This window comes from Mustelus asterias, chromosome 7 (genome assembly GCF_964213995.1).
Source record: "Mustelus asterias chromosome 7, sMusAst1.hap1.1, whole genome shotgun sequence".
NCBI lineage: Eukaryota > Metazoa > Chordata > Chondrichthyes > Carcharhiniformes > Triakidae > Mustelus > Mustelus asterias.
Genome location: NC_135807.1, coordinates 122,382,436 through 122,454,524, shown reverse-complemented (window position 1 = coordinate 122,454,524; position 72,089 = coordinate 122,382,436). Strand labels below are relative to the sequence as shown.

Sequence of the window (72,089 nt, the reverse complement as noted above, 5' to 3'; positions counted from 1 at the left end):
GTAATGAAGGAATGGTGATACCTATCCACTTCAAGGTGCTGTGTGACTTGAAGGAGAACATTGAGGAGATGGTCATGCACCTGCCATCTTGGTACTTCATGTTCTTCAGGACTCAGCCAGCTTATTTAGTTAGTGGTGCTACCAAACCACTCTTGGTGATGGACACAAAAATAATGATGGAGAAGTCTGAGATATTGACTGAAAGATATGCCTCTATGAGTATGTCTGTGTCAGGTTGTTGTTTGACAAGTGGGATAGATCTCCCAATTTTTGCACAAGTCCCCAGTTATTGGTGGGGCGGACTTTGCAGGGTCAACTGAGCTGGGTTTGCCTTTGCTCTGTCCGGTGTCTAGGCTGATGCTAGGTAGTCTGCCCAGTTTTAATCCTTTTGAACAATTGGGCAATAGAGACCAACATTTGGACTGGAAAACATTAACATAACAATGTACAACAATAAAATATAGCTTTATATAATATAGCATTAACTAAAGTGAGATGAATGGTTTGCTTGATATTTATGGAGCCTTTGTTGATTATGGTGGTGAAGACTTTCATCTCCCAGGAGATGTGAAAGATATCTGAGAGACTGTAATTGAAAGAGGGTCAAAGGGTTATTATTTGGAGGACTCATTGATGGGTGTTTGTCACAGTGGCATCATCAGCATCCTCAGTCCATATGTGCCTTCACCCTAACATGTGACCCTACCAACTGCTGCATGAAAGTTCCTTTTGCATTCTGCACCACAGAGCAGAGTTGTCCAGCATGCAGTGAGCCATAATGACGTATAACACTCCTGACTGGGATGTATTGGAGGAAATTCAATCTTGTGAAGGTATCTGAATCACTGCTCCACAACAACTGTGGTGTCTTTGATAATGGTTAAGCTCAACAGTCTTAGTCTCCAAGGTGCCAACTTTGTATTTTACTGCGAAGAGCAAATAGTGAGGGAATTTGAGGACTGGCAATAAATAAAATAATTTTGTCAGGAACGTAGCTGGTGACCCGCAAGATCCTGTACAGATGATGTACACTAAGAGCGGGGAAGCCCTTATAAACCACGATGGTTCCATTACATGGGGGCAACATAGATCCTGGAAGTGTTAAATCCAGTAATCCGAGAAAAATCCAAGGTCTTCTCCTGATGTTTCTGGATGTCACTGAGGAGATTGTAAAGGTGTTTATTCAGCAAACTGTACATCATTTGCTTGATACTGATGTTTACTGCAGATTGATTTATATCACTGATATCCCCTTTAGCAACCTGTGAAGAACTAAATGCAAAAAGATTCAGAGCTACCATGATCTTTTCCACATTTGGTAGTTCTCAGTATTTCCTGAAGGGTGGCAGCAGTTCATCTTGCAACATGTGACAAAGTCTGACGCTGCCATCTTGGGAAAATGGAGCTTCTGCATGCCAGGTTCTTGTATGACTCAGGAATGTTTGCCCTGGCCTGTACATTTGATAGAGCAGGCAAGGGTGGGCAGTCTTCCTCAACTTCATGTAGCTTGACCAGCATCTTTGCTTTCTTCTTTCTCCATGGTGGTACAGGGGTTAGCACTGCTGCTTCACAGCGCCAGGGACCTGGGTTCAATTCCGGCCTTGGGTCACTGTGTGGAGTTTGCACGTTCTCCCCGTGTCTGCGTGGGTTTCCTCCAGGTGCTCCGGTTTCCTCCCACAGTCCAAAGGTGTGCGGGTTAGGTTGATTGGCCATGCTAAATTGCCCATTGGTCTCAGGGGATTAGCAGGGTAAATGTGTGGGGTTACGGGAATAGGGCCTGAGTGGAATTGTGGTCGGTGCAGACCCGATGGGCCGGCTAGCCACCTGCTGTACTGTAGGGATTTTATGATTCTATGAAATAACTTAAAATTCTCAAGGGAAAAGGCAATGCGAGAAACTATTTAAGTAGCAAAATAATGAACTCAACCACTCTCTGTTTACAATTGTATGTGCATTTTACTATTTGCCCATTTAAAAAGCTTGCTTGATTTCAAATAATGTCCAAGATATCTGCGCACCAGCAAGAACCAGTAATTGAAATTTGCATTGATACCTTCATAATATCACTTTCCATTCATTTAAATACATGAATGAAACTATTGCTATTTTTGGATGAGAGCTTCTACACTTGCCAATCGGGAAATTGAATAGACCTGATTTCAAGTACAAGTCATCTCTAAGAGATTAAAAAGTGGTGCTAAATCTGGATAAGTAGTGATATGTCAAACACATTCTGATTTCCTGGGTCAGCGCATTTACATCTTTATTCAGATTCCTCAAAGAAATCCAAAAGATTGGTCAGGCCTGACCTGCCCTTCCTGAATCCATGCTGGCTCATCCAATCGTACCTTGTCCTTGAAAGTTATCCTACATCTTGAACACTTTGCCCACACTTGAACACAAGGCTCATTGGTCTTAAAATCAAGCATTCATTCCTAGCCATGCTCCTTACGAGTTGGGACCACCAATCCTTTGACATGTTGGCCAGTTCCAATTAACTTCAAGAAGTGTTGTTGGGCGGTTTGACAATTTGTTCAGTCAATTCCACCCTTGAATGACCAAACTGCGAGAACACAAAGCTTTTTTACCTTTAAGTTTCCTAAATCCTTCAAAGATCCTTCTTTTCTGAACTTTCAGCTAAGCCCTACGCTCTGCAATTCAACCCCCCCACCCCACCCCCCCCCCACCCCACCCCCCAAACTTCAAGATGCTCCTTATAATCTGGCTCTCTGACCAAGCTTTTGGTCAGCTCACCGAATATCTCCTCCAGTAGTTCGGTCTCAAATTTTGTGTGTTAATGCTTCGTGAAGCAACTTGGCGTGTTTTATTCTGCTAACTGGGCTGTGTAGACATAAGTTGTTGCTTCAATACAAAGGAGGTTATTTTGGTGAAAAGCTGAAAACAGGTGCTTTGTGCAGGCTGTGCCAATAAGGCTATTCAAAAGTCTGGCTTTAGCATGCAATTTTGATCCCAATTTCGCCATAACGTGAACTTGCATGGAGGTGCTAAACAGATACTTGGGCCGGAATTGTCCAACCTCGTCTGCGGGTAGGATGATCCAGACCTGCTGCTGTGTATGGAGATTTGGTTGAGTGCCAAATTCTCCGTTCCTGCTGGCAGCAGTAGCAGGCATGCAAGACTGGAGAATTCCGGACCTAAATGTTTTACACTCAAGAGCTGATTGGAGACATTTTGTGGAGCTGTACATGTGGGCTCCACTCTCCAATGTCCTCTGAAGGTGTGAGGTGTGCTGGCCTACTTACTTTTATTAGGATAAGTCCTCAGAGAATTTCCACAATAATGTTGATTATCGTGTTGGCGAAGTCTTGATAAAATGTCCCATACAGCCTCCCAAAGTGTTTCTAAAGTGCTCTTCAAATCTTTAGCAACAAGTGAACAGTAAAAGGTGATGTACCTTACTGAGCATCTTGAAATCATCTGCATTTTTTAAACTCCCAATCAACTGTTCGAAGTCAGCAGAAGGGATTAGGATAAGTACCATCCACCAAAATGCCATGCAATGTCATTAATGAGCAGGCAATTTAAGTAGCATTAATTCCGGGCACTTGCTTCAGCTCCTTCAATAAGACAACATCTTCCAGTGAATGTGGGATTAATCTAGCTTTTCAGCTCAAGAACCCATCTTGGCCACTTGGAGGCTCTTTAGTATCTGAAGGAGCATTGAAATCACCCCCTAAGTGTTGTCCCCCATCTGCTCCACACTCAACTCAAGTAACTCTGCTTCCATGTCAGTGATAAAAGCAGTCACAAAATAATGATTTTGCAATTCTACCATATCCCTGTCCTATAGCACCATGTCCCTACAGTCACTGATAACTGTCTGGTGTCATCCTATGCCCATATATTGCTTCTGATATACTATGGTAAGTTTTTGTTATTTATCTGCTGCAAAATCAGGTCTGGCCTAGATATTTTCCTGACTTTGCTGGTGTCAGTAACTTATGTTTTACAGGATCTGGAAAACCTGTAATTAAAAGCTAGTCTCAGTAAGGTGAGTATGAAACTATCATCGATTGTCATAAAAACCCATCTGGTTCATCAATGTCCTTTAGGGAAGGAAATCTGCTGTCCTTATGTGGTCTGGTCTATATGTGAGTCCAGACCCACACCAATGTGGTTGACTCGGCACGGTGGCACAATGGTTAGCACTGCTGCCTCACAGCACCAGGGACCCGGGTTCGATTCCTGTCTTGGGTCACTGTCTGTGTGGAGTTTGCATATTCTCCCCGTGTCTGTGTGGGTTTCCTCCAGGTGCTCCGGTTTCCTCCCACAGTCCAAAGATGTGCAGGTTTGGTGGATTGGCCATGCTAAATTGCCCCTTAGTGTCAGGGGATTAGCTAGGGTAAATGCACGGGGTTATGGGGATAGGGCCTGGGTGGGACTGTGTCAGTGCAGACTCAATGGGCCTAATGGCCTCCTTCTGCACTGTAGAATTCTATGATTCTATGATGACTCATCTTCTGAAATGGCCTAGCAAGTCACTCTGTTCAAGGGCAACAATGGATGGGCAACAAATGCTGCCCTTGCCAGTGATGGCCATGTTCTATGAAAGAATAAATAAATCTTGGCGTTTGCATCAAATGGTCTCTTTTGGATTGTGTACAACAGCCAATACAGTAGTGTCTGTTTTATACACCCATGAAGGTGAAAACTTCCAGCCTAGATTTATTGCACATGTACTTCATCAATACATCTGTATGCAGACTAAGCAAACACTAAAATGAAACCAGATCTGAATTCTTAAGCTGCTTTGTTTCATACAGAATAGCCATAATGACCAGGCTTATTAAATTCAATCTGTTCAATTTATCACAAGAGAAAAATGCAAGATAAAGAACATACCACTCTCACTCACTAAATTTAAATAAGATCTCCTCTAACTATCCTCCAGCCTTTGTATCCTCAACTAAAGTCTTCACAGTTTTTCCTTTTACAAATCTGACTTAAATTAATAATGTTTTTTGGAATCTATATTAAAGGATAAGAGTGATAGAGTGCCTAGTGAAATTTGAGCTGATCATACTGTGTGAACATTAGTTTTCAAAGTGTAGATTTTTGATAAAGGTTTTGATAAAGTAACTAAGGTCATAGACAGGGGAATGTTTTTGGATGTAGTTTATATGGACTACCAGAAGGCATTCCACTTAGGAGACTGCTAGCTAAAAGTAAAGCTCATGGAATTATTTCCTTATGCAAAAGATTGACCTGGTTAGGAGATTAGTTAGATGGTGGAAGATGGAAGGTAGGGATAATGGATGTGCGCTCGACTTGGATAGAAGTGACTTGAGTATCTCATAACGATTTGTGCTGGGGCTTCAGCTTTTCATTATATTTATTAATGAATTAGAGTAGTGTGACATGTATCCAAGTTTGCCAACAACACAAAGATTGGTGGTATACTAAATAGTGTAGCTGGAAGCATAAAATTACGCAGAGATGTTTATTGATTAAATGAGTGGACAAAACTGTAACAGATGGATTTCAACAGATTTAAGGATGAAGTTATTCATTCAGACCAAAAATGGGTAGATCAGTGTAATGTGTAAATTATGAAAGGCTAAAAACAGAAAGAGTCAAAAGAGATTTAAGGATAATTTTACACAAATCACTAAAGTGTAGTAGCCAAGTCTGAGGCATAATCAAAAATGGAATGTTAGCTTTTATATCTGGGGAATAGAATAGGAGGAAGATTTGCTTCAACTATCCAAAGCCCATTTGGATATTTTGTCTAAGTGATTTTCCTTTAAATTTTTGAGAATACATTTTGCTTTACGACTGGTTCCCAGGTAGCGGAAGGTCCAAACATCAGGAAACTCTAGAAGATTCCGTCGCCAGCCAATGGTAGGACATCTCCGCCACTGCACCCAATTTTCTTTTTCTGAAGCAGAAAGTGTGAAGGGTGAGGTTATGTTTAAACATAACCTCACCCTTCATACTTTCTGCTTCATTCATATCGTGTTTTTTTTTTGCACATCATTTGTATCTCTGCTTGATAATATAGTTGTCCCTATTCTGTTCCTCTACTGTACAACTTATTCGCCTTTCTTCCAAGGAAAATGCTTTCACCCAGAGGATGCTGAGGATCTGGAACTTATTGCCTGTAAGGGTGGTAGGGGCAGGAACCCTTATAATGTTATAACAATAGTTGGATATGCCCTTGAAAGAAGTGTCGTAACCTGCAAGGTTATGGATCAAGAGTTAGAAAATGGGATTAGGCTGGATAGTTATGTGTCGTAAGAAGTTTAACAACACCAGGTTAAGGTCCAACGGGTTTATTTGGTAGCAAAAGCCACAAGCTTTCGGAGCCTGAAGCCCCTTCTGTGTTTACCCCAGTCCAACGCCGGCATCTCCACATCATAGTTATGTGTCAGCAGGCATAGGCATGATGAGTCTAATGACCTCTTTCTGTGCTGTAAATTCTATGATTATCTCAAATGTCCGCCATGAGTTCACTTATTATCCATATTGATTTTACTTTCCTGTTTTGCTCTCAATTTATTTTTGGAATAAATTGTCTATGCAATATGAACAAAACTTTCCTCAAAGTACTCCCATTTTCCTTCCACATCCTTCCTTTTAAATAGTTATTCCCATTTTATTTCCTTCCTGCAGCACTTCATATTCTCAAAACTCCTGAAATCCATTTTCAGAGTCCCCATTTTAAGTTGTGGTTGTGGAAATCACAATTTCATGTGAATCATGGATTCCCATAGGAATCGATGTTAAAACCAAAGTTAGGTTCCGTCGGACGTTTCTTGCCGGGAAAAAAAACAATGGACAAGTTGAAATACTGTATCATATGTGAATATGTGGAGATGCCGGCGTTGGACTGGGGTAAGCACAGTAAGAAGTCTCACAACACCAGGTTAAAGTCCAACAGGTTTATTTGGTAGCAAATACCATAAGCTTTCGGAGCAATGCTCCTTTGTCAGATGGAGTGGTCTCTGTTCTCAAACAGGGCATAGACACAGAAATCAAATTACAGAATACTGATTAGAATGCAAATCTCTACAGCCAGCCAGGTCTTAAATGCACAGACAATGTGGGTGGAGGGAGCATTCAACACAGGTTAAAGAGATGTGTATTGTCTCCAGACAGTACAGCTTGTGAAATTGTGCAAGTCCAGGAGTCAAGCTGTGGGGGTTACTGATAATGTGACATAAATCCAATATCCCGGTTTAGACCGTCCTCATGTGTGCGGAACTTGGCTATCAGTTTCTGCTCAGTGACTCTGCGCTGTCGTGTGTCGTGAAGGCCGCCTTGGAGAACGCTTACCTGAAGATCCAAGGCTGAATGCCCGTGACTGCTGAAGTGCTCCCCCACAGGAAGAGAACAGTCTTGCCTGGTGATTGTCGAGCGGTGTTCATTCATCCATTGTCGTAGCGTCTGCATGGTTTCCCCAATGTACCATGCGCAACAGACACCTCCAGACGCTGAAAGATGCCCTCATAAGAACAGGATGTGGCGCTCGACTCATCGATCAACAGTTCCGACGTGCCACAGCGAAAAACCGCACCGACCTCCTCAGAAGACAAACACGGGACACGGTGGACAGAGTACCCTTCGTCGTCCAGTACTTCCCCGGAGCGGAGAAGCTACGGCATCTCCTCCGGAGCCTTCAACATGTCATTGATGAAGACGAACATCTCGCCAAGGCCATCCCCACACCCCCACTTCTTGCCTTCAAACAACCACGCAACCTCAAACAGACCATTGTCCGCAGCAAACTACCCAGCCTTCAGGAGAACAGTGACCACGACACCACACAACCCTGCCACAGCAACCTCTGCAAGACTCATCTCACGTGAGAACACCATCTACCAGGTACATGGTACCTACTCGTGCAACTCGGCCAACGTTGTCTACCTGATACGCTGCAAGAAAGGATGTCCCGAGGCATGGTACATTGGGGAAACCATGCAGACGCTACGACAACGAATGAATGAACACCGCTCGACAATCACCAGGCAAGACTGTTCTCTTCCTGTGGGGGAGCACTTCAGCAGTCACGGGCATTCAGCCTTGGATCTTCAGGTAAGCGTTCTCCAAGGCGGCCTTCACGACACGCGACAGCGCAGAGTCACTGAGCAGAAACTGATAGCCAAGTTCCGCACACATGAGGACGGTCTAAACCGGGATGTTGGATTTATGTCACATTATCAGTAACCCCCACAGCTTGACTCCTGGACTTGCACAATTTCACAAGCTGTACTGTCTGGAGACAATACACATCTCTTTAACCTGTGTTGAATGCTCCCTCCACCCACATTGTCTGTGCATTTAAGACCTGGCTGGCTGTAGAGATTTGCATTCTAATCAGTATTCTGTAATTTGATTTCTGTGTCTATGCCCTGTTTGAGAACAGAGACCACTCCATCTGACGAAGGAGCATTGCTCCGAAAGCTTATGGTATTTGCTACCAAATAAACCTGTTGGACTTTAACCTGGTGTTGTGAGACTTCTTCATATGTGAATATGCAGAACTATGCATTCTTAGCTGAAATAACTTGCAAAATAAAACAAATCACTTCATATAAATGAAATCCTACATAAATATACATTAGGTAACACTCATCAGCCTTAAGATATTTTAAAATGCCTAAATTCATTGCTTTGGCTAATGGCTTTCTTTGCTTTCTTTGCAGCAGCAGGCACATTACCAGCACTTACTGGGCATTTCTGACTCATGCTTAAAAGCAAGTTGACAAAGGATCATCTGGACTCGAAACATCTTTTCTCTCCTTACAGATGCTGCCAGACCTGCTGAGATTTTCCAGCATTTTCTCTTTTGGTTTCAGATTCCAACATCCGCAGTAATTTGCTTTTATCAAGTATTTTGTTACTTCCTTCAGCTAAATACAACAAAGACAAAAGATTCCCCTTGTCACCAACTTTAACCCACACACTGGCCACTATTAGATCAAGCAAAACCGTTTTCAGCCTGAATGTCCTTGAGCTGTGCTGACCAGATAGGCTCTTGCTCACAAAGACAATCTCCATAACATTGTTCACCTCTGTTCCTAATGAGGTATGAATATTTATCGAATAGTGATCACAATATAATTGAGTTCAATATGGTGTTGAGAGGAAGAAATGTGAAAAAGCTAGGTCAAGGCTGACTTCAATGATGAAACAGAGACAGTTCACAGTAAACAGGGCAAATTTTCTAATGGGAGAATCAGTGGAAAATGTTTGAAAAAGAATTTAACATGATGTAGAACCAGTTTATATCCCTATGGGAAAGAGATCTACCTGCCAGATAAAAAAACAGCCATGGATAACAAAAGAGGTAAATTAAGGACAATGTTAGACGAAAGAAAAGGCATACAAAAATGCCAAAATAGTAAACCAGGAGAGAAACAAAGAAAAGCAAAAAGTGACAAAATAGGCAGCAAGAACAACAAAAGTAGATGTGAAAAATGAGATAGAAATCAAAACATTTTTATCATGGAAAAAAAGAGGGTGGCCAGCAGCAAAATGGGCCCCTTGAAAGCTAATAATTTAAATGGAAATGGCGGACATGTTGAATAATAAATTTATATATGTAACAGAGGAAGGGGCTGGTGGGCATCGCAAGGAATTTGATCAGGACCGAAACTCACCAAACTTAATGTAAGCAAAATATAGGGGAGGTGCTGGTGTAGTGGTATTTCCACTGGACTAGTAATCCGAACACCAGGGTAATGGTCTGGGAACCCAGAATCGATTCTCACCACGACAGATGAATTTGAATTCAATAAAATTCTGGAATTAAAAGTCCAGTGATGATCATGAAACTATTGTTGATTGTTGTAAAAACCCTTTTATCCTTTAGGGAGGGAAATCTGCTGTCCTTACATTTGACAGTCATATGACTCTAGTAAGTTGGATTCAACCGGAGTCACCACAAAACCAGTAAAAGGGATTAAAGACCGACCACCTAGCATCAATCATGGCACTGGAAATGACAATTCCAGCCCTGTCAACCCTACAATGTCTTTCTTACTAGAATCTGGGGGCTTGTGCCAAAATTGTCCTACATAATAGTCATAGCCTGACATAGTCATACCCATGGAATCATGGGTCCCAGACACCATCATCACTGGATATGCTGTACTGGCAGGACAGACCCAGCAAAGGTGGCAGAACAGAGGTTAAACAGTCAGGAGGGAGGGAGTTGGCCAGGGAATCGTCAACATCGACTCTAGACCCCATGGAGTTTCATGGCATCAAGTCAAACATGGAGATGACCAAATACCGCTTCCCAATCTGTTGAACGCCACTTGTAGGAAGCACTGAGGGTGGAGTGCTTCAATGTCCATCATCAAGAGCGGCTTGGTTGCACCGAGCTGGCTGAGTCCTGAAGATCATAGTTAAAGTTTATTTATTAGTGTCACAAGTAGGCTTACATTAACACTGCAATGAAGTTACTGTGAAAATCCCCTAGTCGCCACATTCTAGCACCTGTTCGGGTACGCTGAGGGAGAATTTAGCATGGCCAATCCACCTAACCCGCACATCTTTGGACTGTGGGGGGAAACCGGAGCACCCGGAGGAAACCTACGCAGACATGGGGAGAATGTGTAGACTCCGCACAGACAGTGACCCAAGTAAGGAATCGAACCCAGGTCCCTAGCACTGTGAGGCAGCAGTACTAACCACTATGCCACCGTGTCACCTTGCATGGGGTGCATGTGGTGAATGAGCCAACAAGGAGAAACGTACTTGACTTCATCCTCACTCACCTGTCTGCACAGATGTATCTGTCCATGACAGTATCAGTAGGAGGGACCACCACGCATAGTCCTTGTGAAGACCCATCTTCATGTTGAAGATATCCTTCATTGTGTTATGTGGCATTACCACCATACTAAATGGGATAGACTTTGAACACATCTCACAGTTCAAGACTGGGCATCCATGAGGCACTGTGGGCATCAGCAGCAGCAGAATTGTACTTAACCACAATCTGTAACCTCAGGGTCTGGCATATCCCCCACTCTATAATTACCACCAAGCCAGCGGATCAACCCTGGTTCAATGAAATGCATTAGGAGCAGCATATCTAAAAATGAGGTGTCAACCTGGTGAAGCTACAACACAGGAGTACTTGTGTGCCAAACAGCATGAGGAACAAGTAATAGACAGAGTTAAGCAATTCCACAACCAACTGGTCAGATCTAAGCTCTGCAGTCCTGCCACATCCAGTTGTGAATGGTGGTGGACAATTAAACAACTCACTGAAGGAAAAGGCTCCACAAATATCCCCATCCTCAATGATGGAAGAGCCTGGCATATCAGTGCTAAAGATAAGGCTGAAGCATTTGCAACATCCTTCAGCCAGAACTGGGGAGTAGATAATTCATCTTGGCTTCCTCTGGAGGTCCCCAGCATCACAAATGTCACTGTTCAGCCAATTCAATTCTCTCCATGTGATATCAAGAAATGGCGGAATGCACTGGATACTGCAAAGGCAATGGGCCCTGACAATATTCCAGCAATAGTACTGAAGACTTGTGCTCCAGAACTTGCTATGCCTTTAGTTAAGCCGTACCAGTACAGTTACATCACTGGCATCTACCCGACAATGTGGAAAATTGCCCAGGTATGTCCTGTACACAAATGGCAGGATAAATTCAACCCAGCCAATTACCAACTCACCAGTCTACTCTCAACCATCAGTAAAGTGATGGAAGGAGTCATCAACAAGTAGCACTTGCTTAGCATTAACCTGCTCACTGACACTCAACTGCCAGGGTCACTTAGCTCCTGACCTCCTTATGGCCTTGGTTCAAACATGGACAAAACAGCTGAATTCCAGAGGTGAAGTGAGAATGACACCCCTTGACATCAAGGCAGCATTTGACCAAGGGTGACATCAAGGAGCCTTAGCAAAACTGGAGTCAATAGAAAACTCTCCACTGGTTAGAGTCATACCTACTACAAAGGAAGATGGCTGTGGTTGTTGGAGGTCAATCATCTCAGTTCCAGGACATCACCACAGGAATTCCTCCATCTTCAGCTGCTTCATCAATGACCTCCCTTCCATCATAACATCGGAAGTGGGAATGTACACTGATGATTTCCAATGTTCAGCATGAATCACAACAGCTCAGATACTGAAGCAATCCATGACAACTGCAGCAATATCCAGTTTTGGGCTGACCAATGGCAAGTAACATTTATGCCACATAAATTCTAATCAATGAACATCTTTAGCAATAGATAATCTAACCATCACACCTTGACATTCAAAGGCATTACCAAAGTTTAATCTCCCACCAACAATATCCCAGGGTTACCAATGACCAGAAGCAGAACTGGAATAGCCATATGAACACAACAGCTACAAGAACTGGTTAGAGGCTAGGAATCCTGTGGTGAGTAATTCACCTCTTGATTCCCCAAAAACTGTCCACTATCTACATGGTACAAGTCAAGAGTGTGATGGAACACGAGTCATTTGCCTTGATGAGTGTAGCTTCAACAACACTCAAGAAGCTTGATACCCTCCAGGACAAAGCAGCCCTCTTGATCAGGACACCTTCCACAAAAAACATTCACTCCCTACACCACCGTGAATAGTGGCAGCAGCGTGTACCTACTATAGGGTACACTGCAGGAACTCACCAAGGCTCCTTATGCAGCACCTCCCAAACCCATAACCATTGCCATATGGAGGAACAAGGGTAGCAGACATAGAGGAACACCACAATCTGGAAGTTCACCTCCAATTACTCACCATCCTGACTTGGAAATTTATTTCCGTTCCTTCACTGTCGCTGGGTCAAAATCCTGGAACTCCCTCCCTAACAGCACTGTGGATATACCGACACCACATGGACTACAGACATTCAAGAACATAGCTCAATACCACCTTCAGAGGGATCTGGGTGTCCATGTGCATAGATCCCTGAAAGTTGGCACCCAGGTTGATAGGGTTGTTAGGAAGGCGTACGGTGTGTTAGCTTTTATTGGTAGAGGGATTGAGTTTCGGAGCCAGGAGGTCATGCTGCAACTGTACAAAACTCTGGTGCGGCCGCATTTGGAGTATTGCATACAGTTCTGGTCACCGTATTATAGGAAAGATGTGGAAGTGTTGGAAAGGGTGCAGAGGAGATTTACCAGGATGTTGCCTGGTATGGTGGGAAAATCGTATGAAGAAAGGCTGAGGGGCTTGAGGTTGTTTTCATTAGAGAGAAGAAGGTTAAGAGGTGACTTAATAGAGGCAGACAAGATGATCAGAGGATTAGATAGGGTGGATAGTGAGAGCCTTTTTCCTCGGATGGTGCTGGCTAGCACAAGGGGACATAGCTTTAAATTGAGGGGTGAGAGATATAGGACAGATGTTAGAGGTAGGTTCTTTACTCAGAGAGTAGTAAGGGCGTGGAATGCCCTGCCTGCAGCAGTGGTGGACTCGTCAACGTTGAGAGCGTTCAAGTGGTTATTGGATAAACATATGGATGATATTGGAATAGTGTAGATTAGAGGGGCTTTAGATTGGTACCACTGGTCGGCGCAACATCGAGGGCCGAAGGGCCTGTACTGCGCTGTAATGTTCTATGTTCTATGTTCAAGGACAATTAGGGATGGACTTTAAATGCTGGCCTAGCCAATGTCGCCCACATCCCGTAAAATGAATTTAAAAAAACAAATAACTGAATGCAGAAAAGAAAGGCTGAAATTTTCCGTCCTGCTGACAGTATCTTCCAGTTGTGCTGACATCCCCCCCCCCCTCCCCCCACCCTCCGACCCCCACCCCACTGTGGGTTCCCTGGCGGCGAAGGATGCGGAACGTGAAAATCCATTGACAACAGCGGGACCGGAAGATCCCACTGCCATTTAATGGCAGACCGCTTCTGCAAAACATGCTGGGGAGGAGTGCGAAAATTCCTGCCCAATAACTGTAAAGGGTTTTAAAGGAAATAGGCGAGACCATTGGATGTGCCCTGACTATAATCTTCCACAGTTCTCATGATTCAGGAGCCATTCCTTTAGATATAGCTGGAGGACGTAACAGCTCATTTCAGACTTGGGTTCAGACAAGAAGTTTGATATCACAAAAGACATGTCACTCCACTATCTAAGAGGGATGAGAGATGGAAACTAGGGTACTATAGACCAGGTAGCCTAATAAAGTTGTCATGAAATTAAGAGACGATTATTAATGGGGGGGGGGGGGGGGGGTGTTTTCCACTCCTGTTTTCGGGAGGCAGTGCCAAGGGACAATGCCTGGGCAGTGCTAGGGGGTAGTACCAGAGCTTGGCAAGGGGCAGTGTCAGGGCAGTACCCAAGCTGCTCCAGGGATAGTTCCAGGGGGCAAGTTCAGTTGGGATGGGGTGATGTATGGGGTTCTGTGAGGGGGATTGTTGTGTGGGGGTTCTGCATGGGGATTGGATATTCTGTGGGTGGTGGGTGGGGCGGTGATGTTCTAGGATGGGTGGAGGTTCAGGCAGGCTTTTCAAGTGTCGCAGTGTGCGGGAGTGGGATTGTTTGTGGAAGGGTGTTCTATTTTTAATTTTTTATACTGGGATGGTTTTTAGAAATCAGAGCCAATCTTGAAAAAACAAAGTTGTTGGTGGAGTGGGTTCAACTCTCTATTAGGCTAACGATACGGTGGAGTAAGCCTCCTTTGGTGCTAGCAGCTTCGACATCGTTTTCCTGCCATTGCAGCACCTTGCATATTTTAGCGAAAATTTTGCCCAATACCTTGAATTTTTTCAGCTGATCAGAGACAGTAGGGATTTATAAAGGGGTAGGTCATGCCTGATGAGTCTATTTGATTGTTTTGAAGAGGTGACTACGATAACTGACAGGGGAATGTCATTTCTGTATGCACTTCCAGGAGGCATTCAGTGAAGTGCCTCATAATAGACAGTTAGCTAAAGATGAAGCTCAAAGAATTGAAGGTAAATTATTGACCTGGTTAGAAAATTGGTCGAGTGGCAGGAAACAGACAGAGAGTTGGGATAATGGGCAGGTAGTCAAATTGACAGGATGTGATTAATGGTATCCCACAAGGATCTGCAGAAGGGTCTCACCATAGTTATTAATGACGTAGATGATGAGATAAAATACCACCATTCCAGGTTTGCTGGTGACACAAAGATAGGTGGCGTTTTCAGCAATGTAGATGAAAGTATAAGATTACGAAGAGATATTGATAGATGATGTGAATGAGAAAAGCTATGGTAAATGGATTTCAATATAGCCAAATATGAGGTCATCAAAGAAGAGATCAGTGTACTTTCTAAATGGTGTTAAAGCTAGAAACAATGGCGATCCAAAGGGACCTAGCATTCCATCCATACAGATCATGAAAATATCATGAACAGGAACAGAAAATAAACAAAAAGGGTCATTGGAATGCAGACCTTTATGTCTAGATGATTGAATACAAGGGTGTAGAAATTATGCTACTGTTACACAAAGCCCTGGTTAGATCATGCCTGAAGTACTGTGCTCAATTGTGGGTATCATACCTTAGTAAGGATATATTGGCCCTGGAGGGAATGCAGTGTATACTGTATTTAGCAGAATGAGACCTGGGGCAGGATTCTCTGATCTCATTTGTCCCTCCCCTGCTGCCAGTGAAAATGGTGAATTTGGCGCTCAGCCAAAACTCCGTTCACTGCAGCAGCACCAGAGACTCCCAGCCATGGAGAGGTTGGAGATTTTCGCACTGGACTTTGGGGTTAACTTAAGAAGAGCGATTACACCAATGACAGTTTATTACTGAAATTTAGAAGGCATGAGGGTGATTTAATCTAAGTTTTCAAGATACTAAGCAGGAACAGATAGAATAGGTAAAAAATTATTTTGAGTGGTTTGGAAGTCCAGGACAAGGGAACATAATATTAAAAATTAGAGCCAGGCTGCTTGAGAGTGATGTTAGGAACTCTTCTACATATAAAGTGTGGTAGAAATCTAGAACTCTCTTTTGCAAATGGCAGTTGATGCTAGATAAATTGTTAATTTTAACTGAGTTGATGGATTCTTGTTAACCAAAGGCATTAAGAAATATGAGGCAAAGATGGATATGGAATTAAGTCACAGATCAACCATGATTCATTAAATGAAGGAACTGGCTCATAGGGCTAAATGCAGTTGCCCCTCTATATTTTTGTAACTTCCTATAGCCCTTCAACTAACATCCTCCTCCCTCCACCAACCACCCACTCCCCCCATCACACTTACCCCCTTCCCATTCTATCTATACGTTTGACTCTGAGCTATTCTGCACACCCTTTCCATTCATCCTGCTACTCACAGCCATGCTTCCAGTTGCTTGGATCCTATTGTCTGGAATTCCCTCTTAAAACCCTTCACCTCTCCACCTCACTCTCCTTAACTTCAACTTCTTTGCCAAGTTTTGGTAACCTATCCTAATTTCTCCTTTGGCTTGGCATCCCTTTTCTTTACATTTCTTTTAGGCACTTGGGGTGTTTGCTATATTAGAAATGGCATACCAAAGCACATTTTTGAAATGAGGAGGGGAATATTTTTGAAAAAAAGCACAGAATGTAAGAACTTAGAAACTGAAGAAGGTTGTTCACCCCTTCAAACCTGCTCCATCATTCATTTAAATCGTGGTTGATCCATGCCTCAACAATTGTATTTATGTGTCTTTGCCCCTTGTGCCTTGCTATACTTATCCAACAAAAAACTCAGTCTCATTTGTAATAATTTCAACCAGCCCAGCATTGAAAGCTTTACTCATTTCTATCATATTTTGTCTCAAGCAATGGGACTCATTCTATCCATATAATTGGAAGAAGACAGTTAAACTTTTCATTTCTGCTTTTGTGGAGTGTTTCCTGCCGCTCTTAAATTCTATGATCAACCATATGTCTATAATTATAAATCAGATTTCTCCCAAATTCAATCTGTAATCTATGCTGAGTTAGCTGATTTTAGCCAAAGAAGCAGTGCTGACAATGTAGCTTGTCTCAGCATTCCTGGAAGAAGAAAATCAACTTGGGTTTGCTGCGATTTCGATACATTAAATCTTATTCAACGAGCACATCTATTGATGCTTGGCAAGAACGGGATCATTTAGGCTCAGCTAAGATGCCCCCATGTTTAAAATTGTTGCCAACACAATTTTATTCTGAACTCATACGTGAAAAATGAATACTGAACTAAGCGTAACCACTGCCTATCGGGTTGTAGCCCAGGGTTAGTTAGTCACTGCCTCTATAATATGGTGATATAGTTGTACTGTAATGTCACTGGATTAGTAGTCCATTGACTGAGGCTGATACTCTGGGGACTTGGGTTCAAATCCTACCATGGCAGCTGCTGGAATTTAATTCCAATAATGAAATAAATCTGGAATTCATCTTAGACCATGAAACTATCAGCGTCATTAAAACACATTTGTTGTTCTTGTCCAGCCTACATGTTACTCCAGAACCACAGCAATAACTGCCCTCTGATATGACTAGTAAACCACTCAGTTGAAGGGAAATTGGGGATGGGCAACAAATATTTTATTTATTAGTGTTACACGTGGGCTTACATTAACAGCAGCAAATCCCCTAGTCACCACACTCCTGTGTTTCTTCAGGTTCACTGAGGGAGAATTTAGCATGACCACCTACCAGCACGTCTTTCAGAGTGTGGGAGAAAACCGGAGCACCTGGAGGAAACTCACGCAGACACAGGGGAACATGCAAACTCCACACAGTGACCCAAGCCAGGAATTGAACCTGGATCCATGGCGCTGTGAGGCATAAGTGCTAACCACTGTGCCACCGTGCTGTCCTTGTTGGCCTTGCCAGCGATGTCCACATCTCATGAAAGAATAGAGCAGGAAAGCAGATGCTTTGCACAATTGTTCATAACATAGATAGAAGATAAAACAAGTTGTAATGCAAATCCTACATTCATTCAAGAGGATCACTATCCAGAAACTACTTGATTGTGTAGATGATTAGTGAGGATGAAGGTGGTCTTGGTTATGATGTCCCAGTGATTGAGACAGTGAGAAACTGGGATACTGGAAGTCAAAATGGATCTTCCAATAAAATGTTTCAAATTAATATGATTTCCTGCATAACACCCAAATCAACAGCATGCAACCTGTCATGAATGCATATTTTTAAAATGAATGTGTGCACAAAAGATATGAATTTGTAACTTTGAGATAATTGTGTTTTCAGATTGATTCAGAAATGGTGTTTTGCCTTTGAAGAGTTTGAGAAAATAATGGGATCAGCTCAGAAAAGTAAGCAGGACTAGGAAATGTCTGGGGTGACAATGGTGATTTTTTTTTGGGGGGTGGGTGTGTGGGGCTGGGGTTGGTGAAGGAGGTGTTAGACAAGAGTAGCATGAAACTAGGAAAAAGTAACAGGATTGACCACTATAGATTAAAATAAAGCAACCTTGTAATTCTCAGCCTTCATTTTAGTTTTGTTAAAGACAACAACCCAAAAGCAATGTGTGGAGCCCAGCAATATGGGCATGTGTACTATCCAATAGTGCAATTGACCATTGCAGTGGCACAGTGATTAGCACTGCTGCCTCACAGTGCCTCGGGACCCAATCTTGGTCCCAGCCTTGGATGACTGTGTGAAATTTGCATGTTCTCCCTGTGGCTGCATGAGTTTCTTCCGGGTGCTCCAGTTTCCTCCCACTGACCAAAGATGTGAAGGTTAGGTGGATTAGCCATGTTAAATTGCCCCCTGGTGTCCCAAGATGTATAGGTTAGGGATATTAGTGGGGTAAATATGTGGGGTTACAGGGATGGATGTGGACTCGATGGGCCAAACGGCCTCTTTCTGCGCTGTAGGGATTCCATGATTCTATTACCATGTCATTTTCCAGTTGTATATTTCAGTGAGAATGCTGTAGGGAAACTTGCAAATGTCAGATCAGCAGCAAATATAGACGTCTCCACCGCCCACCACAGGATTACAGAAGGGCAAGATGATTTTCTGCCCAATACTTACCCCTGAAGCACACTGCTGAAACAAGTTATCTGGTCATTTATTTCATTCCATTTGTGAAATCAGGCTGTTGTGTTTGTCTACCTTATAACAGTAACTACATTTCAAAAGTATGTTATTGGCTGTGCAGCAATTTAGGACATCACAAGGACAGGATACTATATACACGAGTGTTCTTTCCTTCCTGTGTGGTGTTAATATGCTTCAAATAAGTGGTTAAGGAGTGAGGGGGGGGGGAGAGAGAGAGATAAGTGTATATTTTAATTTCAGGTGTCTGACTGAAATAAGAGTTTCCTGCGAAACAGTCAACACGAACTGAAACGTTAACTTTCTTTCTCTCCACAGACACTGTCTGACCTGCTGAGTATTTCCAGCATTTTCTGTTTCTACAAGACAAACTTTAGTTCCCAGCCTGTTTAAAAAAAGCAAGTGACAACCAAAAGACAATGCATTATTTTTGTTAAGAGAGCAAGTTACACCAAGCAAAAGTGGAAATATACACTGAAACAGTCAAGTCCTCAGTGGCCTGGGAGTGGGGAAGAGGATGATTCAGAAATGCTGATGCACAATTCTTTAAAAGCAGCACTGCAGATGGAAAAATCAATTTCAAAAATACAAACGACATACTGGCTTTTATATATATAGGTATTATATCTGCACCAAGCAATGGGAAGATCACAGTGGGAATATTGTGTTATGTTTTAGACACCATGTTGTAAATTTACTAGGATAGCAGGATGAGAGATTATAGTTGACACAAAGAACACGAAAAAACAAGGGTTGCGTTTGCTGCAGGAGAGAAAGTTAAGGATAACCGTGGTAGATTGTCAAAAGGACAAAACGATGACGGATCATTTCTGCTGGTCTGCGAATCGATAACAAGGAACAAAAAAAGACATTAAGATCAGAAACTTGAAAAGTGTCGTGCACAGGATTATTAGTGTGTGGAATGCAATATCACGAGTGGTTAATTGAGCTGAGTCAGTTTTGACATTGAAGGGGCGGGTGAGGGGAGGGGAGGGGAGGGGAGGGGGTTGTTCAGATAAAGAAGGAAAATGTTTGTAGGGCACAAGCACTGATAGAGGAGGGAATTGGATTAGGGGAGGGGAGGGGAGGGGGTGCTGGCACCTGCACACGGTGTCCAACTAGCATTCACTCGCTAAATTATGCACGATTCTCCGGCGTGCTTGACAGACAGAAAGGTGGAAGGGGAGGCGAGATTGTGGTGCATTGGGGAGGGGGGCTGGGACTGCGACTGTCGTCCTGAACAACCTCCCCCCTCCCCTTCTTCTAGCATTGTTTTGTGCTGAGCTGGTTTGCTGCTGGGTGTGTTAAGTGCCCTCATTGCTCCCTTGCTGCACACACGTGTAGCATTGCGCAAAATGAGGAGAGAGAGAAAAGCAATATCCCTTGGCAACATTCCCAGCCCAGGGACAGAGAGAGGCAGAGATGTTTGGGGAGGGGGGCAGAGATGTTGGGGGGGGGTATTAATTTGTGGTTAGGAAGGCTTGGCCAGTGTCTGGGAGGGAGAGATGGAAGGGTTAGCTCAGCAACCCAGCGAGATAAAGGAAAGAGCGCCTTTTCCCTTCCTCTAATACACATAATCGATTTAACACGTCAATCAGGCCGCCGTTGCCCCTGGCAGCGCCTGACGTCATCTCGCCCTGCAGCTCATTGGAGGAAACCCCGTCGCGCCGGAGAAGCCGCTCAGCTGAGAGGGGGGAAAAAAAAATCCGCCCGCCCGCTCCACCCACTACAGCGTGGAAAATTAAAAAAAATCCGCCCGCCCGCTCCACCCACCCACAGCGCGGAAAAAAAAAATCCGCCCTCCCGAACAGCCCGCTCCACCCACCACAGCGCGGAAAAAAAAAATCCCCCCTCAGCGTCAAGTGAGGCGAATCGCGGCGGCTCCTCCTCACTCACACTCTCACTTGACTAGAGCGGCGAGTGAGTCACCGTGTGAGAAAGCTTGCTCGGATAAGCCAGGTATAGATCCACAAAGGTAGCGGTTCTTTGTGTTTTTTTAAAAAACTCTCATTCATTTGGACGCGGACTGGGTAAATGGAGGTTGTGTAGCCGGGAGTGAGGAAGGAGGAGTGCGGGCGGGCCGGGGGAGGGAGGGAAGCTGCTGCCGCCGCCGCTGCTGCTGCTGCTTTTTGTGGCCCCGAGAGGAGGCCCCGCGTGTTGGGCTTCACTTGAAGCAGCCACAGCCTGCGGGAAGAAGGGGGGGGGGGCTTTCTGAAAGAGAGGGAAGACCGTCTCTCATCTCCCACCCCCTTCCCTTACCGACACCCACCCAATATTATCTCCACAAGCAGGTGGGCTCCAAATAATCAGACCCGCCTGAATTGGGGCGTTTTTCGCGAGCCCCCTCCTGACGGGCTGCGGGGGAGGGAATGAGTCGCACTGCTTTTCAAAATAGTGTTTTTTTTTAAATTTTCCCCATGGGGATGGGACCGAACTTTCCCCCATTTTAATAGATTCTCCCCTCTGATTTGTGACGGGGGGGGGGGGGGGTGGGAGACATTTTATTTTCACTTCAGATGGATGAAATTTTAACCAAATTATTCCTCTCTCCCTCCATTTTCTTTTCTTTTTTTTCTTGCAGACAGTGCTGAGAGCGACAGGCAGCCAGACACAGACAAGACAGCCCTTCTCTCTCTCTTCTCCCCTTCCCCACCCTCTTTTTTTTTCTGTCTCTTGTCTTTCACACACACACCCCGCTCGCGCTCTCTTTCTCTCTGTCTCTCTCTCTCTTTCACTTTCTCATTCACTCATTCCCCGGCACCGACATGGACAAGAACGAGCTGGTGCAGAAAGCCAAGCTGGCAGAGCAGGCCGAGCGCTACGACGACATGGCGGCCTCGATGAAAGCGGTGACCGAGCAGGGCCTGGAGCTCTCCAACGAGGAGCGCAACCTGCTCTCGGTCGCCTACAAGAACGTGGTGGGGGCCCGGCGCTCCTCCTGGCGGGTCATCTCCAGCATCGAGCAGAAGACCGAGAGCAACGAGAAGAAGCAGCAGATGGCCCGGGAATACCGGGAGAAGATCGAGGCCGAGCTGAGGGACATCTGCAACGATGTACTGGTGAGGAGAGAGGGAAGGAAAGACGGTGTAGAAACCCCATGGTGTCAAACATATCTGCATTCACACTGCCTATTTTTAATCTTAAAATATTAATCTTGTATTTAATTGAATCTCTTCGATATGATTGGGAGGGGGCAACTAAATCCTTTCTCTCTGCCAGTTACCACCTGCATTTCTTACACTATATAAAATTTCTTACACTGTAAGACACAGGACAGGTCGCCATTTACAATCCTGCACTCCCTTATACATTTTTGTTTTCTTGCATATCTAGTACGCCTTGGGAGCCCTAGCTTTTGTGTGGTGGTGGGGGGGAGCTGTCTAGTAATCGTGTTTTGTGTAAATGGTCTGGAAATGATGCAGTCTCGGTTGTTTTATCTCTCTGCTCCCTCCCCCTTTCTCGTTTCCCTTTCTCTCTTTCTCCCCCCTCTAAATGGAGGAAATCTGCGGTGGTTTCAGTGAGATCCTCGTCTCCAGCTCCGAAGGGCGGGCGGAGCGAGATGTTACAATCCTTATTATCGAGCAACCGCAGCATTTTATTTGTCTCCGCTTTGACCTTGTTCCTGTCAATCTAATAATTTAACGCTTCCTGCAAGGGATCTGCCGCTGGGATCAGTTGGTATCGGACCGTTTTTTTGTTTTGGGAGGGGGTGTTGGTGGCAGAGGAGGAGGGAAGCTCTGGATTAGGTGAACGAAACGCAGCCAGATTTTTTTGGGCGTTGCCGGCAATTAATGTCTCTGCTGCCGGTCTGGGCCTTGCTGTAAACTTGCGCCTTCGGGCCACGATTTTATGCTTTGTTTCCCAATTCAAAGAAATGTTTTACAAAGGGATTCCTTTTTTAAAGGGGTAAATTCGACAGCCTCTCCCTCGCCACTGATGACGATGAAACTTTCGCTATTTAATCGGATTGGATTTGTGTAACCAGCAAATCTAGCTCCCCATGTTTAACCTCGCGTTTTGGCCGTGTTTAATTTTCATATATTTATTGGCAGTGTTGGGTTTGGCTTTCTTAGGGCGTGTCTTCGAAGGCCGCTGATAACGGTTCCTTTTAGGTGACTATAGAGATAATAGATAAAGGATTGTTACAAACCATTTAGTTAGGTGGCTTAATCTTTGTGGCTAGTTTGTAAATCTGTTAAAGGGTGGGGAAGGGGGAGGTGACATGCAGCCGCCCTGTTTCTTTATCTTTGGATTCAGGTGAACTTTTCCTTGTAGGGTTGTTGTTGCAGTGGAGAAGAGTGAAAAGGAATTCTTGCATCATGAAGTCATTTCCTGCTGCTTCCCCTGCACTACCCCTGCTTTCATTGTAAAATGCATCGGTTAGTACACAAATTCATTTTCAAGCAGCTAACACTGCAGCATTTGGAAATGGATGTTTGAAGACATAACCAACAAGTTGTCTATCTGTCTCCCAATCGCCCTCCAGAAAAATTCTACCTCCAACATGAAGTATATGTAACGTACCAGCAATTGATTTGGTCTGTCTATAGAGCGGCCAGTGCTGGTTAATTTAACATGTAAAGATGTTTGCAATTAATGTCAGCGCACCTCCTTTACTACTGGTCACTAGCTTTTAATTTCTTCACCTCAATTTCAAGTGATTATTGCATCAGACCTAAACCTGACTCAGCATGGAACGTTCCAATAGTAATTACCATTCACATGTAGCTTGGATTTTTTAGATTTTGTTTGACGTCACTAGACATATGGCTCATTGGTCTCTGCACAAATGTTGTACTTAAGAAAGTTATATCATTCGCATTAAATGCTTTCAAAATATTTTAAAATCAATTAGTGTTAGTTGGAATAATCAAAAATTGACATTCTATATGCTTTTAGAGAATTTAAATTTAGGACTAGCCACTTAAGTGGGTGGAAAGGTTCTGTGGAACTTATTATATTGTTAGGCTTTAATTTTAGCTGGACTTCTGGTTAACAGTATACTGAAATAAATTCTGTATGATTGTTACAGTATCCAAGGAAGCACTTCTTGGTTCTCATTAAGTGACATTGCACAGATAAGGTTTCACATTTGGCTATCATAATTGTATTTATTGGAGGTTTTGGTAGCTCAAAAAAATGATCTAACAAAAACAGACCAAGTTGTTTGCAACTAAGCAATTTTGCTTATTTCTAATTTTGACCCCCAGCTACAGACTGAAAATTCAGTGCTTCCATCACCATATTGGTAACGTTGTAATTATTTGATTTTTGTATTTGTTTTCCTGCATGGTGGGGCCATTTGTTTTTGTTGAAATTGTTTACTGGAGTGGATTGTGCTGTCAAGATGCCATCATTTTAGGGCCCTCTAAGCTAATTGAATTCCACTTCTTGGGGGGGGGGGGGGGGGGGGGGGAGTATTCCAGTACCCTTCTTTAAAAATTTCCAATATCGAGTAATTTTGATTTATTTCAAACCAAATTTACCTAGTGGTTTTGGGCTTCTCATTCTACCCCTCAGCCATATTCCACAATTCATTCAAATCATGTCAGATGTGTACCTCCACCCAATTTACCTGGTGTTGATCCATAATTCCTTAATACCCTAAGCTTACACAATTCTATTGATTAGTCTTGAAATTTAATTGACTCAACTTCATAACCTTTTGGCAGTTATGTTCTGAATATCCATTACTCTTGTATAACTGGGGGTTGTGTACAATTAAGATAATTTGACTTTTTTTGGAGTTCTTTGGAGCGGTGTTGCATACCATTTTTGTGTTCCGGTGAATCTGCCTGATCCATTATACCTTCTAATTTTGCTATTAAAAATTCAAGTTTATTTAAAGAAAACAATTCAGGAATGTGCTGAGTTCTTTGAGCAGCCTTAAATTCTATATGGACTTGAAATGTTTAAGTGGGACTTCTTGCTCAAACTTGGTGATTGATGCTCGCAAACATTTGATGGCTGGTACATTAATTTGCTTCCTGCCCCACTTATAATCTTTCTTTTTTAGTCTTTAGCGTTCCCCTTTTCCCCAGAAGCAGAGTTCAAATATAAAGTCCTAATTGTTGACCATTAGTCATAGAGAAGCTATGTCTGAATGCTTCAGCATCACGAGGCAGTGCTTTTACTCTGGAGTTCAGACCATCTCTTAATACAACTAAGGCCCGAATCCTGGTCAAGGGAAGGCAGTGGCCTAGTGGTATTGTTGCTCATAGAATCCCTACAGTGCAGAAGGAGGCCATTTGGCCCATCAAGCCTCCACCGACCACGTAGGTTCTATCCCCGTAACCTCATTGACCCTGCTAGTCACCCTGACACTAAAGGGCAATTGAGCATAGCCAATCAACCTAACCTGCACATCTTTGGACTGTGGGAGGAAACCGGAGCACCCAGAAGAAACCCCCACAGACACAGGGAGAATGTGCAAACTCCACACAGGCAGTAACCCCAAGCCAGGAATTGAACCTAGGTCCCTGGCGCTGAGAGGCAACAGTGCTAACCACTGTGCCACCATGCTACCCATGAACTAATAATCCTGCGACCGAGTAATGATACAAAGATTGGAGGTGTAGTGGACAGTGAGGAAGCTTTTCAAAGCTTGCAGAGGGATTTGGACCAACTAGAAAAATGGGCTGAAAAATGGCAAATGGAATTTAACGCAGACAAGTGTGAGATATTGCACTTTGGAAGGACAAATCAAAGTAGAACGTACAGGGTAAATGGTAGGACTCTGAAGAGTGCAGTTGAACAGAGAGATCTGGGAATACAGGTACAGAATTCCCTAAAAGTGACGTCACAGGTGGATAGGGTCGTAAAGAGTGCCTTTGGTACATTGACCTTTATAAATCGGAGTATCGAGTATAAAAGTTGGAGTGTTATGGTAAGGTTATATAAGGCATTGGTGAGGCCGAATTTGGAGTATTGTGTACAGTTTTGGTCACCTAGTTACAGGAAGGATGTAAATAAGATTGAAAGAGTGCAGAGAAGGTTCACAAGGATGTTGCCGGGACTTGAGAAGTTGAGTTACAGAGAGAGATTGAATAGGTTGGGACTTTATTCCCTGGAGCGTAGAAGATTGAGGGGAGATTTGATAGAGGTGTATAAGATTTTGATGGGTATAGATAGAGTGAATGCAAGCAGGCTTTTTCCGCTGAGGCTAGGGAAGAAAAAGACCAGAGGGCATGGGTTAAGGGTGAAAGGAGAAAAGTTTAAAGGGAATATTAGGGGGGGCTTCTTCACGCAGAGAGTGGTGGGAGTGTGGAATGAGCTGCCAGATAAAGTGGTAAATGCGGGGTCACTTTTAACATTTAAGAAAAACTTGGACGGGTTCATGGATGAGAGGGGTGTGGAGGGATATGGTCCAAGTGCAGGTCAGTGGGACTAGGCATAAAATGGTTCGGCACAGACAAGAAGGGCCAAAAGGCCTGTTTCTGAGCTGTAATTTTCTATGGTTCTAATTCTCTGGGGACCTGGGTTCAAATCCCACCATGGTAGATGGTGAAAGTTGTACTCAGTAAAAATCTGGAATTAAGTGTAATGAAGCCCATGAAACATTTGTTGTAAAAACCTGTCCTCTAGAGAAAGAAATCTGCTGGGATGCACAGCATTGTGCATGACTGTTAACTGCCCCCTCAAGGGCAATTGGGGATGGGTAATAAATAATGCTGATCCAGCTGGTAACCCCCATGCCCTAATTTTAAAAATGAATAGTTTACATGAACAAGATTCCATTTCTACAGTATTTAACTTTCTCAACCATGACTTTGCATAAAGACGCGTGTGACAGTGGTTTGCACTGCTGCCTCAGCGCCAGGGACCCGGTTTCGATTCCCGGCTATTTGTTGGTGTGGAGACAAATTGTCTATTCCCGGTAATTGTCTGTGTGGAGTTTGCACATTCTCCCAGTATCTGTGGGTTTCCACCAGGTGTTCCGGTTTCTTCCTACAGTCCAAGGATGTGTGAGTCAGGTTGATTGGCTGTACTAAATTGCTACTTAGTGTCAGGGGTAGTGGGGTAAATACATGGGGCGGTGGGGATATGGGCTGGGTGGGATGTGGAGTGGTGCAGAAGGGTCGATGGGCCAAATGGTCTCCTTCTGCACTGTAGAGGTTCTATGACTATCAGCTTTTATCTATTTAGCCTGCCCGAGTCTACTTAAAACAGGTTAATTTGCAAGACAATTTTTTTGATATTTTTGTGCCTGTGGTGCAGTGACTCCTGTTCTGAAATCTTCCAATTTAATTGGTAAAATGGTGGAACCAATTCGCTTCCTGTGATATCATCCACCTTGGTGCACCAACCCTGCAGTTGTAAAACTGGCCTCTTCAGAGAGTGCATTCATATAATGCTTTTAATGTGGCAAAATATTCTGCAGAGCTTCGCAGGACCATTGCTAGACAAAAGTTGGTGCATTTTTCTTAATTGGGCAAATGAGAAATAGCTTGGTTAGAGGTAGATTTTAAAGAAGAGAGGCTGAGGGATTTAGGGAAGCAATGCCAGAGAGTTGGGCTGCAGACTGCCAAAAGTAAATCTGGATGATCAAGGGCAAAATTGGAGGGTCACCGATTTTGAAGGGCTGTAGGACTGAAGGAGCTTGAGATTTGGAATGGCAAGTCCATGGAGGGATTTGAAAACCAAGATGCGAAGTTTAAAATTGTGACGTGGAAGGCAGCGTAGGTGATGGGTGAATGGGACCTGGTGCAAGTTAGGATACTAGCAACAATTCTGAGCTCGAGTTTACAGAGAGTGCAAGATGGGAAGTCACGGGTGAATATTTGAATTGGGGTATCAAATGATAGGGGTTTCAACAGCATGGTTGGCGGTAGGGATAGATGGTGATGTCTTGAGTGGGATGATGTGGAGTCAGCAGTTGAACTCAGTCTTAAGTATGATGCCAAGGTTGAGGGGCCTGGCTTAGCCAGTGACTAGGGAAATAGGATAGTGCTTGTGGCTACCGAATGAAGTTTGCTGGGGTCCAGAAACAGTCTCTGGGCTTTTCAATGTTTCATTGGAACATTTTTTGCTATCCATTGCTGAATATTGGAAAAAGAACATGCCAAATTGGACACAGTGAATGGGTCTTAATTAGTGAGGTAGAGCTAGGTGTCATCAGAATACCCATGGTGCCTGACATGATGTCTGAGGAGAAACATGTCGAGTCACCTTGGCAATTTGGGGATGGGGGAATGAATGGGTGGCTGCTCCAGATGTGATGAGTGGGAAAGACCATTGCAGGTTATCCTGTGGCTATGTGAACAGATGAAAATAGTTAAGATGGGTGTAATCTTATTCAGTTGGATCATGGAGACACAACGGAGCTGATTATATTGCAGCCTCTTGTATTTATAGTGCTTTTAAGGTAGATCTTGCCCCAAGTGTTTATAAACATGTATTCTCATGATGTGGGCACTTATCAAAAGTAAGCATATTGGATGGGATGGCAAGAACTTGGCTAGAGGTTGGCACTCAGATTCTTGATGGATAGAGGGAGATTTGGATATGGACTTCAGAACTTGGAGCCTGGATGGTAGAAAGCATTACAATCAATAGTTTATGGAGGGCAAAAGACAGGCATGGATGTGGATAAACTTTGGAAGGGGTAGAGGCAGGCAATTTTATGGTGACAGAGAGGTGACCTTTTGTGATGGACAGCATGTGGCACCAGAAGCCCAGTTTGGTTGAGTAGGATGCTGAGTTTGCAAACAGCTTTGCTCAGTCCAGGACGATATTGAAACTGAAGGCAAGATCATGCAGTTTGTGGTAGAGCCTGAAAATTACTTGGTTTCCCAATGTTTTAATTGTGACAAATAGCTCATCCAAAACTGAATATTAGATGACCATTCTGGCCAAAGATGCAGCAGAGTGGGGAAAAAATATTAAATGCCACAAAACAGGGTTGTCAGCAAAATATGGGCATAACCTTTTTTTAGACTGGAGGAAGGTTTATAAGATCAGTGTTGGGAATTATTTTTATTCATTGGGATGTGGACACCTGTAAGCATTGGGATTTTTGCCCATTCCTAATTGCCCTTTAACTTTCTAGGCCAATTCAGAGGGCATTTAAGACTTCCAGAGCCACATGTAGGCCAGGTAAAGATGGCAGGGTTCCTCCCCAAAAATGGGTTTTTATGACAATCGCTTCAAGGTCATTGTTAGACTTTTAATTCCGCTTTTTACTGAATTCAAATTTCACCATCTGCTGTAGTGGGATTTGAACTTTGGCACTCTGGGTCTCTGTCAGTAATCCAATTCCACTACACCATGGCCTTGGCTGAATATATCCATTAACATATTGCATATTATATATTGGCTCTGGTGTAGATTAACCCAGGCCCAAAAAGAGGTGGCAGGGCAAGTTGCGAGAAGGGTATAAGGAGGTATTGATAGGTTAAGGGGCAAAAAATTGGCAAGTGGAGTTTAATGTGAGGGGGAAAGTTCATTTTTGGAAGGGAGAACAAAAGAACAGTATTTAAATGGAGAAAAGCTGCAACACAAAGGGACTTGGGTTGCAGGGAAATGGGTGGAAAAGTGGGCATAAGGAATGTCGGATCAGCCATGATCCTACTCTGATGGGGCAGGCTCGAGGAGCCAAACGGTTGGCTCCTGTTATTTCTTATGGTCTTGGTGTGCAGGGTACAATTGCAGAATTTGCAGATGATGCAAAATTTGGACATGGATGGCAGTGTAAAACTTGAAAGGGGCAGGTAGGTTTGTGAAATTGGTGGACAAGTGCCAGTCAAAATTCAATGCAGAGAAATGTGAAGTGATTAGTTTTGGTAGGAAAAATGTGGAGAGCCAGTATAAAATAAATGGCACAAAAGCAGGAGCAGAGAGAGGAACCTGGGTGTATATGTGCATAAATTATTGGTGCCTGGACAGGTTGAGAGCAGAGTTGATTAAGTGTTCAGTATCCTGGACTTTATTAATATTAGGGACATAAAGCACAAAAGCAAGGAAGTAACTTGCATAGAGTACTGGTATGCCTCAACTGTAATATTGCATCCAGTTCTGAACACCAAATTTTAGGAAAGATGTTGATGGTATTGGAAAAATTGCAGAAAAGTTATGTAGATAGACTGAAGTTTGGGCTGTTTCTCTTGGAGAAGAGAAGGTTGACGGAAGATTTGATGAAGGTATTCAAAATCGTGAGGGCAGGACAAGAATAGATGGGGGGGGGGGGGGGAACTATTCCCATTCGTGGAAGGATAGAGAACAAGAGGGCACAGATTTAAGGCACTTGCCAAAGGAAGCAATTGTGACACGAGGAAAATGCTTTTTCACAGTGAGTGGTTGGGATTTGGAATGCAAAGTCTGAGTATGGTGGAGGATGTTCAATCAAAGCATTTGAGAAGGAATTGGATTATTTCAGAAGGAAGAATGTGCAAGGCTAATGGGGAGAGTGGTGCTAGATGAATTGTTCCTTTGGAGAGCCAGTACTGACGTGAGGCTGAATGGCCTCCTGTGCTGTAATCATTCTGAAAAGTCATGGAGTTGCAGGAAAAGTGCTGCTGGATTTAAGAACTTTGAAAAGAAAATGGGGTTGGGTAGAAGGGCAATAACTTGCAAGCAGAGTGGCTAAGCTGGCTTTTTTTTTTGAAGAGGAGAATGATAACTCAAGAATGCGGTCACGTGAACTAGAAGTTGGCATCATGGAATAGATGAGTTCACTTTGAGGGAAGGCTTCAGTGTCGGTGGTACTATTTTGGAAAAGTGTTTGTCCTGGCTACTATTTATCTTCAACAACCTTCCCTAAAACACATCTCATTATCCCTTTGCTGTTGTGGAATCTTGCTGTCTGCAAACGGGTGTCGTCTCCTACAACAGCTAGATGTCATTGACTGCAAAGCATTTTGGGACATTGTGAAAGTCACTATAGAAATGCAAGTATTTGTTAAACATTGTTCACCAGGTACATTGACTGCATGCCTTGGACATGAAGATGGGGGCAATACCATGGGAAACACCAGAAAAGGAGATGCTGAACATATTACTGTCTATCGAAAATTGGAACATTGGAGTGGTTAAGCAGATTGGCAGCTACCTAAAAACTGATAAATTTGGCCCTAAAGACTTAGCAGTTTGCAGCTTGAAATTATAACCATGGAGCTGGAGTAATAGATGAGTGCAGAAGGAAGTGGGGATGAGGCTAAGTGAGCGACCGTGTGGTCTTTTCAGCAATGCATGCCATGCAAGTAGTTCCCAAGTGAATTGCATGGACAAATAGATCACTAAATGTAGAAAATAGAAGCCATAGGCCATTTTGGTCTGCTCTGCCATTCATTTTGATCATGGCTGATATTCAATATCCTGATTTCCCCCCCCCCCCCCAACCCTTTGATCCCTTTAGCACCAAGAGCTATTTCTAATTCCTCCTTGAAATCACACAACATTCCGGTCTCACTACTTTCTGTGGCAGTGAATTCCACGGATTTGGCACTCTGAAGAAATTTCTCCTCACCTCAGTCCTAAAAGGTCTACCACTTATCCTCAAACTATGACTCCTAGTTCTGGAATATGGGTGTAAGGCATTATTTGGGAAGTGGAAAATGGGGCTGTGAAATTGGTAGAGAACAAGATGAATTGAGATTGAAATTAAAATAATTGGGAATGCGTATTGGCTCATTGCTGAAGCAGAGGGATGGAAAAGAGTAGGATATTTTAGGGTGGAGGCTTTGGGGGGCCAGTATCAGGTGGGAATTTTAAAGGTGAGAGGTTCATAATACATCTCTTTGCATGTTACAAATTGAGAAAGTCCTCTGTATAATGAGAACTTGTGCAGCCTAAGCTTTATTTTTACCTGTTTGGACCTTAAGTGAAGAACTTCTGCTTGATCTGAATGTGGATGAAAACTCTGTCAGAGCATTAATTATCCATAGTTCAAAGAAATGAAACAATTAGGTTGATAAGCTTGTTGTTTTTCTAGGATTGAAGAAGCCAGTCTTTGTACTCCTATACACTAAATGTGATCCTTAATTCTTGGTGCTGACACTTCAAAGTACAAAGTGTAAATACTGTCCATTACAGTGAATCCATTTTCGATTTTTAACATCCCATGTGGTTGTACCTGTATGCTGGAAAGTGAATAAAATCTTAATGGCCTATGTATGGGTGGCTGGTTGTGCAATTTAATGTGGGTGAATGTAATGTGCTTTTGCGGATTAGTAGTCAGGTACCTATGGTCATGTGTGCTGTAAACTCTTGTGGTTATATCTACCCATCATTTTATAATTATTTCTTGGTTTTCCTACATCAATGCACTGAATCATCTTGGGAAGCCATATGTAACTTTGTAATATTTCTCCAAGCGGCCTTTTTCATGCATTCATGCTCAACTGTACAGGTTCATATCACAGCTATGTCTAATCATATACTTGCACATCTATATTGATTTGAAGCAGCTTGAAATCAGGGTGCTAATATGCTTAATGCTGTTGGAAGGAGTACAGTTTCCAGTTGAGAAAAGTTTCTCCAATGGAGACAATTAGGTGGTAATCAGGAGCAAGATTTGTAAAGGCCTCCTGCTGCACTATAGAGATTCTATGATAATGTGCTTTATATTGGTGTACTGTTTTGGGTCAATAGGAAACACTGCGTCCCTGATGTGCCCCATCTCTCCTGATTTTCTACTAAGCCTACTGTGTCAGGTGCCATCCTATAGGGTCCTTGAACTCATCTTAGAAGCTTGAACAAAGTCCAAACAAGTGTTTCTAGTTTCATGGTTTAGAGCAGTGCAATAAAATTATGATCATTATCTTTGTGGAAAACGGGAGCGAAATGTTGGAAGTGGAAGCACCATCCCCCAATACTATGTTGCTATCTAATCTTAAGTTGGAAGAAGTTATTAAAATCTTGTCAAATAAATGCCTTTGAAGTCTGCTCTGGTGCTCCAATGAGAAGTGCCACATAACAAATTTATGAGCTCCTGATTCTAGTAGAGATCCAGAACTATTACTGGGCATCTGATAACAGAAAAATAGAGCTAGCACATTCCAGACATTGCTGATGCATCCCAACAGCCAAAGCTGCATGGAGAAGCTTTCTTTCTCTTGGTACTGTGGATAGATCTAGGGTAGTCATTACCTTCTGGACAAATCATTTTATTTTCCCCAATTTTGTAATTTGTTTTTATTTAAACTTGAATGTTGCCAGCTAAAGTATCCAAAGTGTCTCCTCCCTCCCTGCCTCTCTTCTCCCCCACTTCCCTATTAGAAATCTGCTTGTTACTCTAAAATTAAATTAGCACTTTATTCGCACCACTTTCAAGCTAACATGATCTGTACAACAGTGGTGTGATTGTGAACTAGTACAACTGTTTTGGACTATTTTGTCTGTTCTATATTAACTTGCATTCAAGATGGTTAGATGTAAGATTGTACTGAAGAGTTGAGACACCTTGAGCTGTTTCCCATTGATCTAGCTACCTGCAAGTTCATTTTCGTGACTATGCTGATGGAGTTTCATACCTTTATGCAATTAAATGTTTAAGTTCTAGGTACAGGATAGATTCTTGTTCATTTATGGAATAATCCTTTAGAGTTTAGCAAGTCTCATGGGGTGACTATTTTCCCTTGTTAATGGTCATTGATATTGCAGTCTGTCATTACTTAAGTTAACGTCAACAAAATTGCTTTTCAAAACATCCAATCCGGGTCATTTTAATACATGGGTGTCTGTACAGTTCATGGGCCACTGATAAATTTTGAAGATTGCTTTCAAGCCACTTTTCAAAACTTGTTTCTCTTTGTAATAAGGCTACTAATCTACTTAAATTCACTGATCAAATATATCCCATGTGCTTTAAGTATCTATTCAGCTAATTCACGTTGCATTCCAAAGGTACTGGGGCAGTTTCAATTGTAAGGATTTTGAAAATGAAATTCAAGCGGGGTGAAGACTCTAAGTGGGCTTTACTCACCACCTCCCGTAGTAACATTTGGTGAATGGGTGTTTTATGTCAATTTGCAGGGTTCAAACTTTCCAGTCACACATTCACAACTGCTGAAATGCACTTGCAGGCGTCCATCATATTGTCTATTTCTCAGTTCTGTTACGATATGTCTCCAATGCTTCAGAGATGAAACTTGACACCAAGCTAAATCGAAATTACAAGAGATGCACAATAGCATGCCTGGAAACTCAGGAGGAAGGTAGCTAAAGAGATTTTGGGAGGAGTTCCATGTGGGTAGGACCACCATCAGTAATGATGCAGTGATTGTTCAGTTTTAGTTTTGTGAAGCTATTTTGAACTCAGTTCTGAAAGAAATCTGGTAAATTATTCAGCCTGTTGGGGATGCCCTCAGTAAGTTCCAGATGATCAACATAGTATCAGTACCAAGCTCCTTGTAACTTGAATGCTTTCCTCACCTAATGGTTTGCAGTGCTTCATGCTGGGTTGATGGTGGATTTATTAGTACTAAATGTCAATGTGTGGTGTACCAATGACACAACTCCTCATTTTGGGGAGCAGCACGTTAATGGGCATGCTTCACAAAATCCAGCCATGTCAGTCTGTCATGTAAAGTCTTAGATCTTTGTTTGGCATTGTTCCTTAATGTCTGTTGTAGAGCGGCAACGGTTGGATTAATCTGCTTTCGCTAATGCTGCTCTATCCAGTTCTCACCAATAAATAAGCATCCTAGTAACTTGGTAGCAAGGAAAACATGGATGTGAGATATTTTTGCATTGCTGGGATTGGCTTGAGAAGGCAAGAAGTCTTTGTCGACTCTAGCTGACTCATTTAAAATCCTGAGTCAGCTGATTAAAGCAGTGTCCTTTTTATGGTGGCTTCCAGCTTAACTTTTCAACTGTTATAGACACTTAGTTCTTTGCTTAGTGCAACATGTTCAAGCGGCAACTGTTGCCCAACCTTTGGAGCAATGTTTGGTTAAGCAGCCAGTGTGCAGATGCATCCGAAGTATGTGTGGGGGAAAATGACCTTTTCACGTGGCAATTAATAGCTTTCCAATGAATCTTGTATCAAGTGAGTTTGTTTCAAGCTTTTTTCTTTTCCAGCTCTGTATGCTATCTGTCGGCTAACAGAGTTGAAATTATTTATCCCCCTTCATCTTTTTAATAACTATCCAGAAAAAGTTAAGACATGCTGTATCTTTTGGACCAGGGTATATAAAATGTATGAAAAGCAATTTGCCCATTTTATCTTCAAATTATTTTCTTTTGGGGAACAGAGCCCTCAGTCTGTATGGTGTTATAGCAATACTGTCAACTTAGTTTATAAATAACAATGGGCTAGCAGTAATTTGTGTGTTTTTAATCTGTTAACATACTGGCCAGTTGGATAAAGATAATGAGTGCTGCTATTTTCCATCCTATTCTTGTCGGTCATAATTGCCCACCTCCAATATTTGGTATAATTTTAATTTGGCAAAAAAATAAGTAGCTTCAGTAGATGGGATCTTTTTGTTCTTTGATAAATCAAGCGCACACTTCCCTACCTAGTTGGTCCTTGATTCTTAACCTACCCACGTTAGATTCCCTAGGTAAGGTGACAGTTTGGTTGCAGGGAGGGGAAGAGTTTGAAAGAAGTGGATAATGCAATCAGCCAGTGTTTCTGTTCCTGAATGGCCAGTGAGTTTCTGGAAAGTGCGCACGCATATTTCTGGTGAGGATGGTGCCCGCTTAGCTGCAATTTATCCCAATTTCCCTCTTTCTCCCCCCCCCACCCCATTCCTGTGGTATGACGGGCTATCTTGGTGGTATATAATTGATGGTCTGAAGATCTAAGAAAATTTTGAATGGAAAATCGATTAATATTACAAATTTCTAATTATATTTGGATTCTTGATGAAATGTAGAAACCTGTGTAAAACATTGCTCTTATACGGTGCTACATTTTAATCTGTCCTGTACTTCAAATTAACAGGGTCTTCTTGATAAATACTTGATTGCCAATGCTTCTTCTCCAGAGAGCAAAGTTTTCTACTTGAAAATGAAGGGAGATTACTATCGTTACTTAGCTGAAGTGGCTTCTGGGGAGGACAAGAAAGGTATGTTGAAACATGAAATTATTTAGTTGGAGTATAGATCTCATCATACATGTGTGACTATCTACTGAAAATTTGCTCTTTGAACATTTTGCGTGGAGAAGCTAATTACAACTTGCAATTCAAGAATTAATTTGAGTTTGTGCCAGCAAACTAAATATACCGTGTACTCTTTAGTTCGTCTGAATTGTCAGTTTGACAGGTCAGTATGGTTATGCAATGCATAAAATGTTAAAGTATGCATTACACTTTGAATTTCCAGTCTTGTAACTTTGGGGTTCTATTTACTATTCTTAAAGGAAGCAGTGGACATGCATTGTTTTTGTGGCTCCATGGCTTTTCCCCCGACATTTGTGATCTATTTCTATTCATGGGGGTAAAGTGTTTGTGCTGATTTTTCTCAAATTGTGACTGCCAGTAATAAATGTGTATACTGGAAAATAGTGCTGAACTATCTCTAGCCGCCTCTCCCAACCCCCAGTGAAAGGTGCTACTTGCTGAAGAATGGTTTTGCAGATATTAATTCTGCAGGACACCTGATGACCTAGATGGTGAGTTTTAGGAAGCTACTAAGTTGTAGAACTTGCTTAAGATCCACAAATATATCTTTTTTTTCAGTGGATATCAATCATTAGTAATCAGTAACAACTTTTATTCTTTCCTCCTTTTCTTTTCTTCACTCCTCAAACCCAGGCTACTTTGTCAAACTTGCTGATTAAGATCAGTAAACTCAGATTGAAGTTCAAGATGTATATTGATCACTGAAAAAGTGAACCTGGTGAGAAAGAATAGATGGCTGTCTGCCAGGACATTTACTTTTGTCATGACAGGGCAAGTATGTCGGAGGCCCAAGCTCCTGGACAAAGATCTGAGTGGCATCTTGGGTGAGATTGCAGTGATTAATGGTGATTGGGGTATTGATGACTTTAGGAAGAATGCTAGGGGTTTTTAAACTTGATGCTTCAAGATTTTGGTCCACTTACAGTACAGTGTTGCTAGGTCACAGTAGTTTGTGTGAATCTCTTGTTGAAGACTCATCATGCTACCACTTGCAGCCTATGGAAAATACACTTTTGGGCAGTTCAAGCTTTTGCAAGGGCAAAGTTTGAACTTATTTGGATATATTGGATAAGACTTGTTGGAATTGTACCTAACATAAAGGAAGATGGCTGTGGTTATTAGAGGTCACTTATCTCACTCCTGGAACATTGCTGCAGGAGTTCCTCAGGGTCCTCCTGAGGCCTCCAACCATCTTCAGCAGTCTTAGCAACCTCCTTCTGACCAGAAGTAGGGGTGTTCACTGATGTTCAGCTCCATTCATGACAATTCAGATACTGAAGCAGTCGGTGTCCATATGCAGAAAGACTTGGACAACATTCAGGCTTGGGCTGGTAAGTGGCAAATAACATTTGTACCACAAGTGCTGGGCAATGACCATCTGAAATGAGAGAATCTAAACATCTCACCATGACATTAAATGGCTTACTATTGAGTCCCCTGTGGTCTACATCCTGGGGTTGGCATTGACCAGAAACTTAACTGGATTAATTATAAATACAGTGGCTGCAAGAATGGGTCAGAATTGTGAGAGTTATGTGGAGAGGAGTTCAATACCTGACTCCCCAACGTCTGTCCGCAATCTCCAAAGCACAAGTCAGGAGTGTGACCCACTTGCCTGGATGAGTGTAGCTCCAATAACAGTCCAGAAGCTCAACACCATCCAGGACAAAGCAGCCCACACCACCTTCAACATTCATTCCCTCTACCACCAATGCACAATGGCAACATTGTGTACCAAATACAAGATGCACTGTAGCAACTCTCATATGCTCATCAGACAGCACCTTCCAAATCCATGACCTCTGCCACCTAGAAGGGCAAGGATAGCAGACATGCAAGTTGCCCTCCAAGCCACTCACCATCCTGACTTGGGACTATATTGCTGTTCCTTCACTTACCAGGTCAAAATCTTTAACTCCCTTCCTTGCATCACTCTGGGTTTACCAACACAACATGGACTGAACAGTTTAAAGAAGGTGGCTCATCACCAGCTTGTCGAGGGCAATTAGAAATAGGCCAAGAAAAAGTTGGCCTAGCCAACTATGCCTGTGTCCTGTGGAAAAAAGTTAATTGGAAATGAATAGTGTTTGGATGAGTGGAGTAGCAAACTGCTACTTTCACTATAATGTCACAATGGGATGTGGAGAAAGTTTATATGATTTCAAGCATTTAGAAAGTGTATCATCTTGTCACTAACTATTTATCTTGATGTCAGTGTAGTTGCTTAATACTCTACGTTTTTAGGCTACTTAGAGGTATTCTCAGAATTTGATTCCTTTGTGGTTTGCTGTATTTTAGGGGGTTTATTTTCTTGGTTGGTAAGATTTGCCATTGGCCTTTCATGAGCAGACTCCTCCTTCAGGTGTTAGTCTTGAGTGATGGTGACCATGGACTTCTATTGGATTGGCCCATGTTAGCACATCTTCATACCCATACTTTAACCCTTTGAGGGAACAGTAGTGGAAGGATTTCCAAGCTGGTTATCAGCCTGTTGAATGCTCTTCCGTGGCCAACAAGTCCAGCCGTTGGACTTGAACTTGGAGCTTCTGATCCAGTGCTACCATTGTGCCTTAAGGCCTCCATTAGGCCATGATTATGCTTAGCAAAGTACTGCATTGATTTGTCCATGAATAGAAAATTGCATAACTTGGACTAGCGACTTCTAAGTACCTTGCGAATGTCTTATTTGGCTTTCTTGGTAACCAGAGAGCCTTGCAGCTACACACCAGACTATTGAAGATAACATTACACAAGTGTCTAATATTACAGCACTTCACTTGTGAATGCTCTAAATATAAAACGTCAGTAGGCATTCCAAAGCAATCTGAGTCCATGTAAATAGGTTAGAATTTGAGACCCTTTGGGTTTCTAAATTGGATTTTTTGAATTTCTGTTCCTGAGGAAACAAAATAGCTATTAACGTATTTAGATCGTTTATTTTAAATGGGAAAAATATCTCAGCATTTTGCAGATGCAAATAACAAATTATACTAAACCAGAGTTTATCCTGACACCCATAAGCTTGGATGGCTTTTAAAGCATCTTGGGAGGGGAGAAGGAAAGCAGAAAAATTAAGGGAATGCATGACCTAAGCATCTGAAAATCAGTGGTGTGGTGAAGGATGGGCATGCAGAAGAGACCTGAACCAGGGCACTTTCCAGGGTGGGGCGAGGATTGGGGAATGATGGACCAAATGGCAGAAGTTTGGTTGCACTAAGGCAGGCAAGTAAGCTATGGAATAATCTAGTATGGGACTGTCAGAGGTGCATATTAGGATCTCAGCACCAATTGAGTTTGGGTGGAATGTGGCCTTTATTATAAGAGGTGCTGAGACTGAATAGAGTGTAAATTGTGCATAAAAAGCAACTATAATCAATGCAAGATCTAATCTCTGGGGCCCATGTTTGCCTTACCAGGCCTGAGTTTATGCCTCAAGTGCAAAAATCTGTTGTCCTTATCTGTGGAGCAGACATTTGAATTCCAGCGATAGTAACTGCAATCAATGTGCAAAACTGTTCACTGAAGCATTGCACCTTAATGATCACTTGAGCATTCAATTAATCCACTAAAACTTCATTTTAAAACGGTGAATTATTACAGCTGCTGTAGGTTGTCACCTCTTGCACTGACTGGGTTGATGACATCCATTCCCTCTAAATTGTATAGCAACCCAAAAGTTCCCACATGTCATGTATGTCAGCCTTTTACCAGGCATTTAATTTTTTCCACTCAATTATTGTCTGAGGATATGTTGGTAATACTGGTATCTCACGATCAAAAAGGTTTGGGCCTATTATAAAGACTTGTGCTTGATGCCATGGGTCAAATCTTAAGATGTTTCTACACAGGCTCTGATAGCGGATTTTGAAAAATGGGTACTTGATCCCACCGTTACTATTCAAAATGGCAGTTTTGATGGCTTGTTGGATCAAAGGCAGAGAAAACTGGCAGCTCACTTTAATGAAAGATTGATCTGATCCTGTGGTTGGAAAATGTTGAGTTATGAGGATGTCAGTTGTGACTTCATAATTTGGCCTTTCAAACAAGTGAGGCATTCTGTCTTCAGCTATCAACTTGTTTTTATGATGCTTGCTTTCAGCTAGGGTTCCTGAACCCTAAGTGGGCCTTGGAACAAATTCCCTTAGATCTGCAAAATGATCTCTTTACTGTTTCCTCCTTTCCTCTCCCCACCTGCCTTAGTATGTGATTTAACGGGTAGAGATAGCATTTCACTGAATTGGGAAATAAAATGTTCACACTTTATACATGATTTGTTCTTTTGAGAACTGGGCAGGCTAGTATATTTGACCATGGCATATTTGTCTGAGAAGATGGTGTGCCATATTTTTCTATTGGACTTCAATTTTGGTTAATCTGTATAACAGTTACATTAGTTGTAATGGGTGAAACCAACTAATCAGTTGGGCAGTAAAACTACTTCCATTTACACTTGCTATGTATTCTGCTAGAGATTACTAACATGACTGGGCAAAACTGATCCAATTGTAGTCACTGCTAGACCCATTTATTGTATTGATGTGCTTCAGAGAGACTATGCTTAATCCAGTGTTTTCTTTCTTTCTTACTACATTTATGCTGGATCTGCAGAAGGTACTTAATGCAGAAGCAATCTTTTTGTCACTCGTGAGCTTTAGTTAGTGTTGTTAAACCTTTGGGACATGATGCCCACATGAGTTTGGGGTGGGTGATCAGGGAAAGCTCGGAGCTGCTGTTTCCCTTCAAAACTTGTGGTGCTGCACTCAGTTTTGTGCCATTACTGTTATAATTGTAATTGAATAATGTTGAGCAGATGAGGAATTGTAAAAATATTTGTATAAGTCAATTAGTGTTAGATTTTTGTTCATTGCACTGAGGTTTTTGCCAGCCACCAAAATAGTGACAGCGCTTCAAATTTGGCTCTTCCACCCAATGAGCAGTTCTGTGTTCTTCCATTATCTTTTGAAAGTCTTTTGACGTATCTTTGTATTAAGATGTTCCTATTTAGTGTCCACTGGTGCTGGGAATGATTTGAGGAGAATTTATTTATAGAGAGCTAGACCTAAATCCAGAAGAATAGCTAGTTTTAATCCCTGGCACAATGATGATTTCAAATGTTTATGAAAGTTTAAATTCAGTTAATAAAAGTGAAAAGTCAGTGAATTGCTGATCTTTCACCTCTGGATTCATATCTGGGCTAGTTTGATTGGATGAAAATTTATTGACTGTAAAGTGCTTGGAAATGCGTTTGAACAGTTTTTATCAAGTTCCTAGTGGACGTGGGTTTAAATCAAAGCATTTGTTCTAATTGGCTGGTGTGGGAAATGAGTGTTGAAGTTGTGGCCAAGTAACCAACCGACCCAGGACACTCTGCATTCCTAAAATGGGAAGAGTTCCATTTACCAGTTTAGTGCTCTACTGACAGGACTCTGTAATAATGCTCAATGGAATGTTTTTTTAAAGTTTCTTTAGAAAAAGTGTAGCAGTGGGACCATTGTATCTTGTAATCTGCTAATTGAGTTATGCTGTGCTGAGCATTTTGTATGTGGTATCTACTTCATAAAACATTGAGTCAGAGTATAACTTTGAAATTTTAAAAGCTATTCATTTATTTAAATTAATCTTGTTAAATGTTAGAATTCAGACTATAAATTAGAAAAAAAGCATTGCGTAAAGTGTTCAGTTAAGTTCCATTTTAATATGTCAATATCTATATTATGTATGCCTTGAATTGAGCTATAGTTGTCATTGTCAATCTCTTTTAGTCACTGTGGAGCATTCGCAACACGCTTATCAAGAAGCATTTGAGATCAGTAAAAAAGAGATGCAACCAACACACCCTATCCGTCTGGGACTGGCCCTTAACTTCTCAGTGTTTTATTATGAAATTCTTAACTCTCCAGAACAAGCTTGCACTCTTGCGAAGACTGTAAGTACAGACAACATTCATTTAGGCAAAGGATTTGTTACCTGAAAATTTGCATCTAACTGTATTTTTGTATTCTAAAAGGCATTCGATGAAGCAATTGCAGAGCTTGATACACTGAATGAAGATTCCTACAAAGACAGCACATTAATAATGCAGTTATTGCGAGATAACTTGACAGTAAGTACTATCCTATAGAAAACATCCTTTCATAACAATGGAAGTGGGTGTCAGGATTAGTAGTTTTGATAGCTCGTGATTGACACAACTCATTATGGTTATGGTCAGTCCTCGGCTCTTCCATGAATATTCAGTAGGAATTAATAACCTATGCTGCTTCATGGCTTGCCTGTGTGTATTTATTGTAAGGTAACCATCCAAGACACAATTGCACTATGGGCTGAAGCTCTCTTCTCCAAAGGAAGAGTTCTGAATCTGTCACGAAGCCTGTGCACTTAGAATTTGCAGAAGTCGATTTGGATTATCATTTATGTGCATAGGCTAGGGTGATCCATTATAACTTTTTTGTTCTACTACTTCATTGTTCATCCTTAAAGTGCATTAGCTCAAGGTTCCTAGTTCCCTTGCTATCCTTTTTAAAGGAATTTAATGAGTTTGCTGCAATGTGGGCAAATTATTTGTGATGAGGATGGCTTTTTAAACCCTCAAATTTGCTATTTCAGCAATGGAGATGTGTACAAATATTAGTATTTGGACTAATTTAGGCTTTTATTGATGAGAAATTTGAAGGTAAATTGTAAAGCAAAATGGTGGAAATTTGAAATAAATGCAAGTGTTGTCTGGGAGCATCTATGGAGGGAGAAATAAGTTGATGCTTCAAGTAGAATGACTTCTGAAGAGTTAATGTTAACATTTCTCTCTCCATTGATCCTGCCAGATCAGCTGTGTATTTCTGCACTTTTTATTACAATCTAAACATTGGCAGTTGGAATAAATTGTTTTGCACAATGGAGGACCTGCAACCTAGAAATAAAACCCAAAGAACTGTGACTGTACTTTTGCTATATCTCAGAATAATCAGTTTCCTGTAGTGATTTTGTTGGATTAAGATATAACCACTCCAGTAATTGGAATTTGATTTGCTTCTAGTTGTGGACTTCAGACAACCAGGGGGAAGAGGCTGATCCTGGTGAGGGAGCAGAGAACTAAACTTCCGCCTTCTAGTTCTGTCTGCCTCATTCCTGAATCTTCACCATCAAGACTATTTGTAATCTCTGCTGTCCCACTAGTTTCTATTTTAGGTCTTTGGAGAGCTTCTGTCACTTCTGTTGGGTCTCTGTGTTTCCCATGTGGTTTGTGTTTGATAGGGGAGAAGAGCCAATTCATATTGGGAACTCTTGTTTGTACTGTATGTTCCAGGTGGCCAATGTAAATTCAGGGTGTGGAATTTTTATACAAGTTTTAAATGTTTGGTTAGTACTCTTTGTAGCTGTGGTTTACCACAAAGCTAATGTCAAATGTTTCCTGTACTAGCAAAGAAGGATGCCCATAATTTAGTGTATGTAATGGGAAATGGCATAGATTCAATGCGAATCGTGCAATTTCTAGAGAGTTACTAATCTGTCGATCAAACCTGCACCATCTATTACATGTCTCAGGATTTTTGGGATAGGGCAGAGGAGGATTAACATTCCATGAGTTGCAAGATTCACCATTGCTCATGTCTTCATTTTGCTACACAAATGACATCTGAACATTTTATTTGTATTTAAAAGAAATTATTGTCAACGTAAGAACAAATGTACAAGCAAACATGCAGTAAAATTAAATGCTTAACTTTGATAATGTATGTTTAAGAGGTAAAAACCTTCCCATGTGTTTATCTGGTAACTACCTTTTTGTTTTTTAGTTTTTTGCTTTGTGGTCTTGATTGCCTAACACGCATGTGGCTGTGAAATAGTTAACAGGGAAGTAATGAGATATATTGCTGTATGGCTAGCTGCATTCATGTCTTCTGGACTTTTCATAAGAACACAAGCATAATTGTTATCAAGAAAATGTGTAAAGTTGATGTAAGTGGAATAAAATGTTTTATGAATGGATTTTTTTAAATTTCAATTTGATTTACTAAATTATATGCTGATACTTGTGTCTCAAGTGGAATGGAATTCACAAATGTAGTCTGGATGTATGAGGTTGAAAGCTTTAGAATGCTCAAAACTGCTGCCTCATAAATGAAAAATAATTGTTCAGCATAATTTCAATCTAGATTGTCAGAAAACCAATGTCTTGACTTATTCCTGAAACTGTTTTGAAACCTAATTGAATGGATGCTATCTCCATTTTAACTGTAAATAGTACATTGGCAGTGTTTCGGTATTTGCCAAAAATCATTTAGCTGTGCACAAAAGTAAAACTAAGATTATGCATCATCTGCAAATACTTCAGAATTTAAAGTGAGACCAAGCTTGGCTTTTGGTGGACATCTTACCAGTAGCTTTTATAATGGTATTTTTTCCTAGTTCCCTGGTTAAATAATACCTATTTTACAATGACAACTCCAATGTACTATCTTATGATACATCAATTATCCTTTGAAAATGTTAGCATATTAGATTTTTGTTTAACCTTCATTGATTATCAAAGTTAATACAACCCATGCAGAAATATGTCTGGCAGAATAAATGTATGGACCATAAGGGATCAAAGACCAAAAATGAGAACACAATACAAAGTTGAGAGGAGGCAGTGAAGAAGGAACCAGCTACAGAAAAAAGTGTAACTGTTAACAGCTGTGATATGAACCAACAGTTGTTTGATTTTGACAGCAAAATCTGTACTGTCTTGTCATTTGGGGTAAAAAATAAATGTACCAAAAACAAAATTAAATATCTGGAATAGTATGAAGAACAGAAATCAGAGTTGCCAGATTGTCTTTGTACTGTCTTTGTGCTCCCTTCCAATCCCATCCATTTCCTCCTTGCCCCTTAAAATTTATGTTGAATGGTTGGCAGTAACAACATCTGAAGTACTTATTACTTTCAAATTGATACGAAGGAAATATTGCCTTTTTCTGTAAGTGCTGTCCTCTTTGTTCAGGGTCTGTTTGTTTGGGTTATTATAATAATGCACTAACAGTTGACACTTGTCCCAGAGCAAAGTTTTCCCCTCTATTCTCTTCACAGTCGCTTGGAGCATCAAAAGTACATGGTTACATTTAGTATGGAATGCTGTGTTGCAAAATAACTCCCATCTATTAATTAAAATCCTAATGATGAAAATAGGGTGATTTAAGGTACCACAATTTCTTCAGTGATGGTAACATCCATTAAGGACACGAGGCCCAACAGAGTAGACTTCTCTACAGCACCTTTATAGAATGTAATAATCCAAAGTTGCAATGTTGTGCGTTTCATTTTTTTTCCAGTCTGACAATCCAATAACCCCACCAGGTTTTCAATACATGGAAAATTGACCAGTTTCAAATGTTTCTTTGTATTTTAAGAAGCGGCAATACCTGGGTTGCTGACTGCCCAGGTATTTAAGTCTGATTCTCTGACATGGGTCGATTTTCTTCCCTCCAAATGACTCTTTAAATGCTGACTGAACCATCCCACGTACTTTGTGCACTTATGGAACAAAATGATATGGAACCTCAATGTGCAGGCCACCATGGCAACCAACCACCTTGCTCCTTTCCCCAGCTTCCTTTCGGTGAAAAGGCATGAAATCTAGAGAAAGTGGAGGTGAGTGTAACTTTTAGGCAAAAAAACTGCACTTGTCAGTTACTAATGGTGCTTTCTAATGGGCCATTTAAATCCATCTTCAAAGTGTATGCTGGCTTGTCTCCATTTATCCATACATTTTACTTTTTTAACCCCTAGGGAGATGCAATTTTGATATAACCTCGGCCTGGTCTATGTATAACCGTAAACAATATTTAATTTAAGCAGACTGCATTTCATGATTGAGATTAAGCTGAATTGTTACAAATTATTGTGGCTCTGCTCTCACTGAATACTATTGTTCAATTGACCCTATTTAAATGTTGCAGGTGTTTAACTTTTTTTGCTTGCCTTCTGCACTTGTCTGGAATGGATTTGTAATGCAAAGAATAGATAAAAGCTACAATTGTGGTGGATGCAATTGTTTGCTTTGTTTTTAGTTTGTGTATTTGAATGAACTACGGTCCATTTTAATCAGTAGCTACATGCCAGATCATGCAGGCAAGTGTCTGATTTGATCTGTTAAGATCTTGGGATGCTTAACAGTAGAATGACTGCAATTTCATAAATTTCCCCAAGCTGGGGGAAGGAAGAAGTATGTATTCCTGATTGCTGTCCAGTTGTTAAGTCCATGTGAGAACAGGATCAATTTTGGCTGGGGAAACTGAGGACATCAAATTGGTATGGACAGTACGTCTAGATATTCACTTCACTCCTCCACATTCTCAAACTGTTTAATACTCCTTTAGTCAAATTAACTTCTAATTTTGAACATTGTTGAAGCAGTGTTTTGTCATTCAGAATCTTGCATCCCAAAGATTTGTTTCAATCTTCACCTTTAACTCCTGTGGAGTACTCTGGCTATTGTATATATTTGCGCTAATTTAAAAAAAAATACATGCTGTTGTAATCCAAGTTGTGCCATCACCATTCATTGGAAACTCCTTTTCAAGTCACAACACCAGGTCTGGTGAAAATTTCTCAAGCCCCCTTACTTTTGCTATAATGGCATATCCAAAAGCACAAACCGTGATCACATTGCCTAATTGCTTCTGTACTTTTGTTTTTACACAACTAGTGAATCCCTCATCTATTTGTTTGCAGTCCTCTGACTCTCCATTTAATATATAAGATGAATATCCTTTTTCTTCCAAAATATATCACTTTGTCTTTCCATACTAAGCCGTATCTATTAAACTGTAAATCTTTTGCAGTTGTGGTCACAATTGTGTGATGCGGTCCCTCCAACTTTAAGTGCTCAGCAGATGTGCAGACCTGTGCTTACCCAAATGTCAAGTTTTGTGTGTTCTATTTCCTAATATGTTTGTGCTTATAGGGTTGAAATCTCTTGCTGTGGAATTTGTGGATTTGGAATCCACTGCAGTGACTACCCATTCCTCCTACAGCTCGAGTCATACAGACTTGAAACATTCACAGTTTCTCTCTTGATATATGCTGTTGTGTTAGATAGCCAGTATTTTGCTTTCATCTACCCGTTCCTAATTGTTTTTGAAAGAGTATGGGTTAGGAACAGAATGTGATGTATCCAAGACAGAAGCATCTGCCTATTGCAGCCATGCTATTTGGCCTTGCCTTTTTTCCCTGTTTTGGTATACTTTAGGCAGTGGTGAAGCCTGTATAATTTCCTCCATTGAACACTTTTTCGGCTTTAGCTGAAACTAGTCTAAATAGATTTGAATGCTAGGCTGTTGCAACAATCTGGGTATTTGCAAGATATTTCAATCTGACTGAGTTTAGGGTGCTTATAATGGTAGAAGCTCTGTTACGGGTGAGAGTTATCACACCATGGCAAACTAATGTTTGAAACTACAGAATCAGTTTTTGTCCTTTCTCCACTTTTTAAACCAATACTTGAATAACAACTACAGAAAACTAGGCTATTAAATGTGGGCCCTGGGGTCAGGATCATGGGGCTCTGCAACTTGGGACATAAGCAGATAATTGAAATGGGCTAACTTGTGTTGTACACTGCATCCTCATGCTTTTTGGGAGAGCAAGTGGTACCATTTCAACATACCTAATGGGGCATCTCTCTAGAAGGAAATTCATTACACTGGTATGCCACCTTGTGTATTGATTTATTATGAAATGGTATTTGCATGCTGGGGGTAGTAAATAAGGAATACTGAGAACGTGGAATTCACTACCATAAGTAGGTGAGGCAAATAGATGTGTGGAGACTGATCGGTGCTGAGTGATAGATCACATCAATTAACTGACAGCTGTGCAGCAAAATTTTTAACCAACATTTATTGGTGATTATAATAGAGCTTACTATGATCTTGATCATTTCTACTACTCCCCAAAATTTTCTTTAGGAAATATATATGGTTCATTCACTCTTCCTGGGATCAATCAGAATATGAAATCACAGCGATTGGCCAAGTTACAATATTTTCTGAGGTTCTTTCTATTACCATTTGGCTAAATGGCCCTCCAATTGACACCCGGAGGAAACCCACGCAGACACGGAGAATGTGCAAACTCCACACAGACAGTGACCCGAGCCGGGATTCGAACCCAGGTCCCTGGAGCTGTGAAGCAGCAGTGCTAATAACCACTGTGCTACTGGGCCGCCCAGTCTTTCTTGAGACTGTTGCACTGGTTTTAAACAGCAACCAAGTTGTTCTTGTTTTAGTTGGATTTCTTGAAGTAACCTGCCTTTTTATTGAGGATTACTGCAAGTTCTTCCAGTTTAAAAAAAAAATTGTTCTTTTATCAACTTGAATTCTAAATAGGGCTGGGTTTATCTCTCTCCAAGGAGCTGACAGTCTCTTGGCTGCTTTTCCAAACATTGACAAGTCTTCCCTGCTGCCTGCATCTTACCTAAACTTGGAAATAACTCAGCAATCTCAAAGCTCTATTTAAAATCTCCAACAATCAATTACTCCCTTGATTTTTATCCAAGGGAATACAAGCCTATGTCCTAATAAATTTAACCGTTCTTAGCCACAGTACTCCCGTAAATCTGCTGTTAAGACCTAGACCTGAAACTCCAAACCGTTAAGTTAGCCTAGACCCTAATTTTACATTTGATTTTGGCTTGGATGAGCATAAGTTGTTTCACTCCAGGTATGAAGTGACCCACTAGAAATCTTTTTATGAACACGGTTCAAATATAACAAATAATTAGCATAGCTTTCACCAATTAGCTATCTGTTCCAATGTAAATTGCCATTCACCTTGAGCATACTTGCTTTTAGTGTTAATGTGATGCTGGATTTGCAGCTTTTAAATCTGAGGCTCTAGTTTTGGTCCCCTGAGGCTCTCAAAGTTCAGAGTAACACTTTTCTTCCTCCAACTTCTGGCAGCCACTGTAGACAAAGTTAAAACTAAAATGCTCTGTGGGGGGAAAAGCTGTCCTCAGTCACGTGATATAACCTGTCAATTAACTCTGATCAAGGAGGGGACACATTCAAACCACGGAACACTGCATTAGTTCGGATTAAAATATTGCTTCAATTCTCCTGCTTCAGTAACCATAAAGGACACTGATCACAGGCAACATGGTGCTGATAAAATTCCAGGGCCTGCTAGAAACATCCTAATGTAAGCCTACTTGTGGCACTAATAAACTTTAACACTGCAATGAAGTTACTGTGAAAATCCCCTGGTCACCACACTGCGGTGCCTGCTCAAGTACACAGAGCATTTAGCATGCCAGTGTACCTAACTAGCATATCTTTCAGACTGGGAGAAAACCCATGCAGACTCCACACTGACCCAAGCTGGGAATCGAACCCAAGTACCTGGCACTGTGGGGCAACAGTGGTAACCACTGTGCCATTGCGCTACTCCTGCAGAGAAATATGATCAAAATACGTCAAAGGCACAGTACTTTGCACTCTGAAAAGTATGCCTATAAAAGATTAAACTCCTTGATACAGAGCCCAACCAGGAGGGAGTGCCATTGTTGCAAATTTCAACAATACATAACCAATGCCATTTTCACTGATAATGACAAAATGTTCGGTGGAAGAAATTAATAATGTTTTGGATTTTTGGGTACGACAGAAGTTACAAAGCTGAAAGGCTATGCTTATAGTTTGCATTACCTGGAAGAAATTGCCTTGGTCCAGTTCACCTAAATTTCCATGTTGATGTCAATTTGGTGCTCAAATGTTCTTTACCCATACCCCTCTTTTGTAAGGGCTAATGAGCCTTGTATTCTTTTGATTTTCTTTCCATCATTCCCACAACTTAACCTCATGTCTAGCTCCCCATGTCTGTTCTGTCACCAATAGTGGCATTTAATAAACTTCTACACACCATTTGAGTTATTCCTTAAACTCCTTTGACTTTTAGTATACAGCATAATAAGCATTCAGTCATGCAAATAACAATACAAACTATCACTACTTGCATGTTTTGTGATCAGACATTCTCAGTGGCAATGCAATTGGTACCAGTGTGTCAATTGCAAATGTAAGGACTGCTAAATTCCTACCGTGCGACTGCTCAAATTGCACTCAACCACTTTCACTTAAGTAGAGCATATTGTGCAGAATAGTAGGCAAGATCCTGAAAAAAGCAGTGCCAGGCAATTAAATATTGGGAGCAAGTTTGTGGATTTAAATGAGATGGAGGTGTAAAAAGGATGTGATGCCTAAGCAATTGCGGTTGTGGCTGCCAATGTTAGTACAGAGGGAGGAGTGGCAAGTGGGTGTTGTGGATGGTTGAAATAACTTAGGGATTTGAATGTGAGGATGATTTTGACAGAGTCAGTGGTTCAGTCAGATCTTGAGGTATGGCAAAACCAGATAAAGTTAAAGTTAATTTATTAGTCACAAATAAGGCCTACATTAACACTGCAGTGAAGTTACTCTGAAGTTCCCCTAGTCACCACACTCCGGCACCTGTTCGGGTCAATGCACCTAACCAGCAGATCTTTCAGACTGGGGGGGAAACCCATGCAGACATGGGGAGACCGTGCAAACTCCACGCAGACAATGACCCAAATCGGGAATTGAACCCGGGTCCTTGGTGCTATGAGGCAGCAGTGCTAAACCACTGTGCCACCGTATTGCCCATGTGCATGAGATACACTTAAGCCTACTCCTTGAATTTAAAGGTGGGTTGACCAGGGTGGGAAACAGCAGCATTAAAGGTGGAGGTAAGGTAGTGAATCAATTGATAGCTGAAAGAGTTTACCTTAATGTGATGTTGGAAATGACGTGAGGAGTTTTGTTTCCAGGGACCGAAGCAGAAGAATGTGGACTTGGAAGGGTTAGGGATTGATAGGTGGTCACTGATGGAATGAAGAGATCCAAGATGGCTTTACCATGGGAGTACAGGAAAGGTTTTGTGGAGAATGACCAATTCAGAGAGGTGATGAGAATAGCTGAGATGGAGATAATGGACTGTAGAATTGTGCTGCAGTGACTGAAGGAGGGTATCTATGGGGTGGGAGACCAGATTATGCTCGGGTGTGACTCCTTGCGCCTCCTATCATTTCCATTGACATGAAAATAATATTCCCAATAATTTCCCAGCTTTTGTGTAAGCAGATCAATTATTTTGGTGAAGTACCAGGAAGGCTGCCAACCTTCAGGAGAGATGAGAAGAAAAATGTTTCCCCATAACTTTCAGACTTTTGTTTTGGGAATTTGAATGTAAAATGGGGATAATTGTTGAAAGGAAGGAATTGAGCTGATGTGAAGAGAACTTCTGTTTGAAGTTATCTTTTAAGATAAAAATGTAAACTCTTAACTTTGCCTACACTTTTTAATCTGTTCACATGAAAATCTGCAGTTTAAGTGCCTGCAGAAAACGCAAGCACCCAAACTACTTATGTTTATGTAGCACTTACAATGTAATGAACTTTTCTCTTGTTTAAGATACTTTTTAAAAAGATGCTAACCATGCATTACAATAATCTATCCATCTCAGTCTTAAGAATTTAAATTGACACCACATTTGATTGGAAAGAGGAGTGTTTCAGATTTCCTCTACCCTTTGTGTGCAAAAGGTGTTCCCTGATTTCACTGAAAAGCCTACTCCAATTTTATTCTATCCACTTGATAAGAGGAGAATCCAGAACAGAAACAACTTGCGTTTATATAGTGCCTTTAAATCTCGAGGCACTTCTCAGTGGCATTTTAAAACAAAATATGACACTGGGCCTCATAAGGAGATATTAGGACAGATGATCAAAATATTGGTCGTAAAGGTAAATTTTAAGGATGTCTTGGAGGAAAGCATGGTAAAGGCAGAAGAGTTTAGGGAGGCAATTAGTGTACGGCCCAGGCAGCTAATTGCATAGCAGAGTGTTAAACAGTAAGGACAGTGTTTTTCTGGGTATTCTCAATATTGACTCCAGGCCCCATAAAATCTCATGGCATCAGCTACTCCTTCATGTTGAATACCATGGAAGAAGCAAATTCAATGTACATCACCAACAGTGGTTCAGTGACACCACTACTGACCGAGCAAAGCCCTAAAGGATGAAACTGTCAAACCAGGCTTGTGGCAGATGATGATGGAACCAAGAGGAAAAAACATACTTGACATTGCCTTAACAATCGACCTGTTCAAAATGCATCTGTCCACGGCAGTATTGGTAGGACTGAGCATAGCCCTGTCCTTGAGGAAATGATCATTCTTCTCACACACCACCATGTTAGATGGAACAGATTTTGAACAGGTTTAACAGCTCAAAATTGGGCATCCGTGAAGAGCTGTGAGCCATCAGCAGCCACAGAAGCGTATTAAACCAAAATTTGTAACCTCATGGCCTGGCATCTCCCTTACTCTAGTATTATCATCAAGCCAGGTGATCAACATTGATTCAATGAGGAGTTCAAGATGGAGTAGATCTGACGAAGAAGCAGCGCTCCGAAAGCTAATGGTGTTTGCAAACAAATAAACCTGTTGGACTTTAACCTGGTGTTAAAACTCTTACTGTGTTCACCCCAGTCCAACGCCGGCATCTCCACATCATCGATTCAAACTACAACAGTGTCTTGAAAAGACAAAAGGACATATTCCAGTGTCACTACTTAACTCCTGAAACCACCAAATGGGTCTTTCCTGACTTAAATGGGTCATTCTGAAACCCTATGATGGTGAATGTTCTAACACACCCCTCCAGGGTGAAAGTCTGCAAACAATAGCCCAGGTTTTCACTCATGCATTGAAGCACAACACCATCTTTGGAAAACGGGACTGTGGAAAACCAAATAGTAAAAGAACCATGTCGGTCTCCCCTTTAATCTTTAAGTTCTGCCTGCAAACCGCAACTGCAGAAACAACAGCAGCAGAGAAGACATCAACATCTGCTGGAGACTGCAACATCATAAGGTCTCCAGGACTGTTCCTTTTCGAGTCCACCAATACAGAAAACTCACTTGGTAACAAGACTACAACTAACTTTGTATATTGCAGAAAGTCCATCTCTTTGAGAGAATCCTGCAAACGTTTCCCAGCAGCAGAAGTGGCAGTGGCTTGGCTGGCCACCAGAGGCAGGAGGCCAACCTGAATAATTAATGACCCAACGAAGGACAACTTTTTAGGCCACTAGCATTTTGCTAGTGGCAGAACAGGCCTCCCGCCATGTGGAGAGGCTGCCAGCTGGTTGGAAGTAGTCTTCCAGCAGCTTCCCAAGGGCCATTGAAGCTGGGAAAGACTACTCCCAGTCCTCCAAAGATGCATCAGGAGAAGTCTCCCATTTTATCGGTGGCACCCACTGCCTATGGCCACCTAATTCTTAAATTCAAATCACTTTCTCGCTCGTGTTCTCCCATCTACTCCAGCAATGTCCTCCTCTCCTGGTAGCATCGCTGAGCTCCAGAGCTGCCAGCCCTCCAGTTGGCCAGGCAGCATCAGTATCCTGTCCACCATCTTTAATTGGACTTGGTGGTGGCCAATTAAGAGGCTGCCTCTGAGAAAATTGCTGAGGCCGTGCCGTTGCCTGCCCACCCAGGCTTGGGACTCAAATAAGGTTCCTGGCATCGGGACCTTCCTCTTCCAACATAATTCTGTCCATTAAGCGGTGATGTACTTATTGAGGGATCAAAGACAAAATCTATTTGGGTAAAGTTAAGCAACTGAAGAGGAGCAGTTTGTAGGTGATATTTAACTCCGAAATGTAGTAAATGGTGAGGATTGTAACAGATTTCAGGAGGACATAGACTGGTGAAATGGACAGAAAGTTTAGCATAACTTTTACAAAGTTAAGTATCCTGTAAACCTTTCTGCAGCCTTATCAAATTATCTAGCTACCTTCAAAGATTTATGTATGTGTACACCCAAGTCTCCATGTTCCAGCACCTCCTTTAGAATTGTACTATTGATTTATATTACCACTCCTCATTCTTCCCTCCAAAATGCATCACAAAATCTTTAACTTTTCGGTATTAAATTTTAGCTGCCATATTTCTGTCCATTTCACCAGTCTATGCCCTCCTGAAATCTGTTACAATCCTCACCATTTACTACATTTCTGAGTTAAATATCATCTGCAAACTGCTCTTCTTCAGTTGCTTAACTTTACCCAAATAGATTTTGTCTTTGATCCCTCAATAAGTACATCACTGCTTTAATCATTCCTTCCTTTTTTCTATCCTTATCTTTCCTCAATACGCTACAGCTAAGAATATCGAATGCCCATTCCTCCCCTAGTTTGACAATCAGCAATTTGTACTTGCAGCCTACCCACCTTTAATTCCACATTTCCTGCATTTATGCACACGCACTCCAAACACAAGTATGTCATGAATTTCTCCCTAATTCCTCTTATTTCTGAACTACTCTTCATTCTCATGATGTTTCTCTTTCTAAATCTATGAAGTTTGAAACATCTCTGATGCTTCATCCTTATTTCCCTTCCTCTGTCAAATGAGCTTAAACCCTCCCCCACAATGTTAACTTCCCTACAAGGACTTCAGTCTCAGTCTTGTTGAGATGCAACCCATCCATCCTGTACAGATCCATCCTGCTCAGAACTGGACCCAATTCCCTAGGAATTGGCAGTCTTCCCTCCTGCATCATGTCTCCAGACATATCTGTTCTTGTACTCACTGATATTGGCCATAATTCAGAGATTCCTGCTTTTCCCTTTCTCTCTTGTTCCTGAAACTCTGACTGTGGGACCCTAACCCTTTCCCTTCCTATGCCATTGGTTCCGATATGAATTATAGCTTCTGGCTGTTTCACCAATCCTCCACTAACTCAGCCTACTATATAATGTTCTGCACTCAATTGATGTGCTTTACCCTAGCTGGTACCAGAGAAACAACACACAATGTATGATTCACACAGATAATTTCAAAAATGCCTGCCTATCCTCCTGATTATTGACTTCCCTATAACCAATGCATTTCTGCAATGGAGTCATAAGATCATGCTGGAAATATGCTCCAGAACAGTGTTTTTCAAACTTTTTTCCGGTGACCCACTTTTACCAAATGACCATCCCTCATTGACCCATGTCACCTGAGATGTGTAGTTCTAACATTATACAATATATTAAACTTCAGGGGGTCCGTTTCAGATCCATTTTCCAATTTATTCGGGTCATATTCTGACACAAAGGAAATTGGTGTTAGACATTAATGTCTAAAATCAGACAATACTCTCATTTACTGTACATCAGACATCCACTGAAAATTGACTGCTTTTTATTTGTGACAGATTTCTTGTTTAAAATGCAGAGCTCACCATTTCAGCATTCTGCTTTTAGGTGGAAACCTAATAGGGCAATCACCAATTTTCGATCTGTTACCATCCCGTCAATAAACCTCCCTGGCAGGTGGGATATGTCACATCAATAACAACATTTTGCTGCATCCAAAGAAAGTCTGTGGTTAATGTGTTAATTATCCTTTCTCACATACAGCCGTAGTTAAAAAATAAATAAAACGTCTCAATGGTTTTCCTGTTTTTCAGACATCATCTCATTTTGAAATTGATTTAACAGCAAAATATTTTTACGCACACGGGAAAAATAATGAGTTGGATTGTGAAATAATGACTATACTCGTCAAACTCTGAAGTTATAGCCTGCCTTCACGGCGGGAAATTTGCTCAGGCAGAGTCTTACCTTTTACTTTCATAAAGTGCATGTAACTTGAATTGTATCAGGCAATACTAAGCTTTTCCTCCACATCAAAAGTCCTCTTGCTGACTATGTCGTCTGAGAGATACTCTATCATGTAAAATGTGCCTTATAAACAGAACATCCTGCACTTTTTAAACAGGATCACAGAACACCCTGGCCGGAATTTTCCAGCTGTGCACGCCAGCGGGATTTTCCCATCCCGCTGCAGTGAACAGAGATTTGGCTGGGCGCCAAATTCTCCGACTTTGCTGCAGCGGGAGTGTGGCACGAACGGCCGTGTTTTTTAAAATCATGATCACAGAACATCCCCCATTCTTTTGTACAGTTTCAGTTTATAGGGCAGCAAGATTTTACCCGGCAACCCATTTTCAACATCCCACGACCCACCTGCGGTTTGCGACCTCCCCCCCCCCCCACTTTGAAAAAACCTGCTCGCGACTGCAATCCTTTGATGCGTCGTAATGCTTACAGGTCCCAGCACTGGAAACCCATTTGTGAGTGCCACACACAGAAAAATCCTGTGCAGCCTGACTCTTCATACACCGCCAGGTAGTCACCCACTTACTATCCTCCTAGACAGACAAACTTTGAAATTTGCAGCCGCCTTGCAGTGACATCAGCTGGTCCTTAAGGCTGGGAACTCTGAATTTAATTCTGAGCAACTGGAGGCACTTAGACCATAAGACCATAAGACATAGGAGCGGAAGTAAGGCCATTCGGCCCATCGAGTCCACTCCACCATTCAATCATGGTTGATTTCAACTCCATTTACCCGCTCTCTCCCCATAGCCCTTAATTCCTCGAGAAATCAAGAATTTATCAATTTCTGTCTTGAAGACGCTCAACGTCTCGGCCTCCACAGCCCTCTGTGGCAATGAATTCCACAGACCCACCACTCTCTGGCTGAAGAAATTTCTCCTCATCTCTGTTCTAAAGTGACTCCCTTTTATTCTAAGGCTGTGCCCCCGCGTCCTAGTCTCCCCTGTTAATGGAAACAACTTCCCTACGTCCATCCTATCTAAGCCGTTCATTATCTTGTAAGTTTCTATCAGATCTCCCCTCAACCTCCTAAACTCCAATGAATATAATCCCACGATCCTCAGACGTTCATCGTATGTCAGGCCTACCATTCCTGGGATCATCCGTGTGAATCTCTGCTGGACCCGCTCCAGTGCTAGTATGTCCTTCCTGAGGTGTGGGGCCCAAAATTGCTCACAGTACTCCAAATGGGGCCTAGCCAGTGCTTTATAAAGCCTCAGAAGTACATCCCTGCTTTTGTATTCCAAGCCTCTTGAGATAAATGACAACATTACATTTGCTTTCTTAATTACGGACTCAACCTGCAAGTTTACCTTTAGAGAATCCTGGACTAGGACTCCCAAGTCCCTTTGCACTTTAGCATTATGAATTTTGTCACCGTTTAGAAAATAGTCCATGCCTCTATTCTTTTTTCCAAAGTGTACGACCTCGCACTTGCCCACGTTGAATTTCATCAGCCACTTCTTGGACCACTCTCCTAAACTGTCTAAATCTTTCTGCAGCCTCCCCACCTCCTCAATACTACCTGCCCCTCCACCTATCTTTGTATCATCGGCAAACTTGGCCAGAATGCTCCCAGTCCCGTCATCTAGATCGTTAATATATAAAGAGAACAGCTGTGGCCCCAACACTGAACCCTGCGGGACACCACTTGTCACCGGTTGCCATTCTGAGAAAGAACCTTTTATCCCAACTCTCTGCCTTCTGTCTGACAGCCAATCGTCAATCCATGTTAGTACCTTGCCTCGAATACCATGGGCCCTTATTTTACTCAGCAGTCTCCTGTGAGGCACCTTGTCAAAGGCCTTTTGGAAGTCAAGATAGATAACATCCATTGGCTCTCCTTGGTCTAACCTATTTGTTATCTCTTCAAAGAACTCTAACAGGTTTGTCAGGCACGACCTCCCCTTACTAAATCCATGCTGACTTGTCTTAATCCGACCCTGCACTTCCTGCACACATGGCTATCCAAGACACGTGAGGCATCCAGGAGATGTGTAGGCAATGTCCCATCATTTTAAAGTTACTATTTTTTATATGCATATAGTATATTATATATATATACAGCTATATATATGTCAGTTGTACTTTAGAAACCCTTACCTCCAATATAAACATGAAAGTAAACACAATAAGTAAACATGATTGTTATGCTTATCCATCACTTGTCAATGTCTTGTCAATGACAGGATGCTGACATTTTTGTAAACATGTATGTGGTTGCCCAGCCCTAATTGCCCTTGAGAAAGTGCTGGTGAGCCACCTTTGTGAACTGCTGCTGTCCATCTTCATTCATCAGGCTCCACCTGGGACGTCTTGCTTTCTTGTATGTGAGGTTTTTTTTATTGCAAATCCATTTATCGCTATTAAATCATTAAGCACACAGCAGTGGTCATTTCTCATTCTGTAGCTGCTTCTGCCTGTCACTTTTGGCAGCAAATTACCAAAAGTTATAAACAGGGACAAATATTGAATAAATAGAGCCACACGAACAAGCAGATCTTCTGATACGGGTGAGAACTGTGAATTTTAAAAAGAGTGCTGTATCTCACTTGTGACTAACATTAAAGCATGCTTTCAGAAACAGTCACCTCAAGACAAAAACACAATAATCTTTCCAAAGTGTGGACTGTGTTTTGATCAAGAATATTTCAGAATTGAACTAATAACTATTATAATACCTAGAAATAACTTACCTTTTTTAAACACATTCCTGTAACGATTTCTGTATATTCAACCACCAGGGCATTACTATTATAATGTAAATTATGCTGCAATCTCAGTGCCTTTAGTCAGGAACTATACCAGTAAATTTTGGAATGGCTTAAAAAAAATGGACTGAGTCACTCACACCATAATTTCCTGGAAATAGTGATGATGTGCACCATGGTTACAATGCCATACTCTAGTCCAATACTGTCTTAGGTACAGACAGACCTTGTACACAAAGGCCCAATGAGTGATAGCCAAGCAGTTGTACCTTGATTCTCTTCAAGGGGTTATTTTTTCTTGACATTCTCCTCCTCCAATGCAGAGCACAAGAAATGAATTCAAATTATGCATCCAGAAGATCTCTCTAAATTTAAATGTGTTAAAGGGCACAAGTGCCTGGAAGATAATATTTAATCCTACTTTCACACAACTCAGTTCTCTTGTACCCCTCCCCTGAAGGTATTAGTTCCTTGCTGGGGAACTTAGAGTCACAGTAAGAGGTTTAACAACACCAGGTTAAAATCCAACAGGTTTATTTGGTAGCAAATGCCACTAGCTTTCGGAGCGCTGCCCCTTGTTCAGGTGGAGTGGAGAAATGCTCATAAACAGGGCATACAGAGACACAAACTCAATTTACAGAATAATGATTGGAATGCAGTCTTTACAGATAATCAAGTCTTAAAGGTACAAACAATGTGAATGGAGGGAGCATTAAGCACAGATTAAAGAGATGTGTATTGTCACCAGCCAGTGAGGTTCTGCAAGTCCAGACAAGCTGTGGGGGTTACAGATAGTGTGACATGAACCCAAGATCCCAGTTGAGGCCGTCCTCATGTGTGCGTAAGTTGGCTATCAGTTTCTGCTCAGCGACTCTGCGCTGTCGTGTGTCGTGAAGGCCGCCTTGGAGAACGCTTACGCGAAGATCAGAGGCCGAATGCCCGTGACCGCTGAAGTGCTCCCCAACAAGAGAACAGCCTTGCCTGGTGATTAGAAACATAGAAAACTACAGCACAAAACAGGCCCTTCGGCCCCACAAGTTGTGCCGAACATATCCCTACCTTTTAGGCCTACCTATACCTTCCATCCTATTAAGTTCCATGTACTCATCCAGGAGTCTCTTAAAAGACCCTATTGAGTTTGCCTCCACCACCACTGACGGCAGCCAATTCCACTCGCCCACCCTCTGTGTGAAAAACTTCCCCCTAACATTTCCCCTGTACCTACCCCCCAGCACCTTAAACCTGTGTCCTCTCGTAGCAGCCATTTCCACCCTGGGAAAAAGCCTCTGAGAGTCCACCCGATCTATGCCTCTCAACATCTTATATACCTCTATTAGGTCTCCTCTCATCCTACGTCTCTCCAAGGAGAAAAGACCGAGCTCCCTCAGCCTATCCTCATAAGGCATGCCACTCAATCCAGGCAACATCCTTGTAAATCGCCTCTGCACCCTTTCAATCTTTTCCACATCCTTCCTGTAATGAGGCGACCAGAACTGAGCACAGTACTCCAAGTGGGGTCTGACGAGGGTCTTGTATAGTTGCATCATTATCCCCAGACTCCTAAACTCAATCCCTCGGTTGATAAAGGCCAGCACACCATACGCCTTCTTAACCACCTCCTCCACCTGCGGGGCCGATTTTAGAGTCCTATGGACCCGGACCCCAAGGTCCTTCTGACCCTCCACAGTACTAAGAGTCTTTCCCTTTATATTGTACTCCTTCATCCCATTTGACCTGCCAAAATGGACCACTACTCATTTATCTGGGTTGAAGTCCATCTGCCACTTCTCCGCCCAGTCTTGCATCCTATCTATGTCCCTCTGTAACTTCTGACATCCCTCCAGACTATCCACAACCCCACCAACCTTCGTGTCGTCGGCAAACTTACCATTGTCGAGCGGTGTTCATTCATCCGTTGTCGTAGCGTCTGCATGGTTTCCCCAATGTACCATGCCTCGGGACATCCTTTCCTGCAGCGTATCAGGTAGACAATGTTGGCCGAGTTGCAAGAGTATGTATCGTGTACCTGGTGGATGGTGTTCTCACGTGAGATGATGGCATCTGTGTCGCTGATCCGGCACGTCTTGCAGAGGTTGCTGTGGCAGGGTTGTGTGGTGTCGTGGTCACTGTACCCCTGAAGGCTGGGTAGTTTGCTGTCCAGACTTTGTCTCGAGACAAAGGAACTACACCATCTACATGCACACCAAGAACAGGAAACTTGAGAAACTCGGCATCACCACCAGCAGCAACCAAGCCTCCCCCGGTACCACAGTAGAAAACAGTACCACTGCAGGGAAGTCCATTGTCAACTTGTCGGACTACACACTTCAACCAGATGAAATCGAAGTTCTCAGCCGAGGGCTCAATTTTTGCCCCACCACCAAAATAGACCCCATCAGTCTCGCAGCAGATACAGAAGAATTCATCAGACGAATGAGGCTGCGGGAGTTCTTCCACAAACCCCAAGAGGCCAACAGCGAACACAATGAGACAGCCAATGAACCGGAACAGTCAACAGAGAGATCTGCAGTGCATCCGAAGAGGAAAGAGTTGAATTGGACTCCTCCGGAAGGCTGCTGCCCTCAACTTGACATGCATGCCCAAGCCATCAGGAGGTGCGTCAACACCAAATTCATCAGCTGCACTCACAAGACAGCCCCGAACATCACCCAAGCACAACGCAACGCCATCCGCGCTCTCAAGACCAACCGCAACATTGTCATCAAACCAGCAGACAAAGGAGGGGCCATCGTCATACTGAACAGAACGGATTACTGCAAAGAAGTGTACCGACAACTGCAGATCCGACCAAAGAACACACCCGTCAACTCAACACTCTGATCAAGACCTTTGATCCGGACCTTCAGAGCACCCTCCGTGCTCTCATCCCACGTACTCCCCGCGTTGGAGATCTCTACTGCCTCCCGAAGATACACCCGGCCGTCCCATCGTATTGGACAATGGGACCCTGTGCGAGAACCTCTCCGGCTATGTCGAGGGCATCCTGAAACCCATTGTACAAAGAACCCCCAGCTTTTGTGGCGACACTACGGACTTCCTACAGAAACGCGGCACACATGGAGCAGTTGAACCAGGAGCACTCCTCGTCACAATGGATGTCTCGGCACTCTACACCAGCATCCCCCACGATGATGGCATTGCTGCAACGGCCTCAGTTCTCAGCGCCGACAACTGCCAGTTTCCAGATGCAATTTTACAACTCATCCGCTTCATCCTGGACCACAATGTCCTCACCTTCAACAACCAGTTCTTCATTCAGACACACGGAACAGCCATGGGGACCAAATTCGCACCTTAATATGCCAACATCTTCATGCACAGGTTCGAACAAGACTTCTTCACCGCACAGGACCTTCAACCGATGCTATACACTAGATACATCGATGACATTTTTTTCCTTTGGACTCATGGTGAACAATCACTGAAACAACTATATGATGACATCAACAAGTTACATCCCACCATCAGACACACCATGGACTACTCTCCGGAATCGGTTGCATTCTTGGACACACGCATCTCCATTAAGGACGGTCACCTCAGCACCTCACTATACCACAAGCCCACGGATAACGTCACGATGCTCCACTTCTCCAGCTTCCACCCTAAACACGGTAAAGAAGCCATCCCCTACGGACAAGCCCTCCGTATACACAGGATCTGCTCGGATGAGGAGGATCACAACAGACACCTCCCGACGCTGAAAGATGCCCTCATAAGAACAGGATATGGCGCTTGACTCATCGATCGACAATTCCGACGCGCCACAGCGAAAAACCGCACTGACCTCCTCAGACGACAAACACGGGACACGGTGGACAGAGTACCCTTCGTCGTCCAGTACTTTCCCGGAGCGGAGAAGCTACGGCATCTCCTCCGGAGCCTTCAACATGGCATTGATGAAGACGAACATCTCGCCAAGGCCATCCGCACACCCCCACTCCTTGCCTTCAAACAACCGCACAATCTCAAACAGACCATTGTCCGCAGCAAACTACACAGCCTTCAGTACAGTGACCACGACACCACACAACCCTGCCACAGCAACCTCTGCAAGACGTGCCGGATCATCAACACAGATGCCATCATCTCACGTGAGAACACCATCCACCAGGTACACGGTACATACTCTTGCAACTCGGCCAATGTTGTCTACCTGATACGCTGCAGGAAAGGATATCCCGAGGCATGGTACATTGGGGAAACCATGCAGACGCTACGACACGGATGAATGAACACCGCTCGACAATCACCAGGCAAGACTGTTCTCTTCCTTTTGGGGAGCACTTCAGCAGTCACGGGCATTCGGCCTCTGGTCTTCGCGTAAGCATTCTCCAAGGTGGCCTTCACGACACACGACAGCGCAGAGTCGCTGAGTAGAAACTGATAGTCAACTTACGCACACATGAGGACGGCCTCAACCGGGACCTTGGGTCACACTATCTGTAACTCCCACAGCTTGTCTGGACTTGCAGAACCTCACTGGCTGTCCTGTCTGGTGACAATACACATCTCTTTAACCTGTGCTTAATGCTCCCTCCATTCACATTGTTTGTACCTTTAAGACTTGATTATCTGTAAAGACTGCATTCCAATCATTATTCTGTAAATTGAGTTTGTGTCTCTGTATGCCCTGTTTATGAGCATTTCTCCACTCCACCTGAACAAGAGGCAGCGCTCCGAAAGCTAGTGGCATTTGCTACCAAATAAACCTGTTGGACTTTAACCTGGTGTTGTTAAACTTCTTACTGTGTTTACCCCAGTCCAACGCCGGCATCTCCACATGAGAACTTAGTGTCATACAGTGGTAGAGCAATACAGCATGGAAACAGGCCCATTCCATGCCGATAATGGTGCCCTCCCAATAGTCCCAATTGTCCATGTTTGACAGGATAAATGCTGAGAGGATGCATGGGAGAGTCTAGGACCAGAGGGCATAGTGTCAGAATAAAAGGGCACCAATTTAAGGCTGAGATAAGGAAGAATTTCTTCTCAGAGAGTTGTGAGCCCCTGGAACTCCTTGCCATGAAGAGCTGTGGGGGAAGAGTCAGTGTGTATATTTAAGGCTGAGATAGATTTTGCAACACTAAAGGAATCAAGAGTTATGGGCAAAGGGCAGAAAAGTGGACATGAGGAATGTCGTCAGATCAGTCATGATCCTATTGAATGGCAGAGCAGGATTGAGAGGCCGAACAGCCTACTCCTGTTCCTATTTCTTATCGTTTGAAGGTAATTTCTGCTATCTCAGGTAGCCCTCAGTTCCAATACTAACCATCTCTACCTGCATGCAAGACACTGTATGATGGTTTTCTCCTGTGGAGGACCATAATTCTGTTCTCATGATCCCTATTTCTTCGAAGGTGATATTGAAATTGTTGGATCTTCCATCATGTCTCTCTTGGCATGCTTCCATCCATTCTTCAGCTGCCTCACCCTGATACTGCTGTGTAAAAAATGCTTGAAAATTGACACTAAGAAGAAAACTAAGGAGACATCCAGTCAATCTACTTAACATTTTCTTACTTAATTACTGGCAATTGTCAGGCTAAGTTGCTTCTTTAAAGGCTACATTCCAATTTCAAAGCACGTTATTTACTTTTTAAAATGGTGTTTACATTAATGAATCCTGCAATAGATCTGCAAAGAAGCTGAACATGAAACTCTGTTACAATGCAGGTATGCAGACCATTTGGAACTTGCTTATGAGGATAGATTTGGAGGGGTTAGGAATCAGGGATCATTGTGGATATCTAAAGAAACTGGAATGCACTCATACCTCTAGGTGAGAAGATGTGATATCAATGCAAGTTTACAGTTGCCATACATATCATGTTGAATTTTAAAGAAAAATGATAATTGCAAACTTGCAATTTTGGCAGGGAGCATAAAATGGGCAATAATGTACCAACCACTCCGTTTAAATACATGCTCCTCCCTGCTTTGATCTCAATTGAAAGAAAAATTGGGCGGGAGTTTATATCAGGCAGGGAATTAGATAATGTGTATATTGATAGACGGTTTCCGATTCTTGTTGAAATTGAAATTTTATATCAGAAATATATCAAACTTGGAACACAAATCTGCCCACATTTCAGAGATAACTATGGAAGTGATGAGAAAGTGCCCATGCAGTGCTCTTTTGAGTATACACATTCTGTAAAAATGAAGCCAATATTGCAACCTTCATGCAGTATTAAACATGATACTAAAATACTCTTCTATATCTCTTCTTTTATCTCTCCTTCTTTTTGCCCTTTATTTTTTATTTTCTCAATCTCCGAGAAACACTGGCCGCGATTCTCCCATCGCGACAACTTTTCTGTTGGGTCGGGCTGAGAGATGCGCGTGTCAGCCATTTCGCGGGTTCCCTGCCAGCTTTTACGACCCACGCGCATCTCCCAGCCGGAGCAAAATGGCACTGCCAGGAACCCACTGAAAACCGGCGGGCCGCTGATTAGCATGAGTTTACAAAACTTTACATGCCATTATTGGGATCCACATGCCAATCTCCGCCCACATCTGCGTCTCCTACCTCTTTGGCGTGATGTAATTTTGACATGAATCAGAGTAGGTATATAAAAGTCACAATCTGGCGTGGCAGCCTTGAACTGGCGTGAGGAGGTAAGTGCTGCTAGCGAAGTGCGGGGGATGTTGCAGGCAGGTCCTGGAGATGCCTGGTGGCCTTCCTCCTGCTGCCTTCAGGTGTTCGCCCATGGACCAGTGATATCTGGGGGGGGGGAGGGGGGGCGCCGTCGGGTGGGCTTCTATTTCCTCACAGCTCCCTGGGTGAGGTCCATCAGGGAGTCCCGCTTCCACCCCCCCCCAATCCTGGGCAGCACTGTCGCACACTGTGGGAAGCAGCCTCGAGCGCTTCCGCTTCCCTCCTGCCCACGCCCGGGCAGCGCTGAAGCACAGTGTGGGAAGCAGCCTCGAGGGCTCCCGTTCACCCTCCCCCCTCCACAGTATTTTGCAGTGGGCACACATTTGGTGCTGCTTTGCAGTCTGTCCCTGCCCTATGACATGGACCAGCAACACATGTCTGTAACAGATGCTGCAGTTGCACACATAGCAATGGCTCAAGGCTGCACATTGCCCATGGCTGCACACCGACCTGCATAATCTGTGCCAGCATTTCTCATGATGGGAATCTCACACAACCCTAATCGGGCCACGCATGGCACCATGGATTGTGTGGGGTTGCCAGTCCCACAAGTGGGGATGTTGGCTCAAGTGAGGTCTATGCAGCCAATGAGAATAATCCGTTATTCTATGCTTTTTCCAAACAACACTGTGCAGATGAATCTCGGTTTGCTCGATCTGGAGCTGGCCATGTTGGTGGCAGCAGGGGCGGAGGAGGAGGCAGGCATGGAGAAACCACCGCAAGAGGAGCCACCACCAGACCCTCAGGAAGGAGGGCAGGGGACTGCCGCTGAGGGCCAGGAGGTGGGTGCACAGAAGGCGGAGGGTGCCGAGGCCAAGGAGGTACAGGCCCCTCAATTCCTTCAAGGCCCTCTCAGAGGAGCTGTGCCGTCACCGGCTGCGCCTGTCCAAGACCACGGTGCGACACATTTGTGAGGTGCTCTCACACCTGGCACCTCAGGGGAGGGACGGTCACCCACTCCCTGTGGACATGAAGCTGACAGCAGCCCTCAATTTCTATGCCTCTGGGTCATGCGATTGACAGTTCCAATGCGCCACAGCGAAAAACTGCACTGACCTCCTCAGAAGACAAACACGGGACACGGTGGACAGAGTACCCTTCGTCGTCCAGTACTTCCCTGGAGCGGAGAAGCTACGGCATCTCCTCCGGAGCCTTCAACATGTCATTGATGAAGACGAACATCTCGCCAAGGCCATCCCCACACCCCCACTTCTTGCATTCAAACAACCGCACAATCTCAAACAGACCATTGTCTGCAGCAAACTACCCAGCCTTCAGGAGTACAGTGACCACGACACCACACAACCCTGCCACAGCAACCTCTGCCAGATGTGTCGGATCATCAACACAGATGCCATCATCTCACGTGAGAACACCATCCACCAGGTACACGGTACATACTCTTGCAACTCAGCCAACATTGTCTACCTGATACGCAGCAGGAAAGGATGTCCCGAGGCATGGTACATTGGGGAAACCTTGCAGACGCTGCGGCAACGGATGAATGAACACTGCTCGACAATCACTAGGCAAGACTGTTCTCTTCCTGTTGGGGAGCACTTCAGCGGTCACGGGCATTCGGCCTCTGATCTTCGCGTAAGCGTTCTCCAAGGCGGCCTTCACGACACACGACAGCGCAGAGTCGCTGAGCAGAAACTGATAGCCAAGTTCCGCACACATGAGGACGGCCTCAACCGGGATCTTGGGTTCATGTCACACTATCTGTAACCCCCACAGCTTGTCTGGACTTGCAGAATCTCACTGTCTGGAGACAATACACATCTCTTTAACCTGTGCTTAATGCTCCCTCCATTCACATTGTTTGTACCTTTAAGACTTGATTATCTGTAAAGACTGCATTCCAATCATTATTCTGTAAATTGAGTTTGTGTCTCTGTATGCCCTGTTTATGAGCATTTCTCCACTCCACCTGACGAATGGACAGCCTGTTCCGAAAGCTAGTGGCATTTGTTACCGAATAAACCTGTTGGACTTTAACCTGGTGTTGTTAAACTTCTTACTGTGTCATTCCATGCTCCCAGTGGCACCCTAGCTGGGATCTCCCAGGCCTCCGTGCACAGATGTGTGCGGCAGGTCACAGATGCCCTGTGTGCCCGGGCAGTGCAGTTCATTAATTTCGACATGGGCTGTGCACAGCAGGAGGCCCTGGCTCTCGGTTTCACATCCATTGCCGGGATTCCGAATGCACAGGGTGCAGTGGATGGGGTGTACATCGCCTTGTGGGGCCCCCATGCAGGACCGCAGCGATTTGTGAACCCGAAGGGGTTCCACTCCCTAAACGTCCAAATTGTCTGCGACCATCGGCTGAAGATCCTGCAGGTCGATGCACGCCATCCAGGGAGTGTCGATGACAGATTTGTGATCCAGCAGTCAAACATCCCTGGGCTCTTTGAAGACGAGCTCAGGCTCCGGGATGGTTACTGGGTGACAAGGATTACCCGCTAAGGTCATGACTGATGACGCCTGTGCGGAAGCCCCAGACTGAGGCGGAGACCCGCTACAACAAGGCCCATGCAGCCACCAGGTCCGTCGTTGAGTGGTGCATCGGCCTGCTAAAAATGTGGTTCCGCTGCTTGGACCGCTCTGCGGGGGCCCTCCAATATGACCCTGTGCATGCTTCACGCATCATTATCGTTTGCTGCATTCTGCACAACATTGCCCAGCAGCGGGGAGACCAGCTGGAGCAGGAGGAGGAGGAGTGATGAGGGGGTGAGATGGGCGTCCCACCATATGAAGAGCCGGAGGAAAGACGGCGGGCGGCAATGGCAGGTGTCCAGCAAAGCAAGGCAGCGAGGGACGCCTTGATTGCAGCCCACTTCACCTCGCTGGTGCTGTGCAGTGAGGGGGCTGCAACTAACACACATCCACCACACCCCAGGAGCAAGTGCAGCCACTATTCCCACTCCAAACCGATCTGGGCCCTCAAACCACCACATCATCCTTCCCCTGCTCCTGTCATCCCACCACCCTATCCCCCAGAAACATCCAATCCTATTTATGTGCTTGGGCTGGCAATGGTTGCGAGTCTTGGTTGAAGGCTGGAGGATGATGACGACTCACTGTTGTGCTCACTGGGATCCTGCCCATGGTGCAACTCAAGTCTGACTCCTACCTGTACTCTGAATGCACGCTGCCACCCTGGCCCACGTAGTTGAAAGGGTTGGGGACACATGTTTTTTGGCGGCGGGGGGGGGGGGGGGGCGGCGGGGGGCACTGGCACCGAGGGTCTGGTGGATGTTGGGGAAGGTAGGGCAGGCACTCTGAAACATGGGCTGAGTCTGCACGGCTCAACAGCCTCTTTGTTTGGGAGTTGGGAAGAGTGAACTGTGGGGGGGGGGGCGCGGAAGAGAATCAGAGACACATTAGTCACAGCAAGATGTGCGATTAACAGTTCATTGTGCTCTTAACAATTGCTGACCTTCACCTGTGCCCTCTAATGAACTACAACTCTCTAACTTTGTGCTGTCTACTGCTTCTTCTAGGTGCTACCCCAGGATGCACATCGGAAGTGGAGGTGTCCAGCTGTGATGCACGCCCTGTTGCCTGTGATGCCCTTGGCGGACGTCCCCTGGGTGGCCGGGACCTGGAGAGCCCCGGCTGACTCGTGGATGGCACTGTTTCGGTGCCACCCTGTTCATCTCCCTGGCCCTGAGATACCAAGGTGTGAGGAAGGGGGGAATCGGAAGGTCTCAGGACATCCGGGATTTCCAGGGTGGAATTCCCCGGCATGGGCTCAAACCCTTCCTCTTCCCTTGGGGTGCCCAGAGGCCCCGGGGCACTCCATGGGACGCTAGGGTAGCTGGACTGAGCTCTAAAAGCTCTGGCGTCACCTGGCTCTGCCAGTCCTGGAGGCCTAGATGCGTCTGCCCCACGATGTGCGATCTCTCAGCCCTGGCCCTCTGAGACTCGGCCAAGCTCCGGAGCCCCTCCGGAGCAAGCCAGGCTCTGGAGTCCCTCAGCATTAGCCCTTTGTGCCTGGGCTAAGTTGTCGAGGCTCACAGCCACGGCCTGCTGTGTTTCTAGAATGCCAGCGAGAGTCCCAGCCATGGCCAGCAGCGTCTCCCACATGCCCCCGACACTCATGGCCATCGAACACTGTGCCTCCTGGATGCTGGAAACACACTCGCCCTGGCCCCTAGTGTCTCCAGGATGGCCTGGACCCTGTCACCCATGAGGACAGACACCTGAGCCAGACTTTCCACTGCGGTCGCCACGCTTGCAGTATTGGCCTGGGTCTCAACGCTGTGTCGGCACCACCTCCTGCTACAGCACTCTGTTTGACTGCCCGAAACAGCCTTGGAGTTGCAGCATGGTTGTTGACAGCCCTTCCACAACTCCCCGGGTTTCCTGGTGCCTCTCCACCAGCCTTGGGAGGAACAAACCCAGAGGCCCAGCAGCTGGCTTGGAGACAGCTGAATCCTGGCCTCCAGCAGATCCGTGTGCCCAAACCCTCGGATGTGCCCGCCTCCACCCGATGTGCATCAGTGTCTGTGCTGTGCTCACCAGATTGTGATCCAAATGCCTCAACACTAAAGGTACCCACCGTGGTGATCGTCTCTGTGTTGGTGGTTGTGTGGTACATGCCGGTGACGCTTCAGTGGTGCTGCCCTCGGAGGATTCCTCAGTGCCTCCCTCCGAGGTCTCATCCAGGGGGTCGTGCACAGTTTGCTCCAGAGCGGCGGGGGGAGGCGGCAACACCCGAAGAGCTGGGCTCCTCTGGGTCCAGAGCTGGAAAAAAGAACACACATTAGGGGGAGGGAGGCAAAACATTCCATGCAGCATCGCACTTAGAGGAGGACCAAGGTTGAGGGTGCGCTTCTGCTCACTTGCATGCTGTACTCCGACCTGGCTGTCGGTGATCATTCGGTATGGCCCATCACCCCCTGCCAGCTCCATGGCACGCTCTTCCATGCAGCTGAGCTGCCGCAGGTCAGGCACACCACCACCAGTCTGTGTCGTCTCCCATACGTTGTGGATTTTCTTTTCTTGTGGGATCATAAGGTGGATAGCAAGCATTAACATATTGCAGTGCATGGTGGCAATGCGGGCCTGTGTCTCAGGCGTTGTGCTGACAGTTTCGGGGAAAGTGGTCACCACTGAAGGGTGCTCGTTGAGGGGTGAGGGGAAGGGGTTAGATTCTGTTCTTTGGGGAAGGGTCACTTGTTGCCTGCTCTTCAGGTGTCTAAGCAGAGTTGGAGATCCGTGCCAAGCATGTGGGGGGTTCCAAGTGGGAAGCTCACTCATCCTTGCTGCTCACAGAAGGTCGCACATTTTCTTGCGGCACTGCCCGCCAGAGTGCGGTGTCAGGCTCCTGGAATTCACCGCTTCTGCCACCTCCTCCCACAATGCTGTGGCAGATGCACCCCTTGGCTTAGAGCTCTGGCCGGGGAACAGACAATGACGCTTCTCCTCCACGGCATCTAGCAGGTGCTCCTGGTCTGCCTCTGAAAATCTGGGAGTCGGTTTCCGTGCAGCCATCTTTGTGGGGTGACTGGCTGTGTGTCCATTCCTGCAGCTTATACACAGCTCTGACTTATTAGGGAAGTGCAGGTGCAGTGAGTGCGGCCAGTCCAGGGCCCTTTGGCAACAAATACTTGTGAGAGATTTTGAAGGCTGCATTCAGTTCAGTGTCATTCATGCCCCGGGGTGCTGACTGGCTGCCATTCAATAGGCTGCTGTCTCCAGGGGGGGGGGGGGGGGTGGTGCAATACTCAAGGCTCCCATTCAAGACAGGGAATGATCACAAGCTGGGGTTGTGCATGTCAGCATAACGCTAGCTCTCTGCAGGTCAGCAGTGAGGACAGTACGTTCAAGGGATGGAGGGATTGCATACCCGCATTATCCGGATCTGTGGGGGCATGAGGTGAGCAGGCAGCGATGAGGCCAGTGATGTGTTTGGGTTTGGATGGCAGTGATCTGGATGCTGGGAGGTCTTTTCCGCGATCTCCCAGCGATGTGCGGATGCGTGGGTTCCCGCTCATCCTGCTAATTTCAGGCTCTTTTCTGCGAATACGCCCCACCCCCCGAGTGTTTAATGAGATTCACGACTGGGACCTCTGCAGTGCACAGAGTGCGGAGATTCGAGTGAGAAGCTGAACTGACAAAACAGTTGGGATTTAGAACAGTTTTCCCGCCAATTCAGCACTTTTGAGAGAATCGCGGCCACTGTTACCAACCATTCACACTTTGTACAATTCGCATTTCTGGAGTGCTTCATGAGCATTCTGTGCTCCCAATAATAGAGTTTCTTTGGAGCCTGTGACATCCTGAACCAAGATTTGACCCACAACTCCCCAGAAGTTGTTGGTGAGCGTCTGCTAACTTTTGGGAATATACAAACCGCCAAGAGTTTTCATCATTGTGGAAAGAACAGTGATTACAGAACATCTGTTCTTTGTGGGCGGCATGGTGGTACAGTGGTTAGCACTGCTGCCTCTCAGTGCCAGGGACTCGGGTTCAATTCCAGCCTCGGGTCACTGTCTGTGTGGAGTTTGCACGTTCTCCCTGTGTCTGCGTGGGTTTCCTCCCACAGTCCAAACATGTGTGGATTAGATTGATTGGCCATGCTAAATTAACCCTTAGTGTCCTGGGATGTGATAGATTAGAGGGATTAGCAGGGTAGCTAAGCGGGGATAGGACCTGGGTGGGATTGGTGTCAGTGTAGGCTTGATGGGCTGAATGGCCTCCTTCTGCACTGTAGGGATTCTATGATCTGATGTGGACCTGCTTTTATTTTGTCACTGTATACAAATACAAGCCTATTTGAGTTAGTGTTTTGAAATGGTTCCTTTTAGCACCACAGATAGAAAGAACTTCTGATACAGCGCATAATAAAAATGACTAAAATAATAGCCCCAAAGTTCCACACAGTGAATTGTGTCACAGTTATGCCTGTGTAAGATTAAT

The 72,089-nt window shown here is 43.6% G+C and overlaps 1 protein-coding gene across 2 annotated transcripts; it reads left to right on the top strand.

Moving 5' to 3' along the window:
- Positions 1-20,803: 20,803 nt before the first annotated feature.
- LOC144495916 (14-3-3 protein beta/alpha-A) lies at positions 20,804-44,029 on the top strand. Of its 2 annotated transcripts, none has more exons than XM_078216728.1 (6): positions 20,804-20,952; positions 21,559-22,036; positions 35,863-35,986; positions 41,806-41,969; positions 42,051-42,146; positions 43,077-44,029. In XM_078216728.1, the coding sequence occupies exons 2-6, from the start codon at positions 21,743-21,745 to the stop codon at positions 43,134-43,136; spliced, it is 738 nt and encodes a 245-aa protein (XP_078072854.1). In that variant the 5' UTR covers positions 20,804-20,952; positions 21,559-21,742; the 3' UTR covers positions 43,137-44,029. The 2 variants fall into 2 exon arrangements, with proteins under 2 accessions (XP_078072854.1, XP_078072855.1); XM_078216729.1 differs by having other exon boundaries at positions 20,811-20,936.
- Positions 44,030-72,089: the final 28,060 nt, after the last annotated feature.

Excerpts from the sequence above, each read along its gene's own strand:
- LOC144495916 (XM_078216728.1), top strand. The coding sequence starts at position 21,743 with ATGGACAAGAACGAGCTGGTGCAGAAAGCCAAGCTGGCAGAGCAGGCC. Across the intron at positions 22,037-35,862 it reads ACATCTGCAACGATGTACTG|GGTCTTCTTGATAAATACTT; the intron begins GTGAGGAGAGAG and ends TCAAATTAACAG. Across the intron at positions 42,147-43,076 it reads TATTGCGAGATAACTTGACA|TTGTGGACTTCAGACAACCA; the intron begins GTAAGTACTATC and ends ATTTGCTTCTAG.